We start from the raw sequence: 72,089 nt of genomic DNA, 5'->3' as shown, positions 1-72,089 counted from the left end.
CTCTTACTACTGATGTCATCTCTTCCTCCTTGGAGTTTGCCTCTGAGGAAGGACCTTCTATAGAAAAAAAAGCGATCCAAAGAACAAAAATATTAAATAAAAAGTCAATTCTTTATTAGAAAATTAAAACATATGGGCATCAAAAGATTAGCGTGAAGAAGGAAAGATCAGGTCTTACGCGTTTCGGCAGGGTTCAGCCGTAATCATAGACCATACATGCTCACAGGTGATACAAGTTTATATATCCTACACAGATTACCCATTGGTTAAAAAATCACACACCTCCTAAACACCATTTAAAGGGATCATCACACAAAAAATATATATATAATAGGCGTTTTGACACCTATAATCAATGGCCTTATTGATAATAATGAAAATTAAATAAAGAAAAATAAATAAAGAAAAAGAAGGGGAAATGTATATAGATCAGAATCAGGGAGAACATCTAATAATGAAAATTCAAAATAATTAATAATAAATAATCATATTAATAAAAGATATATATATATATATATTAAAGTTGATATATTTCAAATTATAATAAACTCTGAATAAATAAATGAAAAAATGTAAATAATCACTATAGCTTAATATACATAAATATATGAACATAAGTAGCTAAATATACAAATAATTCATTCAGAGTATTTACCAGATATATCTTAAAAATTAATTAGATGAAATACATATATATTAATTCTCCCAAAAATTAATAAGATCATTCTCTGAATTGAAACCATCAGGTTTTAGTGTGCACAGTTTATGGATCCAATAGACCTCCTGGCGTGCCAAGGTGGACCATTTATCACCACCTCTAGGATTATTCTTAATGATTTCTATGGCATTCCATGTAAAACTGCACACATTTCCATGATGAATATCAATAAAATGACTCGCAAGATCAGAGCAGTGATTTTCATTCCTAATGTATCCCAAATGTTCACGGATACGAGTACGAATGTCACGGGTAGTCATACCCACGTACTGAATTTTATGTTCCGTGCAACCAATGAGATACACTATGAACGAAGAAGAGCAATTGATGCATCCCCTAGTATCGAACACCTGGTTCGTGACATAGGAGCTAAAAGAACTACCTATCTTGACATGTTCACAGGCTTTACAATTCTTTCCACATCTATAAGTTCCATTATGTCTTAGCCAGGAACTCTGACTAACAGGTTTACGTAACTGGCTAGGTGAAATCAAATTGCCAAGTGTAAGACTCTTTCTATATGTAAACCTGCATCCTCCTTTAACCACATCTTTAAGAACATCATCTCCATACAACACAGGTAAATATTTTTTGACTATATTGCAAATTTGATAATATTGGTTAGAATACCTTGTAATAAAGTTAGGTTTATTATCAAATTGGATCTTTCTATCACTGGATTTACCAACTACTGAAAGCAGACTGCTTCTATCACATTGTGCAGCGTATTCATGGGCCTGTTTGATAACTTTCTTACAATAGCCCCGTTTACGGAGTCTAGCACCTAGATTTTTACATTCAGAGTTGAATACCTGTTCATTAGAGCAAATTCTTCTATTTCTCAGGAACTGTCCCTTCGCTATGCCCTGAAATACATGCTGTGGGTGGGAGCTGGAAGAATGTAGGATTGAATTTCCAGCTATTGGTACCACAAATATTGGTTCTCTTTTTCAATTTAGGGACATGTGCGATTTAGCTTCTCTCCAGGATTTGGAGTGTGAGCAAGCTATGGATTCCCTATCGCAATGTCCTCCTAAATTCAAAAATAGATCAAAATTCTATCCAGTTCAATCTAGAGGTAGAGTACTTGAAAGTTTTCATAAGAGAGTCCTTGAAGACTTAAAAAAGCTGGATAATACGTCTAGGGATCAGTACTCCAATTTGACTAGAAAAGAAAAAGAGGCCATTGTCTCATTGCAGAACAATCTGTCTATTGTGGTGAAAAACTCTGATAAGGGGGGGAATATCATTGTAATGGACAGACAGATGTACATATCTGAAGCTGAACGTCAGCTTAGCGATTTATCCTCTTACAGAATACTAAGGAGAAACCCTACGTTATGTTTTCAAAAACAGTTAAGAGATCTTTTAGATGATGGTCTTCACCTTGGTATTATCGATAGGGACACATTTGAGTTCTTCATTTCGGACCCCATCACTCCTATTTTCCACCACCTGCCCAAGACTCACAAAAGTGTAGTTAACATTAAGGGAAGACCAATAGTTTCTGGGATCGGTTCCCTTTTTGAACACCTGTCAGAGTGGATTGACAGTATTCTGCAACCCTTGGTTTCTTTTCTTCCCAGTTTTTTGAGAGATACTACACATTTGTTAAATATTGTTGAGAATGTGCAGGTGGTGGAAGATATGAGTTGGCTTACGGTGGATGTGGTGGCTTTGTACACCTCAATACCTCACACCCTGGGCCTGGAAGCTGTGGCCTTTTTTCTTAATCTGCTTACTAACTATTCAAATTAAACTAAAGAATTTATCATTAGATCCATCCGTTTTCTTTTGAAGCGTAACTACTTCCAGTTTGAGGGATCGTACTATGTCCAATTGAGAGGTACAGCCATGGGGGCGAAATTCGCCCCCTCATATGCTAATTTATTTATGGGCTGGTTCGAGTATAAATACCTCTTTGGACCTAGTATCGACTCATCCAGGGGAGTTGTTTGCTACAAAAGATTTATAGATGATCTTATTTTTCTAACTAAATTCAATTCTTCTGAGGCTAAGGGATTCGTTGAATATTTGAACTCTTGTGTCCCTGAGATTAAGTTTACCTATGAATGGCAAAAACATAAAATACATTTTTTGGATGTGGAGCTGGTGATGGATGGGAACTCTAAAAAAATTGAAACTCAGTTGTTTCGTAAACCAATAGCTGGAAATTCAATCCTACATTCTTCCAGCTCCCACCCACAGCATGTATTTCAGGGCATAGCGAAGGGACAGTTCCTGAGAAATAGAAGAATTTGCTCTAATGAACAGGTATTCAACTCTGAATGTAAAAATCTAGGTGCTAGACTCCGTAAACGGGGCTATTGTAAGAAAGTTATCAAACAGGCCCATGAATACGCTGCACAATGTGATAGAAGCAGTCTGCTCTCAGTAGTTGGTAAATCCAGTGATAGAAAGATCCAATTTGATAATAAACCTAACTTTATTACAAGGTATTCTAACCAATATTATCAAATTTGCAATATAGTCAAAAAATATTTACCTATGTTGTCTTAAAGATGTGGTTAAAGGAGGATGCAGGTTTACATATAGAAAGAGTCTTACACTTGGCAATTTGATTTCACCTAGCCAGTTACGTAAACCTGTTAGTCAGAGTTCCTGGCTAAGACATAATGGAACTTATAGATGTGGAAAGAATTGTAAAGCCTGTGAACATGTCAAGATAGGTAGTTCTTTTAGCTCCTATGTCACGAACCAGGTGTTCGATACTAGGGGATGCATCAATTGCTCTTCTTCGTTCATAGTGTATCTCATTGGTTGCACGGAACATAAAATTCAGTACGTGGGTATGACTACCCGTGACATTCGTACTCGTATCCGTGAACATTTGGGATACTTTAGGAATGAAAATCACTGCTCTGATCTTGCGAGTCATTTTATTGATATTCATCATGGAAATGTGTGCAGTTTTACATGGAATGCCATAGAAATCATTAAGAATAATCCTAGAGGTGGTGATAAATGGTCCACCTTGGCACGCCAGGAGGTCTATTGGATCCATAAACTGTGCACACTAAAACCTGATGGTTTCAATTCAGAGAATGATCTTATTAATTTTTGGGAGAATTAATATATATGTATTTCATCTAATTAATTTTTAAGATATATCTGGTAAATACTCTGAATGAATTATTTGTATATTTAGCTACTTATGTTTATATATTTATGTATATTAAGCTATAGTGATTATTTACATTTTTTCATTTATTCAGAGAGTTTATTATAATTTGAAATATATCAACTTTAATATATATATATATATATATCTTTTATTAATATGATTATTTATTTATTATTAATTATTTTGAATTTTCATTATTAGATGTTCTCCCTGATTCTGATCTATATACATTTCCCCTTTTGTTGTATATATATGTGTACATATTTATGTAGAATTAGCTATTTTTCTTTATTTAATTTTCATTATTATCAATAAGGCCATTGATTATAGGTGTCAAAAGCCTATTATATATATATATATATATATATATATATATATATATATATATATATATATATATATATATATATATATATATATATATATATATATATTTTTTGTGTGATGATCCCTTTAAATGGTGTTTAGGAGGTGTGTGATTTTTTAACCAATGGGTAATCTGTGTAGGATATATAAACTTGTATCACCTGTGAGCATGTATGGTCTATGATTACGGCTGAACCCTGCCGAAACGCGTAAGACCTGATCTTTCCTTCTTCACGCTAATCTTTTGATGCCCATATGTTTTAATTTTCTAATAAAGAATTGACTTTTTATTTAATATTTTTGTTCTTTGGATCGCTTTTTTTCTATTATTTTGGGAGGGAGAGGAGCCCTCCTATCCTTTGAAGGAACAAGTTTATTCCCAGCTTTGGAGTTTTGTCCTGTGAAGAGAGGTTCTGTGAGTTCTATCACTATACACAGCATCTGAAGCGCTACGTATGCGAGCTGGATTGGGACAGCGTCTGACGTCACCCAGAAGTGCTGAGAAGGTACATGCTGGCCGGAGACGCCGAGGAGGAGAGAACGCTCAGACCTCGTGAAGAGGTGTATTGCCACGGAGCTGAAACATACACCATAGAGGTGAGCGATATGTCCTCTGGTTGTGAGAAGTGAATGGTGGTTGATTGCCCACTTACCGTGCGAAGAAATGCCGGAATAGCCTTCCTTGGAGTGGTGAGTCAGGACTGGTATTGACGCCGCTGTCCTTTTGTTTTCTCTTTTTTGCTGTGTATATAGTGTATAGTTCTACACCTCTGCTATCTGACTATACAGAATACGTTGGACATACCTATATCCATTTGCCTAACTACACACACGGACTTTGCACATGTGAAGGACCTTCTATCTCAGGGTCCTTTTCTCAATTCAAATCTTGTTTCTCTGAAGCTGACTGCATGGAGATTGAACGCTTAGTCAGTCATTGATACTATGATTCAGGCTTACAAGCCTGTTACTCGTAAGATTTACCATAAGGTATGGCGTAAATACCTCTTGGTGTGAATCAAAGGGCTACTCTTGGAGTAGGGTCAGGATTCCTTGAATTTTGTCTTTTCTCCAGGATGATCTGGAGAAAGGGTTGTCAGTTCTGTGAAAGGTCAGATTTCTGCATTATCTATTCTTTTACATTAGCGTCTGGCGGATGTGCCAGATGTTCAATCTTTTTGTCAGGCCCTGGTTATAATCGGGCCTATGTTTAAACCTGTTGCTCCTCCTTGGAGCCTTAACCTAGTTCTTAGAGTTTTGCAGCAGGCTCCATTTGAGCCAATGCATTCCATAGATATTAAGCTGTTATCTTGGAAGGTTTTGTTTCTTATTGCTATTTCTTCTGATCAGAGAGTTTCTGATCTCTCGGCTTAGCAGTGCAATTCGCCTTACCTTATTTTTCATGCAGATAAGGTGGTCCTTTGTACTAAATTGGTGTTTCTCTCTAAGGTGATTTCGGATAGAAATAATCAGGAAATTGTTGTTCCTTCTCTCTGTCCTAATCCTTCCTCTCATAAGAAACATCTGTTGCACAACTTGGATATTGTGCGAGCTCTAAAATTCTACCTACAGGCTACTAAGGATTTTTGCCAGTCTTCTGCCCTGTTTGTTTGTTTCTCTGGAAAGCGTAAGGGTCAGAAGGCTACTATTATGTCTCTCTCCCTCTGGTTGAGAAGTATGATTAGTTTTGCTTATGAGACTGCTGGACCCCTAAGAGACTTACAGCTCATTCCACTAGGGCTGTCTCCTCTTCTTGGGCTTTCAAAAATGAAGCTTCTGTGGAACAGATTTGCAAGGCTGCAACTTGGTCCTCTCTGTATACTTTTTCAAAATTCTACAAATTTGATACTTTTGCCTCAGCTAAGGCTTCCTTTGGGAGAAAGGTTCTTCAAGCAGTGGTGCCTTCTTTTTAGGTCCGCCTGTCTTATTCTCCCTCCCTGTTCATTCTGTGTCCTCTAACTTGGGTATTGGTTCCCACTAGTAATTGGAATGACGTTGTGGACTCTGCATGTCTTAGGAAAGAAAACAAAATGTATGCTCTTTGCCTCCTCCTGCTGGCCAGGAGTGAATATCCCACTAGTAATTGGAATGATGTTGTGGACTCTCCATGTCCGGAAAGAAAGAGAAATTTATCAGGTAAGCATAAATTTTGATTTTGTTAATTATGGCATAAAACCTCTCTCAGCTTGTGAATTTTAGTTAGATTTGGTGCTCGTGACCCATTGAGATTGGGGAACACGTTGCTATTTCTTCCCATTCACAGTGTTTGTGAAATGTAGTAGTTTAAAGCAGCAATTTTACCCCTGGCTCCTAACTTTTTGGGCTATTCTCTATATATCTGTATACAAATACCACTGTCCGGCTCCTAAATATTTCTTACTGGGTTCTAAAGATTTGTTGACCCCTGGTTTAAAGAAATATTAAGCTGAACATGCCATGCATATGAGGAAGAAAATATCTCTTTTAGCTTTATATTGCTCTTCCAATACTGAAAGTTTCTATACCTAAGTATATGCTATAGAAAATCTATCAACATAGCCAGCAGAAGAAATCACATTTCCAGTGGGGGTTAGGAGAGATAAGTAATAACATGTTAATTTTTAAATGTTCTCTCTAAGGCCCCGATTCTAAAACATTTGCCTATTCAGACGTGGTTTACACGCCAACACTAGCAAGGGTAGGCCTCGTGGAATTTTATTAAAAGTCCCAGCGAGTATCACAATGTCTCCCGTACAGATTATGAGAGCTCTCTGCTAGGTAAAAGCTCACAATGGAGGGCAAAGTCCAGAGGGGGAAACAAGTGTTTTTTATAACATGAATATTACACTTAATACAAATCAGATTAAGCTTTTTTTTTTCAGTACACTGTATTTAGTATGCATAGGTTTTCCTGTCAGAATAATTGTTTTCAGTATTTTGGTGAAAACTCACCACTTTTTAACTTGTGATAAAATAATAGGGAGAACTGTAGTGCGAAAATGTTTATAGAATTATGCTGGGATTTAAAAGAAAATTTAATCTAAGCCCACAGAATTCCTGTGTTTAGCCCATTTTATGGAGAGAAAAAAATTTACGCTTAGGGGTCGATTTATGAAAGGCTTCGCAAGCCTTTCGACCCACTATCGCGCTTGTGTGCAATGCTGAATTCCGCCTGGGGAATTCAGCTTGCCAGAGGTGAGCTGCGACGGACAGGGGCGTGTATATGCGCCCCTGTTCGCCTCAGCTTGATAAATCTCCCTCTAATTCTGTTTTCTCTTGTTAAGTGTATCCAGTCCACGGATCATCCATTACTTGTGGGATATTCTCCTTCCCAACAGGAAGTTGCAAGAGGATCACCCACAGCAGAGCTGCTATATAGCTCCTCCCCTCACTGCCATACCCAGTCATTCTCTTGCAACTCTCAACTAAGATGGAGGTTGTAAGAGGACTGTGGTGTTTTATACTTAGTTTATTTCTTCAATCAAAAGTTTATTTTTAAATGGTACCGGAGTGTACTGTTTATCTCAGGCAGTATTTAGAAGAAGAATCTGCCTGCGTTTTCTATGATTTTAGCAGAAGTAACTAAGATCCTTTGCTGTTCTCACATATTCTGAGGAGTGAGGTAACTTCAGAGGGGGAATAGCGTGCAGGTTTTCCTGTAATAAGGTATGTGCAGTTAAAATATTTTTCTAGGGATGGAATTTGCTAGAAAATGCTGCTGATACCGAAGTAATGTAAGTAAAGCCTTAAATGCAGTGATAGTGACTGGTATCAGGCTTATTAATAGAGATACATACTCTTATAAAAGTGTATTTCAAAACGTTTGCTGGCATGTTTAATCGTTTTTTACATATGTTTGGTGATAAAACTTATTGGGGCCTAGTTTTTCCCACATGGCTGGCTTGAATTTTGCCTACAAACAGTTCCCTGAGGCTTCCCACTGTTGTAATATGAGTGGGAGGGGCCTATTTTGGCATTTTTTTTGCACAGCAAAAATTACAGACACAGACATCCAGCTTCTTCCTGCATGATCCAGGACTTCTCTGAAGGGCTCAAAAGGCTTCAAAAGTCGTATTGAGGGAGGTAAAAAGCCACAGTAGAGCTGTGGCAGTTGTTGTAACTGTTTAAAAAACGTTTTTGTCATTTGTTATTCCGTTTTTGGTATTAAGGGGTTAATCATCCATTTGCAAGTGGGTGCAATGCTCTGCTAACTTATTACATACACTGTAAAAATTTCGTTAGTGTAACTGCATTTTTTCACTGTTATTTCAAAATTTGGGAAAATTTGTGTTTCTTAAAGGCGCAGTAACGTTTTTTATATTGCTTGTAAACTTGTTTTAAAGTGTTTTCCAAGCTTGCTAGTCTCATTGCTAGTCTGTTTAAACATGTCTGACACAGAGGAACCTACTTGTTCATTATGTTTGAAAGCCATGGTGGAGCCCCATAGGAGAATATGTACTAAATGTATTGATTTCACCTTAAACAGTAAAAATCAGTCTTTATCTATAAAAGAATTATCACCAGAGGGTTCTGTCGAGGGGGATAGATACTATGCGGTGCCGGTGTGTACTGACGTTTTTCCTATAGCTAAAAGGCTTACAGAAATTATTAGCAAGGAGTGGGATAGACCCGGTGTGCACTTTTCCCCACCTCCTATATTTAGAAAAATGTTTCCAATAGACGCCACTACACGGGACTTATGGCAGACGGTCCCTAAGGTGGAGGGAGCAGTTTTTACTTTAGCAAAGCGTACCACTATCCCGGTTGAGGACAGTTGTGCTTTTTCAGATCCAATGGATAAAAAATTGGAGGGTTACCTTAAGAAAATGTTTATTCAACAAGGTTTTATTTTACAGCCCCTTGCATGCATTGCGCCTGTCACTGCTGCGGCGGCATTCTGGTTTGAGGCCCTGGAAGAGGCCATCCAGACAGCTCCATTGAATGAAATTATTGACAAGCTTAGAACGCTTAAGCTAGCTAACTCATTTGTTTCTGATGCCATTGTTCATTTGACTAAACTAACGGCTAAGAATTCCGGATTCGCCATCCAGGCGCGTAGGGCGCTATGGCTTAAATCCTGGTCAGCTGACGTGACTTCAAAGTCTAAATTACTCAACATTCCTTTCAAGGGGCAGACCTTATTCGGGCCTGGCTTGAAGGAAATTATTGCTGACATTACTGGAGGCAAGGGTCATACCCTTCCTCAGGACAGGGCCAAATCAAAGGCCAAACAGTCTAATTTTCGTGCCTTTTGAAATTTCAAGGCAGGAGCAGCATCAACTTCCTCCGCTTCAAAACAAGAGGGAACTGTTGCTCATTCCAGACAGGCCTGGAAACCTAACCAGTCCTGGAACAAGGGCAAGCAGGCCAGAAAGCCTGCTGCTGCCCCCAAGACAGCATGAAGGAACGGCCCCCTATCCGGAAACGGATCTAGTGGGGGGCAGACTTTCTCTCTTCGCCCAGGCGTGGGCAAGAGATGTTCAGGATCCCTGGGCGTTGGAGATCATATCTCAGGGATATCTTCTGGACTTCAAAGCTTCTCCTCCACAAGGGAGATTTCATCTTTCAAGGTTATCAGCAAACCAGATAAAGAAAGAGGCATTCCTAAGCTGTGTGCAAGACCTCCTAGTAATGGGAGTGATCCATCCAGTTCCGTGGACGGAACAAGGATAGGGATTTTATTCAAATCTAATTGTGGTTCCCAAGAAAGAGGGAACCTTCAGACCAATCTTGGATCTAAAGATCTTAAACAAATTCCTCAGAGTTCCATCATTCAAAATGGAAACTATTCGGACCATCCTACCCATGATCCAAGTGGGTCAGTACATGACCACAGTGGACTTAAAGGATGCCTACCTTCACTTACCGATTCACAAAGATCATCATCGATTCCTAAGGTTTGCCTTTCTAGACAGAAATTTTTACAAAGGTTCTGGGCTCACTTCTGGCGGTTCCAAGACCGCGAGGCATAGCGGTGGCTCCGTATCTAGACGACATCCTGATACAGGCGTCAAGCTTTTAAATTGCCAAGTCTCATACAGAGATAGTTCTGGCATTTCTGAGGTCGCATGGGTGGAAAGTGAACGTGGAAAAGAGTTCTCTATCACCACTCACAAGAGTCTCCTTCCTAGGGACTCTTATAGATTCTGTAGAGATGAAAATTTACCTGACAGAGTCCAGGTTATCAAAACTTCTAAATGCTTGCCGTGTTCTTCACTCCATTCCACGCCGTCAGTGGCTCAGTGCATGGAATTAATCGGCTTAATGGTAGCGGCAATGGACATAGTGCCATTTGCACGCCTGCATCTCAGACCGCTGCAATTATGCATGCTAAGTCAGTGGAATGGGGATTACTCAGATTTGTCCCCTCTACTAAATCTGGATCAAGAGACCAGAGATTCTCTTCTCTGGTGGCTTTCTCGGGTCCATCTGTCCAAGGGTATGACCTTTCGCAGGCCAGATTGGACGATTGTAACAACAGATGCCAGCCTTCTAGGTTAGGGCGCAGTCTGGAACTCCCTGAAGGCTCAGGGATCGTGGACTCAGGAGGAGAAACTCCTCCCAATAAATATTCTGGAGTTAAGAGCAATATTCAAGGCTCTTCTAGCTTGGCCTCAGTTAGCAACACTGAGGTTCATCAGATTTCAGTCGGACAACATCACGACTGTGGCTTACATCAACCATCAAGGGGGAACCAGGAGTTCCCTAGCGATGTTAGAAGTCTCAAAGATAATTCGCTGGGCAGAGTCTCACTCTTGCCACCTGTCAGCGATCCACATCCCAGGCGTAGAGAACTGGGAGGCGGATTTTCTAAGTTGTCAGACTTTTCATCCGGGGGAGTGGGAACTCCATCCGGAGGTGTTTGCTCAACTGGTCCATCGTTGGGGCAAACCAGAACTGGATCTCATGGCGTCTCGCCAGAACGCCAAGCTTCCTTGTTACGGATCCAGGTCCAGGGACCCGGGAGCAACGCTGATAGATGCTCTAGCAGCTCCTTGGTTCTTCAACCTGGCCTATGTGTTTCCACCGTTTCCTCTGCTCCCTCGATTGATTGCCAAAATTAAACAGGAGAGAGCATCGGTGATTCTGATAGCGCCTGTGTCGCCATGCAGGACCTGCTATGCAGACCTAGTGGACATGTCATCTCTTCCACCATGGACTCTGCCTCTGAGGCAGGACCTTCTAATACAAGGTCCTTTCAATCATCCAAATCTAATTTCTCTGAGACTGACTGCATGGAGATTGAACGCTTGATTCTATCAAGGCGTGGCTTCTCCGAGTCAGTCATTGATACCTTAATACAGGCTTGGAAGCCTGTCACCAGGAAAATCTACCATAAGATATGGCGTAAATATCTTTATTGGTGTGAATCCAAGAGTTACTCATGGAGTAAGGTTAGGATTCCTAGGATATTGTCCTTTCTCCAAGAAGGTTTGGACAAAGGCTTATCAGCTAGTTCTTTAAAAGGACAGATCTCTGCTCTTTCTATTCTTTTGCACAAACGTCTGGCAGAAGTTCCAGACGTCCAGGCATTTTGTCAGGCTTTGGTTAGGATTAAGCCTGTGTTTAAAAATGTTGCTCCCCTGTGGAGCTTAAACTTGGTTCTTAAAGTTCTTCAGGGAGTTCCGTTTGAACCCCTTCATTCCATTGATATTAAACTTTTATCTTGGAAAGTTCTGTTTTTGATGGCTATTTCCTCGGCTCGAAGAGTCTCTGAGTTATCTGCCTTACGTTGTGATTCTCCTTATCTGATTTTTCATTCAGACAAGGTAGTTCTGCGTACCAAACCTGGGTTTTTACCTAAGGTGGTTTCTAACAGGAATATCAATCAAGAGATTGTTGTTCCATCATTGTGTCCTAATCCTTCTTCAAAGAAGGAACGTATTTTGCATAATCTGGACGTAGTCCGTGCCTTGAAGTTTTACTTACAGGCTACTAAAGATTTTCGTCAAACATCTGCCCTGTTTGTCGTTTACTCTGGACAGAGGAGAGGTCAAAAAGCTTCGGCAACCTCTCTCTCCTTTTGGCTTCGGAGCATAATACGCTTAGCCTATGAGACTGCTGGACAGCAGCCCCCTGAAAGGATTACAGCTCATTCTACTAGAGCTGTGGCTTCCACCTGGGCCTTTAAAAATGAGGCCTCTGTTGAACAGATTTGCAAGGCTGCGACTTGGTCTTCGCTTCACACCTTTTCAAAATTTTACAAATTTGACACTTTTGCTTCTTCAGAGGCTGTTTTTGGGAGAAAGGTTCTACAGGCAGTGGTTCCTTCCGTTTAAGTTCCTGCCTTGTCCCTCCCATCATCCGTGTACTTTAGCTTTGGTATTGGTATCCCACAAGTAATGGATGATCCGTGGACTGGATACACTTAACAAGAGAAAACATAATTTATGCTTACCTGATAAATTTATTTCTCTTGTAGTGTATCCAGTCCACGGCCCGCCCTGTCCTTTTAAGGCAGGTCTAAATTTTAATTAAACTACAGTCACCACTGCACCCTATGGTTTCTCCTTTCTCGTCTTGTTTCGGTCGAATGACTGGATATGGCAGTGAGGGGAGGAGCTATATAGCAGCTCTGCTGTGGGTGCTCCTCTTGCAACTTCCTGTTGGGAAGGAGAATATCCCACAAGTAATGAATGATCCGTGGACTGGATACACTGCAAGAGAAATAAATTTATCAGGTAAGCATAAACTGTTTTTTGTATTCTTGCGTTTTTGTACATCCAGTTTACTTTTTTTGGTGTACAATTTTTTACGATTTTTGATGCACCTTAAGATTTTAAAATTACAAAATTTAATTTGCACTTTTGTAATGTATGCATCTCTTTCCCTTTTGAAAATGCAGTATATGCCCTTAGCGAGACACCCTGTTTTCAGTGTAAAAAGTGGCTTTATATCATTCCACCAGAGAAAATGTCGGTAAGCATTCTTATAGAATCTCACAAGTCCAGGGATCTTTTTAGAATCAGGGCCCATGTATTGGGCTTTGGTATAAAGACATAAATAATATAAAGAAGCCTGTGTGTGTGTGTACCAAAAGTAATACAATAAATAGATCAGATTTCCCTGCAAGCTCAGCCCATTTTACTTGGTTGTGGTTTAAAAGAACAAAAACAGCTATTTCATATATGAACATAAACCTAAAGAAGAATGTTCTCATATTTTATACTCTGCAGCTGGTATAACAAGTAATTGGAAACATATTAAGGGAAAAATAATTTTTCAGTATACTGTCTCTACATGGGTGACGATTGGCAGGTGACACAAATGCCTTTACCGATTTGTCTCACCAGCAGTTTTCTTCTAAAAGCAGCTCTACAGGACTTTACATGGAAGTTTAATCCCTTTGCCTGGGTAACAACACAGCTAGGGCTAGTATTGCAAAAATAATATGCACTAATTAGACAATAAATTGTTTGCATTATAATGTCTCTGTAAAGCTATTAAGCAATTAACTAATCATGGGTAAGCTATATCAAGGAAACTTTTTAGAACATGGCTCTCATGTTTAAATACATCCTTGGGAGTGCAGCCAATTGGACCAAATGGCTACAAAAACCAGAATATTGGCGCAAATCCACTTGCAAATAAAACATTTTTAAATGTTGCAAAGTTGCCTGCAAAAAACACCTATGCTTTTATGTTAAAATTGAGATCTTAGTCACACAATATAGCCATATTCTGCTTAATGGGACATGAAACCCAAAATTATTGTTTCATGAATCAGATAGAACATACAATTTTAAGCAACAAATGTTGCTTTATTCTTGTGATATCCTTTGTTGAAGGAGCTGGCTGAACACATTGGTAAGCCAATGACAGGAGACATATATGTGCAACCACCAATCAGCAGCTAGCTCTCTGCTGCTAAGCCTAACCTAGGTATGCTTTTTCAACAAAAGATACCAAGAGAACAAAGCAAATTAGATTATAGAAGTAAATTGGAAAGTTGTTTAAAATTGTATATTCATGAAATCATGAAAGAAAAGTTTGGGGTTTCATGTCCTTTTAAGCCAGTCACCAGGAGCACACTAATTCTTCATGTGCGCTAACGCGACATGAGTTATCTTAAGGAGCGTTATGTATTTATTAAATATAAAATATTAATTAATGTAAATAATTATTGATGTACTAAAAAATTTGAAATATTCCATAGAAAAAAATATATATTTTACTGTAACTGATTATTTTTTTTTATACACACCTATTAACATTAGCCTATACGTTAGATAAAGTTCAGATTGTCCTAACTCACCCCCTCTACCGTAACGAGTCTGCTTCACAAACAGAGTTATTCATAATCAAAACTCTGATTCTAATTGTTATAAATGGCAGACCAGCTCCGCCTAATAACTTCATCATAGACTCTCTACTTTAAAACGCTCCAATCAAAATTAGATCACTGATTAAAAAACTGTCACGCTTTCGTAGTTTAGCGCATGCGCACCTTCTGAGGAACGAAAAAACACTCGGCTTATTTATTTTCCTGCAGCACAGATGAACTTCCTCTACATCACTTCCATAAATAGGAGCATGCGTGTTTACACGGTAATTACGTAGGTGATTGTATGTGAACAAATATGAGATACAAAGAGAAGGGGAGTTGAAGGGAATGGGTGGAGTTTGTGGCCATTAGAATTAAAGTTTTGATTTCGAATACCTCCGTTTGTGAAGCAGACTCATTAGGGTAGAGGGGGTGAGCTAAGAAAATCGGAACACGATCTAAGGTATAGGCTAATGTTAATACGGGTGTAGACTGTCCCTTTAAGATAACTAATTCTTTATGCATGCTATCCCGACACCTCGTTCCAAGCATGTTACACATATTTTACATTCCAATGTTCTGCGCATAGAATTATTTTTTTATTTTTTATTAATCATATATTTCTATGTATATCTGATAATGTTTATGTAAAATATATATCTATAGGATTAGATATATAGGTATATTTAGATATTTTAGAGAACACTAGTAGGTTAAAGAAAAGTTATTTGGCTATACAGTAATATAATAAGGTATAGGTTCATATTATTGATACCTCTTCTCATTTAGAAACAGAGTGGAGATTACTTTGTTTTTAAAAATTTTACTTTTATTGATTGTTACAACTTTAAAATAAAGGGAAGAAATTTGAACTGAAAAACACACACAATTAACTGAATTTATTGGGATCACTATGTCCACCTATATTGAAATGGAATTTGATAAGATAGCCAAATAGATTTGGTTGTCACTGTATACACTGCTGATGATTTCAGCAGATATGTTTGTGATTTGACATTGTATTATCAGTCACTAGATAGTATTTTTCTTGTTCATAAAATGTATCAGTTACCAGTCTTATTTAGTAGATTTAATTCGTACATAAGGAAATGGAGACCTATAGGCAAGCAACGAATATATTTGTAATTGTTGCTGTTGTAACAATATTGAGCCTGTGATCAGTCACGCTGTTGCTCAGTGTATTTAGTTATCTATTTGATCAGATTAATATCCTATATATGTACCCCCTATTATATGTAACGGTTTATTGTTCATCCTCCAACCGCATATATTATATAACTGTGATACTTGACTCCCAAAGATTTACACCACATTCCTAGTATACATAATTTATCAGGTTGTGATACCATTTGAAAAAGCCGTGATAGACGGCGAAACATGTTAGGGACTTGGTGAGGAGTCAATGGGAACTCCTGTATTTAACTTGCTGCTTTAACTGTTTTGTTGACATCACAACCTGATAAATTATGTATACTAGGAATGTGGTGTAAATCTTTGGGTGTGATTTGAGTCAAGTACTGCAGTTATATAATATACAAGGTTTTAACAGCTATAAGAACATATAGTCACTTATACAGTGGATTACTTTATCCACATAGAGTGCAGCTTATGTAGTATTCGATCATTTAATAACGATTTGTTTAAACAGCCTGATTGGAGGATTACTATCTAAATAATAGTGCAAACTCGCACACAAGTCTTCTATCTATACTTTAGGTTTTAGCTTATCAAAAACCTTTTTTGGCTTGGCTATCCAAAACCCGGTAATGTTATTTTGGTAACAGAGCATAACGATCTGTCAAACTATGCCTTATTTGCAAAAAATATTTACAGCTCATTGAAGCCACGGCTACTAATTATTTGGTTTAATATCCGCAATACTTAATCGCTAAGTGTAACCCTTTTTGCATATATTTAACACCTTCAGGATGAACAATAAACCGTTGCATATAATAGGGGGTACGTATATAGGATATTAATCTGATCAAATATATAACTAAATACACTGAGCAACAGCGTGACTGATCACGGGCTCAATATTGTTACAACAGCAACAATTACAAATATATTCGTTGCTTGCCTATAGGTCTCCATTTCCTTATATATGGATTGAATCTACCAAATAAGACTGGTAACTGATACATTTTATGAACAAGAAAAATACTGTCTAGTGACTGATAATACAATGCCAAATCACAAACACTAAATCTGCTGATATACAGAATAGCACTGCAATCCTTTGCAGACTATCATTTACCCATCAGCAGTGCATACAGTGACAACCAAATCTATTTGGCTATCTTCTCAAACCTCTAATTTGACTCATATTGTGAAACCACCCCCAGTGATCAATATCGCACTCTATTTCAATATAGGTGGACATAGTGATCCCAATAAATTCAGTAAATTGTGTGTGTTTTTAAGTTCAAATTTCTTCCCTTTATTTTAAAGTTGTAACAATCCATAAAAGTTAAATTTTAAAAACAAAGTAATCTCCACTCTATTTCTAACTAAGAAGAGGTATTAATAATATGAACCTATACCTTATTATATTACTGTATATCCAAATATAACTCTAAAGTGCTGTATGTGTATTCTTTATAGGGGTTTATTTAACCTACTAGTGTTCTCTAAAGTTAAGATAAATACACAGCACCATCTCACTCAATATCTATTTTACCATATACCAGTAAGTGATCTAGATATCCAAGTTACTAAGAGTTTGAACATTTGTAATTAGTAGTGCCATTGATCACCCCCTTTGTTTTCAAATATTTAGATATTTATAGGATTAAATATTTAATAATAAAAATATTTTTTCCCCTGTGTGTGAAGAAGATTGGAATGGGAAATATTAAAATCTGTTAGGTTTACCGCATGAGTGATAAGTGTTAGGTTTTTCTTCTATGGTACGACAAGTCCACGGATTCATCCTTTACTTGTGGGATATTATCCTCCTGCTAACAGGAAGTGGCAAAGAGCACCACAGCAGAGCTGTCTATATAGCTCCTCCCTTAGCTCCACCCCCAGTCATTCTCTTTGCCTACTCTAAGTACTAGGAAGGGTAAAGTGAATGAGGTGATAAAATATTAGTTTTTAATTTCTTCAAGCAAGAGTTTTTTGTTTTAAATGTTACCGGTGTGTACTATTTACTCTCAGGCAGCAGATGGATGAAGACTTCTGCCTGGAGGATAATGAGCTTAGCATTTGTCACTAAGATCCGGTGCAGTTCCCACAGAGACTGAGGAGTACAGGAAACTTCAGTGTGAGGAACGTTTTTATGCTATATAGCAGTGAGGTATGTTCAGTCATTTTTTCTGGAGAGACTGTGTATTTCAGAAAGGCTGACAGTATCCCCATGAGGGTAAGGGTAAGCAGTAATCCTAAGAGCTTTAGAAGGGCATTACTAAGCTTGCATAAGGGGCTAATTAAAAAATGGTTGACACTGGTTTTTGAATGTTTGTGGGCAAACGTTTTATGAACTGGGAGTGCTCCCAAACGTTTTGTGGGCAATAACGTTTTTTGGCAACTTTATTGAGGGTACACTTGGCTTATTTTTTGGGTCTCAGAACCCACATGGCTAGTTTAAAACCGCTCTGGTGCGGTTCATTGAGGCTGTAAAGACATCGAGTGAGATGGGCGGGGCGTATTTTCGTGCCTCAGATGCGCAGTTGTTTTCACTCAGCAAGCTCCAACTCCTGAGGGCCCTTGTGGATGTTTTGGGCCAAATCGAAGCTTTAACCCCATATTTACTATCCCTGAGGGCAGGTAGGCGCCACAGCAGGGCTGTGGCGAGGTGCTGGGGGTGTTTTTTTCTGCATTTAGGCCTTATCAATCCGGTTTGCACAATAAACGGTTAAATGTTTTATTTTCTTGTGGGACAACCTTAACTACACAAATTGAGTCATATATCTTATATATATGTTTTATATATATTTTTTATATTTATATATCTATCCAATCATTCTCACAATTGGAATCTGGTGGGCATGCATATATTTTATATGTATTCAAGGTCCATAAGACATCTGTACCTCTATGGATATAAACAGCACATTTTGAGTATTTGATAGGAGGAGTGTATCCCCCTTCTATACTTACACCTCGTATCCAGCAAGGCATTATATCGGTGCGCAAATGCGACTGATTGTTACACACTTTTTTAATGCCATTTTCTCCAACATAGGTGTGTCCGGTCCACGGCGTCATCCTTACTTGTGGGATATTCTCTTCCCCAACAGGAAATGGCAAAGAGCCCAGCAAAGCTGGTCACATGATCCCTCCTAGGCTCCGCCTTCCCCAGTCATTCTCTTTGCCGTTGTACAGGCAACATCTCCACGGAGATGGCTTAGAGTTTTTTGGTGTTTAAATGTAGTTTTTATTCTTCAATCAAGAGTTTGTTATTTTAAAATAGTGCTGGTATGTACTATTTACTCTGAAACAGAAAAGTGATGAAGATTTCTGTTTGTAAGAGGAAAATGATTTTAGCAACCGTTACTAAAATCGATGGCTGTTTCCACACAGGACTGTTGAGAGGAATTAACTTCAGTTGGGGGAAACAGTGAGCAGACTTTTGCTGCTTGAGGTATGACACATTTCTAACAAGACTTGGTAATGCTGGAAGCTGTCATTTTCCCTATGGGATCCGGTAAGCCATTTTTATTAAATAAGAATAAAGGGCTTCACAAGGGCTTAAAGACTGGTAGACATTTTTCTGGGCTAAAACGATTGATTTATAAGCATTTTTAATAGTTTATAGCTTTGAGGAGTTATTTTATTCTTGGGAATTATGTTAAATAACCGGCAGGCACTGTATTGGACACCTTTTTCACTGGGGGCCTTCTCTAATCATAGGCAGAGCCTCATTTTCGCGCCTCTATTGCGCAGTTGTTTTTGGGAAGCAAGGCATGCAGATGCATGTGTGAGGAGCTCAGATACATAGAAAAAGCTTACTGAAGGCGTCATTTGGTATCGTATTCCCCTCTGGGCTTGGTTGGGTCTCAGCAAAGCAGATACCAGGGACTGTATAGGGGTTAAATATAAAAACGGCTCCGGTTCCGTTATTTTAAGAGTTAAAGCTTTCAAATTTGGTGTGCAATACTTTTAAGGCTTTAAGACACTGTGGTGAAATTTTGGTGAATTTTGAACAATTCCTTCATACTTTTTCACATTTTCAGTAATAAAGTGTGTTCAGTTTAAAATTTAAAGTGACAGTAACGGTTTTATTTTAAAACGTTTTTTTGTACTTTGTTATCAAGTTTTTGCCTGTTTAACATGTCTGAACTATCAGATAGACTATGTTCTGTGTGTGAGGAAGCCAAGGTTCCTTCTCATTTAAATAGATGTGATGTATGTGACACAAAATTTAGAGAAAATGATGCCCAAGATGATTCCTCAAGTGAGGGGAGTAAGCATGGTACTGCATCATCCCCTCCTTCGTCTACGCCAGTCTTGCCCACACAGGAGGCCCCTAGTACATCTAGTGCGCCAATACTCCTTACTATGCAACAATTAACGGCTGTAATGGATAATTCTATCAAAAACATTTTAGCCAAAATGCCCACTTATCAGCGAAAGCGCGACTGCTCTGTTTTAGAAAATACCGAAGAGCATGAGGACGCTGATGATAATGGTTCTGAAATGCCCCTACACCAGTCTGAGGGGGCCAGGGAGGTTTTGTCTGAGGGAGAAATTTCAGATTCAGGGAAAATTTCTCAACAAGCTGAACCTGATGTGATTACATTCAAATTTAAATTGGAACATCTCCGCGCTCTGCTTAAGGAGGTGTTATCTACTCTGGATGATTGTGACAATTTGGTCATTCCAGAGAAATTATGTAAGATGGACAAGTTCCTAGAGGTCCCGGGGCCCCCCGAAGCTTTTCCTATACCCAAGCGGGTGGCGGACATTGTAAACAAAGAATGGGAAAGGCCCGGCATACCTTTTGTCCCTCCCCCTATATTTAAGAAATTGTTTCCTATGGTCGACCCCAGAAAGGACTTATGGCAGACAGTCCCCAAGGTCGAGGGGGCGGTTTCTACTCTAAACAAACGCACTACTATCCCTATAGAAGATAGTTGTGCTTTCAAAGATCCTATGGATAAAAAATTAGAGGGTTTGCTTAAAAAGATGTTTGTTCAGCAAGGTTACCTTCTACAACCAATTTCATGCATTGTTCCTGTCACTACAGCAGCGTGTTTCTGGTTCGATGAACTAGAAAAGTCGCTCAATAAAGATTCTTCTTATGAGGAGATTATGGACAGAATTCATGCTCTTAAATTGGCTAATTCTTTTACTTTAGACGCCACTTTGCAATTGGCTAGATTAGCGGCGAAAAATTCGGGGTTTGCTATTGTGGCGCGCAGAGCGCTTTGGCTAAAATCTTGGTCAGCGGATGCGTCCTCCAAGAACAAATTGCTTAACATACCTTTTAAGGGGAAAACGCTGTTTGGCCCTGACTTGAAAGAGATTATTTCAGATATCACTGGGGGTAAGGGCCACGCCCTTCCTCAGGATAGGTCTTTCAAGGCTAAAAATAAACCAAATTTTCGTCCCTTTCGCAGAAACGGACCAGCCCCAAGTTCTACATCCTCTAAGCAAGAGGGTAATACTTCTCAAACCAAGCCAGCCTGGAGGCCAATGCAAGGCTGGAACAAAGGTAAGCAGGCCAAGAAACCTGCCACTGCTACCAAGACAGCATGAGATGTTGGCCCCCGATCCGGGACCGGATCTGGTGGGGGGCAGACTTTCTCTCTTCGCTCAGGCTTGGGCAAGAGATGTTCTGGATCCTTGGGCGCTAGAAATAGTCTCCCAAGGTTATCTTCTGGAATTCAAGGAGCTACCCCCAAGGGGGAGGTTCCACAGGTCTCAATTGTCTTCAGACCACATAAAAAGACAGGCATTCTTACATTGTGTAGAAGACCTGTTAAAAATGGGAGTGATTCATCCTTTTCCATTAGGAGAACAAGGGATGGGATTCTACTCCAATCTGTTCATAGTTCCCAAAAAAGAGGGAACATTCAGACCAATCTTAGATCTCAAGATCCTAAACAAATTTCTCAAGGTTCCATCGTTCAAAATGGAAACCATTCGGACAATTCTTCCTACCATCCAGGAAGGTCAATTCATGACCACGGTGGATTTAAAGGATGCGTATCTACATATTCCTATCCACAAGGAACATCATCGGTTCCTAAGGTTCGCCTTTCTGGACAAGCATTACCAGTTTGTGGCACTTCCATTCGGATTAGCCACTGCTCCAAGAATTTTCACAAAGGTACTAGGGTCCCTTCTAGCGGTGCTAAGACCAAGGGGCATTGCAGTAGTACCTTACTTGGACGACATACTGATTCAAGCGTCGTCTCTACCTCAAGCAAAGGCTCATACGGACATTGTCCTGGCCTTTCTCAGATCTCACGGGTGGAAAGTGAACGTAGAAAAAAGTTCTCTATCTCCGTCAACAAGAGTTCCCTTCTTGGGAACAATAATAGACTCCTTAGAAATGAGGATTTTTCTGACAGAAGCCAGAAAATCAAAACTTCTAAGCGCTTGTCAAGTACTTCATTCTGTTCTTCTTCCTTCCATAGCGCAGTGCATGGAAGTAATAGGTTTGATGGTCGCGGCAATGGACATAGTTCCTTTTGCGCGAATTCATCTAAGACCATTACAACTGTGCATGCTCAGTCAGTGGAATGGGGATTATACAGACTTGTCTCCGACGATACAAGTAGATCAGAGGACCAGAGATTCACTCCGTTGGTGGCTGACCCTGGACAACCTGTCACAAGGGATGAGCTTCCGCAGACCAGAGTGGGTCATTGTCACGACCGACGCCAGTCTGGTGGGCTGGGGCGCGGTCTGGGAACCCCTGAAAGCTCAGGGTCTTTGGTCTCGGGAAGAATCTCTTCTCCCGATAAATATTCTGGAACTAAGAGCGATATTCAATGCTCTCAAGGCTTGGCCTCAGCTAGCAAAGGCCAATTTCATACGGTTTCAATCAGACAACATGACGACTGTTGCGTATATCAACCATCAGGGGGGAACAAGGAGTTCCCTGGCGATGGAAGAAGTGACCAAAATAATTCAATGGGCGGAGACTCACTCCTGCCACTTGTCTGCAATCCACATCCCAGGAGTGGAAAATTGGGAAGCGGATTTTCTGAGTCGTCAGACATTTCATCCGGGGGAGTGGGAACTCCATCCGGAAATCTTTGCCCAAATAATTCAATTGTGGGGCATTCCAGACATGGATCTGATGGCGTCTCGTCAGAACTTCAAGGTTCCTTGCTACGGGTCCAGATCCAGGGATCCCAAGGCGACTCTAGTGGATGCACTAGTAGCACCTTGGAGCTTCAACCTAGCTTATGTGTTCCCACCGTTTCCTCTCATTCCCAGGCTGGTAGCCAGGATCAAACAGGAGAGGGTATCGGTGATCTTGATAGCTCCTGCGTGGCCACGCAGGACTTGGTATGCAGATCTGGTGAATATGTCATCGGCTCCACCATGGAAGCTACCTTTGAGACAGGACCTTCTTGTTCAAGGTCCGTTCGAACATCCGAATCTGGCCTCACTCCAACTGACTGCTTGGAAATTGAACGCTTGATTTTATCAAAGCGAGGGTTCTCAGATTCTGTCATTGATACTCTTGTTCAGGCCAGAAAGCCTGTAACTAGAAAAATCTACCATAAAATATGGAAAAAATATATCTGTTGGTGTGAATCTAAAGGATTCCCATGGAACAAGATAAAAATTCCTAAGATTCTATCCTTTCTTCAAGAAGGTTTGGAGAAAGGATTATCTGCAAGTTCTTTGAAGGGACAGATTTCTGCTTTATCTGTTTTACTTCACAAAAAGCTGGCGGCTGTGCCAGATGTTCAAGCTTTTGTTCAGGCTCTGGTTAGAATCAAGCCTGTTTACAAACCTTTGACTCCTCCTTGGAGTCTTAATTTAGTTCTTTCAGTTCTTCAGGGGGTTCCGTTTGAACCCCTACATTCCGTTGATATCAAGTTATTATCTTGGAAAGTTTTGTTTTTGGTTGTAATTTCTTCTGCTAGAAGAGTTTCAGAGTTATCTGCTCTGCAGTGTTCTCCTCCTTATCTGGTGTTCCATGCAGATAAGGTGGTTTTGCGTACTAAACCTGGTTTTCTTCCGAAAGTTGTTTCTAACAAAAATATTAACCAGGAGATAGTCGTGCCTTCTTTGTGTCCGAATCCAGTTTCAAAGAAGGAACGTTTGTTGCACAATTTGGATGTAGTTCGTGCTCTAAAATTCTATTTAGAGGCTACAAAGGATTTCAGACAAACATCTTCCTTGTTTGTTGTTTATTCTGGTAAAAGGAGAGGTCAAAAAGCAACTTCTACCTCTCTCTCTTTTTGGCTTAAAAGCATCATCAGATTGGCTTATGAGACTGCCGGACGGCAGCCTCCTGAAAGAATCACAGCTCATTCCACTAGGGCCGTGGCTTCCACATGGGCCTTCAAGAACGAGGCTTCTGTTGACCAGATATGTAAGGCAGCGACTTGGTCTTCACTGCACACTTTTACCAAATTTTACAAATTTGATACTTTTGCTTCTTCTGAGGCTATTTTTGGGAGAAAGGTTTTGCAAGCCGTGGTGCCTTCCATCTAGGTGACCTGATTTGCTCCCTCCCATCATCCGTGTCCTAAAGCTTTGGTATTGGTTCCCACAAGTAAGGATGACGCCGTGGACCGGACACACCTATGTTGGAGAAAACAGAATTTATGTTTACCTGATAAATTACTTTCTCCAACGGTGTGTCCGGTCCACGGCCCGCCCTGGTTTTTTAATCAGGTCTGATGATTTATTTTCTCTAACTACAGTCACCACGGTATCATATGATTTCTCCTATGCAAATATTCCTCCTTTACGTCGGTCGAATGACTGGGGAAGGCGGAGCCTAGGAGGGATCATGTGACCAGCTTTGCTGGGCTCTTTGCCATTTCCTGTTGGGGAAGAGAATATCCCACAAGTAAGGATGACGCCGTGGACCGGACACACCGTTGGAGAAAGTAATTTATCAGGTAAAAATAAATTTTGTTTTTACGGTTTTTTTTATTATATTGGTTCAATTTTTAACAATTTAATTTATCATTTATATTTTATTATTCATTTGATCTAATATTTAAAATCAAAATTTTGGTCTGTATTTGGTTCCATTTATACAATATCAATTTTTAGATAATGGAGCTAATATTATTCATAATGTTTTAGGCAGCATTTTAGAAATATGTATTTGAGTATGTATTTTATTTGTTTTTAATTGCAAACTAATATTGAGCCCATATGCTAAGGTTACATATGTAATGTACATAATACGTTCCATGCGTGAATGTGTGTCCGGACTTAGACCCATTGCAAAATTGCCCATTAAGATTAAGAATAAATCACGAATCTCTTATATGGGATAAGTGGGACACATAAGTCTTGTTTTTACTTGAGGCGTGACATATAATCATTGAAAGTAGTGACACGCCAACAATATTCACACACCCATATTGGTTCCTCCAATGGGAAAGACAAGGTCCGGACACACCTCCACACATGCGCATTGGGCAATAGTAGACGCCGACAAATCGGCAATATAAGTTCGTGGTTTTACTAATGTCAATATACACCTGATGAAACGGTCATTCAAGACCGAGAAACGTTGCGTTATAAAATAAAGTGAAGTTTTATAAGACATTGGATCCACGAACTTTATTTTATCAAATTGTAGCAGTTGTTTCTTCTGTTAAGTGTGATCAGTCCACGGGTCATCATTACTTCTGGGATATTACTCCTCCCCAACAGGAAGTGCAAGAGGATTCACCCAGCAGAGCTGCATATAGCTCCTCCCCTCTACGTCACTCCCAGTCATTCTCTTGCACCCAACGACTAGATAGGATGTGTGAGAGGACTATGGTGATTATACTTAGTTTTATATCTTCAATCAAAAGTTTGTTATTTTAAAATAGCACCGGAGTGTGTTATTACCTCTCTGGCAGAGTTTGAAGAAGAATCTACCAGAGTTTTGCTATGATTTTAGCCGGAGTAGTTAAGATCATATTGCTGTTCTCGGCCATCTGAGGAGTGAGGTAAACTTCAGATCAGGGGACAGCGGGCAGATTAATCTGCATAGAGGTATGTAGCAGTTTTTATTTTCTGACAATGGAATTGATGAGAAAATCCTGCCATACCGATATAATGTCATGTATGTATACTTTACACTTCAGTATTCTGGGGAATGGTACTTCACTAGAATTACACTGTAAGAAATACATAAAGCTGTTTAATAACTAGAGATTATGTTTAACGTTTTTGCTGGAATGTAAAATCGTTTTCATTTGCTGAGGTACTGTGTGAATAAATGTTTGGGCTCTATTTTTCCACTTGGCAGTTGCTTAATCTGTTTTTCTGACAGTTTCTGTTCTCCCTCACTGCTGTGTGTGAGGGGGAGGGGCCGTTTTTTTGGCGCTTTTTCTATGCATCAAATATTTCAGTCAGCAACTCATTGTATTCCCTGCATGATCCGGTTCATCTCTACAGAGCTCAGGGGTCTTCAAAACTTATTTTGAGGGAGGTAATTTCTCTCAGCAGAGCTGTGAGAATTATAGTTTGACTGAGATAAAAAACGTTTATTCTGTAATTTGTTTCCTGCTTTCAGAATTTGTTATCTTTGCTAATGGGATTAAACCTTTGCTAAGGTTGTGTTGTTTACAAGGATTGAGGCTATAACTGTTTCAATTTATTAATTTTCAACTGTCATAGATCTTCTGTGCTTCTTAAAGGCACAGTACATTTTAATATTATTCTAATTGAATTGTATTTCCAAGTTGCAAGTTTATTTGCTAGTGTGTTAAACATGTCTGATTCAGAGGATGATACCTGTGTCATTTGTTGCAATGCCAAAGTGGAGCCCAATAGAAATTTATGTACTAACTGTATTGATGCTACTTTAAATAAAAGTCAATCTGTACAAATTGAACAAATTTCACCAAACAACGAGGGGAGAGTTATGCCGACTAACTCGCCTCACGTGTCAGTACCTACATCTCCCGCTCAGAGGGAGGTGCGTGATATTGTAGCGCCGAGTACATCTGGGCGGCCATTACAAATCACATTACAGGATATGGCTACTGTTATGACTGAGGTTTTGGCTAAATTACCAGAACTAAGAGGTAAGCGTGATCACTCTGGGGTGAGAACAGAGTGCGCTGATAATATTAGGGCCATGTCAGACACTGCGTCACAGGTGGCAGAACATGAGGACGGAGAACTTCATTCTGTGGGTGACGGTTCTGATCCAAACAGACTGGATTCAGATATTTCAAATTTTAAATTTAAACTGGAAAACCTCCGTGTATTACTAGGGGAGGTGTTAGCGGCTCTGAATGATTGTAACACAGTTGCAATACCAGAGAAAATGTGTAGGTTGGATAAATATTTTGCGGTACCGACGAGTACTGAGGTTTTTCCTATACCTAAGAGACTTACTGAAATTGTTACTAAGGAGTGGGATAGACCCGGTGTGCCGTTCTCACCCCCTCCGATATTTAGAAAAATGTTTCCAATAGACGCCACCACAAGGGACTTATGGCAAACGGTCCCTAAGGTGGAGGGAGCAGTTTCTACCTTAGCTAAGCGTACCACTATCCCGGTGGAGGATAGCTGTGCTTTTTCAGATCCAATGGATAAAAAGTTAGAGGGTTACCTTAAGAAAATGTTTGTTCAACAAGGTTTTATATTGCAACCCCTTGCATGCATTGCGCCGATCACGGCTGCAGCGGCATTCTGGATTGAGTCTCTGGAAGAGAACATTGGTTCAGCTACTCTGGACGACATTACGGACAGGCTTAGAGTCCTTAAACTAGCTAATTCATTCATTTCGGAGGCCGTAGTACATCTTACTAAACTTACGGCGAAGAATTCAGGATTCGCCATTCAGGCACGCAGGGCGCTGTGGCTAAAATCCTGGTCAGCTGATGTTACTTCTAAGTCTAAATTGCTTAATATACCTTTCAAAGGGCAGACCTTATTCGGGCCCGGGTTGAAAGAGATTATCGCTGACATTACAGGAGGTAAAGGCCATGCCCTGCCTCAGGACAAAGCCAAAGCCAAGACTAGACAGTCTAATTTTCGTTCCTTTCGTAATTTCAAAGCAGGAGCAGCATCAACTTCCTCTGCACCAAAACAGGAAGGAGCTGTTGCTCGCTACAGACAAGGCTGGAAACCTAACCAGTCCTGGAACAAGGGCAAGCAGACTAGGAAACATGCTGCTGCCCCTAAAACAGCATGAATTGAGGGCCCCCGATCCGGGATCGGATCTAGTGGGGGGCAGACTTTCTCTCTTCGCCCAGGCTTGGGCAAGAGATGTTCAGGATCCCTGGGCGCTAGAGATAATATCTCAGGGATACCTTCTGGACTTCAAATACTCTCCTCCAAGAGAGAGATTTCATCTGTCAAGATTGTCAACAATCCAGACAAAGAAAGAGGCGTTTCTACGCTGCGTACAAGAGCTCTTGTTAATGGGAGTAATCCATCCAGTTCCACGATCGGAACAGAGACAGGGGTTTTACTCAAATCTGTTTGTGGTTCCCAAAAAAGAGGGAACTTTCAGACCAATCCTGGACTTAAAGATCCTAAACAAATTCCTAAGAGTTCCATCGTTCAAGATGGAGACTATTCGGACAATTTTACCTATGATCCAAGAGGGTCAATACATGACCACTGTAGATTTAAAAGATGCTTACCTTCACATACCGATTCACAAAGATCATTATCGGTACCTAAGGTTTGCCTTCCTAGACAGGCATTACCAGTTTGTGGCTCTTCCATTCGGATTGGCTACAGCTCCAAGAATCTTCACAAAGGTTCTGGGTGCTCTTCTGGCGGTACTAAGACCGCGGGGAATCTCGGTAGCTCCATACCTAGACGACATTCTGATACAAGCTTCAAGCTTTCAAACTGCCAAGTCTCATACAGAGTTAGTGCTGGCATTTCTAAGGTCACATGGATGGAAGGTGAACGAAAAGAAAAGTTCACTCGTTCCACTCACAAGAGTTCCCTTCCTGGGGACTCTTATAGATTCTGTAGAAATGAAGATTTACCTGACAGAGGACAGGCTAACAAGACTTCAAAGTGCTTGCCGCACCCTTCATTCCATTCAACACCCGTCAGTGGCTCAATGCATGGAGGTAATCGGCTTAATGGTAGCGGCAATGGACATAGTACCCTTTGCACGCTTACACCTCAGACCACTGCAACTGTGCATGCTAAGTCAGTGGAATGGGGATTACTCAGACTTATCCCCTTCTCTGAATCTGGATCAAGAGACCAGAAATTCTCTTCTATGGTGGCTTTCTCGGCCACATCTGTCCAGGGGGATGCCATTCAGCAGACCAGACTGGACAATTGTAACAACAGACGCCAGCCTTCTAGGTTGGGGTGCCGTCTGGAATTCTCTGAAGGCTCAGGGACAATGGAGTCAGGAGGAGAGTCTCCTGCCAATAAACATTCTGGAATTGAGAGCAGTTCTCAATGCCCTCCTGGCTTGGCCCCAGTTGACAACTCGGGGGTTCATCAGGTTTCAGTCGGACAACATCACGACTGTAGCTTACATCAACCATCAGGGAGGGACAAGAAGCTCCCTAGCTATGATGGAAGTATCAAAGATAATTTGCTGGGCAGAGTCTCACTCTTGCCACCTGTCAGCAATCCACATCCCGGGAGTGGAGAACTGGGAGGCGGATTTCTTAAGTCGTCAGACTTTTCATCCGGGGGAGTGGGAACTTCATCCGGAGGTCTTTGCCCAAATACTTCGACGTTGGGGCAAACCAGAGATAGATCTCATGGCGTCTCGACAGAACGCCAAGCTTCCTCGTTACGGGTCCAGATCCAGGGATCCAGGAGCAGTCCTGATAGATGCTCTGACAGCACCTTGGGACTTCAGGATGGCTTACGTGTTTCCACCCTTCCCGTTGCTTCCTCGATTGATTGCCAGAATCAAACAAGAGAGAGCATCAGTGATTCTAATAGCACCTGCGTGGCCACGCAGGACTTGGTATGCAGACCTGGTGGACATGTCATCCTGTCCACCTTGGTCTCTACCTCTGAAACAGGACCTTCTGATACAGGGTCCCTTCAAACATCAAAATCTAACTTCTCTGAAGCTGACTGCTTGGAAATTGAACGCTTGATTTTATCAAGACGTGGATTTTCTGAGTCAGTTATTGATACCTTAATACAGGCTAGGAAACCTGTTACCAGAAAGATTTACCATAAGATATGGCGTAAATACCTATATTGGTGTGAATCCAAAGGTTACTCTTGGAGTAAGGTTAGGATTCCTAGGATATTGTCTTTTCTACAAGAAGGTTTAGAAAAGGGTTTATCTGCTAGTTCATTAAAGGGACAGATCTCAGCTCTGTCCATTCTGTTACACAAACGTCTGTCAGAAGTTCCTGACGTCCAGGCTTTTTGTCAGGCTTTGGCCAGAATTAAGCCTGTGTTTAAAACTGTTGCTCCACCATGGAGTTTATACCTTGTTCTTAATGTTTTACAGGGCGTTCCGTTTGAACCCCTTCATTCCATTGATATAAAGTTGTTATCTTGGAAAGTTCTATTTTTAATGGCTATTTCCTCGGCTCGAAGAGTCTCTGAATTATCAGCCTTACATTGTGATTCTCCTTATTTGATTTTTCATTCGGATAAGGTAGTCCTGCGTACTAAACCTGGGTTCTTACCTAAGGTAGTTACTAACAGGAATATCAATCAAGAGATTGTTGTTCCTTCTTTATGCCCAAATCCTTCTTCAAAGAAGGAACGTCTACTGCACAACCTGGATGTAGTCCGTGCTCTAAAATTTTACTTACAGGCAACTAAGGAATTTCGACAAACGTCTTCTCTGTTTGTCATTTACTCTGGGCAGAGGAGAGGTCAAAAAGCTTCCGCTACCTCTCTTTCTTTTTGGCTTCGTAGCATAATTCGTTTAGCTTATGAGACTGCTGGACAGCAGCCTCCTGAAAGAATTACAGCTCATTCTACTAGAGCTGTGGCTTCCACTTGGGCCTTCAAGAATGAGGCCTCTGTTGAACAGATTTGCAAGGCTGCAACTTGGTCTTCGCTTCATACTTTTTCCAAATTTTACAAATTTGACACTTTTGCTTCATCGGAGGCTATTTTTGGGAGAAAGGTTCTTCAGGCAGTGGTTCCTTCTGTATAAAGAGCCTGCCTATCCCTCCCGTCATCCGTGTACTTTTGCTTTGGTATTGGTATCCCAGAAGTAATGATGACCCGTGGACTGATCACACTTAACAGAAGAAAACATAATTTATGCTTACCTGATAAATTCCTTTCTTCTGTAGTGTGATCAGTCCACGGCCCGCCCTGTTTTTAAGGCAGGTAAATATTTTTTAATTTATACTCCAGTCACCACTTCACCCTTGGCTTTTCCTTTCTCGTTGGTCCTTGGTCGAATGACTGGGAGTGACGTAGAGGGGAGGAGCTATATGCAGCTCTGCTGGGTGAACCCTCTTGCACTTCCTGTTGGGGAGGAGTAATATCCCAGAAGTAATGATGACCCGTGGACTGATCACACTACAGAAGAAAGGAATTTATCAGGTAAGCATAAATTATGTTTTTTACATATTTTGGAGTGTGCTGTTCACGGTGCCATACGGTCTTCACTGCACACAAGAGCCTACCGGGTTAGGCTACCTCTAACTAAAGATTGAAGCCTGATAAAGCAGATTGTAACCGGGAGAGCAAGTTATCCGGCATTCATCTGAATACCCCAAAGAACGGGTCAATACGGACGGTAGTGGGAGTTAGCTGGAAGACTCATAAAGTTCCAGAAGGCGTTTGTGACACTTCTCAAGTGTCAGGGAGCTTGTAAGTACCAGTTTTTCATGCGCATCTGAAGCATGTCTGTATCCATTGATCGTACACTATGGTGGCGCCTTCTTTCTCATTCTATATTTCTACAGATTTTGTTCTTTTGGGACACCAGCAAAAGTATTGAAGAAGTCGCGAGCCATCATCTGACCGAGCCTGAGGGAGTACTCTGACCCCCCTAGGTTTCACCAAGTAACATTGACTTAGCAATATAAGCTAAGTCATCTGAACATTCACATTTAGGTATTAATCAATACCAATTGACATTAATTGTGACATTTATTTTAAATTATATGTATTATTTATATATATTTTACATGGTATAGTAACATTTTAGCACTGTATCTGTTGGCGCACTGTTCACTTATAATAATTTTTGTTGTTCTCTTCTTTGGTGGTTGCCACAGGATCATCTGTCTTAGGGAATGTGTTTCCGCAGGCCAGCGTGGGTCATAGTGATGACAGACGCCAGCCTATTGGGCTGGGGTGCAGTCTGGAATTCCCTGAAAGCACATGGTTTGTGGACTCAGGAGGAGGCTCTCCTCTTGATAAATATTCTAGAACTGAGAGCGATATTCAACGCGCTTCAGGCGTGGCCTCAGCTGGCTTCGGCCAGATTCATAAGATTCCAGTCGGACAATATCACGACTGTAGCATATATCAATCATCAGGGGGGAACAAAGAGTTCTCTAGCGATGATAGAGGTTACCAAAATAATTTAATGGGCAGAGACTCACTCTTGCCATCTATCAGCAATCTATATCCCAGGAGTGGAGAACTGGGAAGCGGATTTTGTAAGTCGTCAGACTTTTCATCCGGGGGAATGGGAACTCCATCCGTAGGTGTTTGCACAATTGATTCAGCAATGGGGCACACCAGAATTGTATCTGATGGCGTCTCGTCAAAACGCCAAACTTCCTTGTTACGGGTCCAGGTCAAGGGATCCTCATGCAGTACTGATAGATGCTCTAGCAGTACCCTGGTCGTTCAACCTGGCTTATGTGTTTCCACCATTTCCTCTCCTTCCTCGTTTGATTGCCAGAATCAAACAGGAGAGAGCTTCAGTGATTTTGATAGCACCTGCGTGGCCACGCAGGACTTGGTATGCAGACCTGGTGGACATGTCATCTCTTCCCCCATGGACTCTGCCACTGAGACAGGACCTTCTGATTCAAGGTCCGTTCCAGCATCCAAATCCACTTTCTCTGCGGCTGACTGCTTGGAGATTGAACGCTTGATTTTATCCAAGCGGGGTTTCTCTGAGTCGGTCATAGATACCTTGGTTCAGGCTCGAAAGCCTGTCACTAGGAAAATTTATCATAAGATATGGCGTATATATCTTTATTGGTGCGAATCCAAAGGCTACTCATGGAGTAAGATCAGGATTCCTAGGATTTTGTCTTTTCTCCAAGAAGGATTGGAGAAGGGGCTATCAGCTGGTTCCTTAAAGGGACAGATATCTACTTTATCAATTCTACTGCACAAGTGTCTGACAGATGTTCCAGACGTTCAGTCGTTCTGTCAGGCTTTAGTTAGAATCAACTCCGCCATGGAGTTTGAATTTAGTTCTTAAAGTTCTTCAAGGGGTTCCGTTTGAACCTATGCATTCCATAGATATTAAGCTTCTATCTTGGAAAGTTCTGTTTTTAGTTGCTATCTCTTTGGCTCAAAGAGTTTCCGAACTATCTGCATTGCAATGCGACTCGCCTTATCTTGTTTTCCATGCTGATAAGGTGGTTTTGTGTACCAAACCTGGATTCCTTCCTAAGGTTGTTACTAATAGGAATATCAATCAGGAAATTGTTGTTCCTTCTCTGTGTCCTAATCCTTCCTCTAAGAAGGAGTGTCTGTTGCACAACTTGGACGTGGTTCGTGCTTTGAGGTTTTATTTGCAAGCAACCAAAGATTTCCGTCAAACATCTTTTTTGTTTGTTGTCTATTCTGGAAAACGTAGAGGTCAAAAAGCTACGGCTACCTCTCTTTCTTTTTGGCTGAAAAGCATCATCCATTTGACATACAAGACTGCTGGACAGCAGCCTCCTGAAAGGATTACAGCTCATTCTACTAGAGCAGTGGCTTCCACATGGGCTTTTAAAAATGAGGCTTCTGTTGAACAGATTTGTAAGGCTGCGACTTGGTCTTCGCTTCATACCTTTTCCAAATTTGATACTTTTGCTTCTTCAGAGGCTATTTTGGGAGAAAAGTTCTTCAAGCAGCGGTGCCTTCTGTTTAGGTATCTGTCTTGTCCCTCCCGTTCATCCGTGTCCTGTTGCTTTGGTATTGTATCCCACAAGTAAGGATGAATCTGTGGACTCGTCGTACCTTATAGAAGAAAAGTAAATTCATGCTTACCTGATTAATTGATTTCTTCTATGGTATGACGAGTCCACGGCCCACCCTGTCATTTTAAGACAGATTATATATTTTTTATTTTAAACTTCAGTCACCTCTGCACCTTTTAGTTTCTCCTTTTCCTTCCTGTACCTTCGGTCAAATGACTGGGGGGTGGAGCTAAGGGAGGAGCTATATAGACAGCTCTGCTGTGGTGCTCTTTGCCACTTCCTGTTAGCAGGAGGATAATATCCCACAAGTAAAGGATGAATCCGTGGACTCGTCGTACCATAGAAGAAATCAATTTATCAGGTAAGCATACATTTACTTTTTCTTCTGCGCTCTTCATTGAGCCTATGAGAATAAGTTAGCACGGTTGCGATATCCGAAGGCCTTTGGGTATTGCGTCGGGTTTCGCTCACACACAAAACTTTTACTTTCAACCTGTAATACGCACGCAAAGAAGCATGTGCAAAACTATTACTATTAGCAGTGTTAACACTCGAGCAAAAGCACTAAATAGCACGTCTTTTGTAATCTAGCCCAAAATGTATAACAATGTGTTTGTATATAGGTCATTTAGCTGATATCTGCTACAATAGTGAAAAGTGTTTTACATTGCTATAAGGCCTTACTGTTTTTATATATTCTGTAATATGACTTCCACACATTTATCACCACCCTTTTAAAGTATGTGAGAAGAGACTCCAAATAGTGTGTCTGATAGATGTTTGCATATGTTGTATAAGTCATATGTATTTATGTAATCATGTAGGGTCTGCAATGAATAACTGTGCTCCTGTTTGGTGTGTGCACAATACAGCATGCTAATCTTTATTTCACAACCTCTTATGTGTGATAGGCCCGTGCTTTATTGTTAGTTTAATGAAGATTCCTGCCAGCAGAGGGTGCAGCTGAGCACGGACACCAGCATCTTTTCTATGGTATTTCACCCTCCACTGTAGGGTGCTGGTAAGTGTTGATGTTTCTGTGGATGTTTGCATTGTGTATTGTGCCCATATGTTACATGTAGCATGTGTATATAAATATATATGACAAAAAAATGCCTGTAAAATTCAAACTTCTCTCTCATCTATGGCATTGTTTTAACTTTCCCTTGTATATGTGGAACAAACCAAAAAAATGCCAGCTGTTGTTCTCATAGGTCACTTTTATAACTCCTTTTTATGGCGTTCTAAAGAAAGATCTGTCTAATCTTGCACAGTGTGTTTCATAATGCACAGGTGTTGTGGGTGTGTAGTGTATATGCGCTGTGAAATGTTCAGGATCCTGATGCATATACATGAGATTTACACCTGTTTAATACAAAAGCATACACAATTCTTTTATTTACAAGTAACAGAAATTATTTATACACTGTATGGGGGTTATAAGATTTTTCTGGCCTTCATCTCCAATATTTTAAATCACTCCTCTATGCCTCCTTATTGTAACACACATGGTGTCCTCTTTTCTGGAACTAATTCATGCCCTCTCTATTTAGATCTATCATATAGGTTATTGGATCTATGTATATGTGTAGGTTTGCGGTGCTTTTCTTATTAAATAATTGTTTGCATGTTTAGAAATAATTTTATATATTAATTTTTTTAAAAATACTTTAAACACTAAATAAATACTAGATATAATGTTGTGTTGAAAGCAAATATTGGCCTGTTAATAACATGCAGCTATTATTATAGTAGTTGTTTAAATATTGAAGAAACCATGGGGGGAAAAAGTTTGTGTCCAGAAAGCTACAGGCGACACCATGTTATAACCTAGGTTTATTTTATCAAATCGTCTTTACCGAGGCCAAATAGGAAAAGCTAAAAACAAATAGCTAGAGTGTGCAACCAATAGCTGTGTAGAATATAACTGTTAAAGGCATAGTAAAATCCAAATGAAACGTTTGTGATTCAGATAGGGCATGCAATTTTAAACAACTTTCTAATTTACTTTTATCATCAAATTTGCTTTGTTCTCTTGGTATTCTTAGTTGAAAACTAAACCTAGGTAGGCTCATATGCTAATTACTAAGCCCTTGAAGGCCGCCTCTTATCTGAATACATTTAAGTTTTCACAGCTAGAGGGCGTTGATTCATGTGTTACATATAAAAACATTGCGCACACGCACGTGGAGTTATTTAAGAGTCAGCACTAATTGCCTGAAATGCAAGTCTATCAAAAGATCTGAGATAAGGAGGCAGTCTGCAAAAGCTTAGATACAAGGTAATTACAAGGGTAATATAAACTGTATTTCTATAACATCTATTGGTTATGCAAAACTGGGGAATGGTAAATAAAGGGATTATCTATCGTTTTAAACAATAACATTTTTGGTGTTTACTATCCCTTTAAAGCTGAAGTCTACATCTGTAACAGGAATTTGAAATTCCACAATTTTATCATTAAATAAAGGGAAAAAATTATGAAAGCGTAGTGCAAAGGTTTTTCTTTTGTTTCTGTTTTTTTGCTATAGCTAAATAAACATTTTATAGTACAATCTTAATATGTTTAATGCTCATTTAGTAGAATGTCTCAAGTTTGTTAGCACAGGTTACTGAATAAAAAAAAATTATGGCTCAGGATGATCAGCCAACACCATACTAATGAATCTGGAAAAAAAACGTAAAACTTTGAGATTAAAATTTATGTTACAAATAATGGCAGAAGTATTAAGGGGTTTCAAATAAAAATGGCTTTGAACAAGCTCATGCACATATACATATAAAAACCTATTGTCTAAAGCTCTTTGTCTGATGAGGCTATCTAAGTCTCATCAATAATGAGAGAAGATTTCTCTGCATTTGATCAGGCCCTCAATTTTTATATATATATATATATATATATATATATATATATATATATATATATATATATATATATATATATATATATATATATATATATATATATATATATATATATGTGTGTGTGTGTATCCTATATAATAAAAGGCCAAGTGTGTTTGTCCGAAGCTGTCATGTGCCTGCATTGTGTGGCTGTTTAGGGACCCAGGTTTATTTGGAAGAAACCTTGACGAGGTACCTGGGCTTTTCCCATTTGGCCAGATGCGGTAACTAATTCTTCCATTGCTGCTTTTTATCTTAGTTGAGAGCTTGTGAGTGAGTGCTGGACTTTTTCTGTGTGTTATATTAATTTTATTTTGTAATTTTCCCTGTTTGGGTCTTGCACCCAGGCCTGACTGGGGTTAACTGCCTGTGGCTCTGGTGACAGTGCAGCTTCCTAAGAGTGCTGGTTTGCACCCAGGGCTGTGCATGTTGCAGGGTCATAAGATGTGTACCCGGTCCGGCCTGAGAGTGCTGACCCCAACCGTGTTTTGTAAATGTTTGGGGAGATTACAGAAGTCTGTGCACCCTCCATTTTTTCACAGTTGCTTTTTTTCACAGCTGTTTGATTGGGAGCCTGCATTGTGTGGCTGTTTAGGGACCCAGGTTTATTTGGAAGAAACCTTGACGAGGTACCTGGGCTTTTCCCATTTGTGTTATATTAATTTTTTTTTTAATTTTCCCCTGTTTGGGCCTTGCACCCAGGCCTGACTGGGGTTAACTGCCTGTGGCTCTGGTGACAGTCCAGCTTCCTGAGAGTGCTGGTTTGCACCCAGGGCTGTGCATGTTGCAGGGTCATGGTATGTGTACCCGGTCCGGCCTGAGAGTGCTGACCCCACCCATGTTTTGTGTGTGTATATATATATATATATATATATACTGTATATACTGTGTGTGTGTATGTATATATATATATATATATATATATATATATTTTTTTTTTATTTTTTTTTAAAAGAGAACTAGAAAAATCAGTTCTAAAGTGTACCACCCCCAGGCCAGTAATTAAGCTATTTGTAAATGAACCGGCTGCCTAATACCTGAAATATGGGCAAATGAGAGGTCCCCACCTAACACTGTCCTATTTCTAATTGTTGAAATAAATGTGAGTGAAAAGATTGGTATCAAGGCGCACTGTTCATAGGATAATGTACAGTTATGTATCAATGTATGTAACAGAGGATATGTAATATAAAAAATCAAATATAAAATATAATATATAAATCACCACCACATGATATTGTAATGAGATGAAGTATAAATATCCACAAAATCAGTTGACATACAGTCCTAATAGACTTATGCCAATAATGAACATAAGTATACCCAAATGTTAATATAATACATAAATAGGGATTAATACATTCTTCAAAAAATGTGTCAAAACTGGTAATAATATTCCCCCTTAGTATCACAAGGTGAAGAATGAATTAATTAATTCTTAAACTAATTTGTACAATTCATACAATATATAGGATCCTTAAAATGATTTTATGCAATATACACAAGTGAATTAGTCCCCAATTTGTGCAGTTTGTGCAATATCGGTTCTACTTCTTATTCTTGTGACATCCACGTATTAGAGGCGAGTGCCTACTTACTTACTAGATTTAACCTCAATCCTATGAGGTAAGTAAAAGCGTCCCTTTAAGGAAAAATCGTCCAACAGCAATCCAGAATCACTGCTTCTATGCCTCCTCAGTGTGGTAGAAGATTTTCTTCCTTCACAGATTGGTTTTATGCTCTCCTCCCAGTGTCACGGTGTGTCATGAACATAGATAGAAGGGAACACAAATGCAAACAAAATAGTGTAACACTGTATGTGAACTTAAAGTTTTTATTTTCTATGTTTAAAATGCTCACATTAATAAACCTCAATCCAGTATGAGGTATCAGTTAAGCGTGTAAGATTTAGTTGAAAACAACAGATGCAATTTCCCAAAGCATATATGCCGGTCACATCAGTCAAGTATGCAGGAAACAGGAAAAAAGCGGTTCTAATGTATAATTAAACACAGTCTCTTTAAATTCTCTCCTTACGCGTTTCAAAGGTTTTTACAAAATAGGTTACCTTCTTCATCAGAGGTTGTATCGTATGAGATTGCTGAACAAACTTGGGACTTAAGAATAGTATGGGCTCAATTGACATTGACTATGAACGACTATCATTGGCTCGTTTTTCCATGTGATTAAGGGGGTGTGTGGACTATTCCACCAATCAGAGATATCATTTGTTAATACGTAAAATCCTAGGAGGATAAAGGATAGACAAAATGCCGCCTCTCTGCAGCTGTCATTAATCTGCTCTGTTAAAGGAACACCCATCTCCTTCTATACATAAGCAATTTCCGTGTTCCATTTCCATGCGTAAAAATGCTATTTGCGCTCTCTACGTAGTAAAAAGAGGTGTGAGCTGCCTTTCCAATCAGATCGAAGTATAGACACTTCTTAGTTTAGCTGAACAGAGTCGGATATAATCGCTAAAGATATGCTTAGTTTATTTTAGCTACAATCTTCCTCTATATGATATATCGTGATCCATATATTATAGGCACGATTCGTGTTTGGTTGGGGATTTTTAATATAAACTTATTATTTTCGGTGGTATGTAGATTGAAAATTCATAATTCATAAATACCACTTAGAAAACCATTTCATCACGAATTTTGAACTTAATATAAGTAAAAATGACAAAATGAGATATATGGACATAACACACTGTAAGATATCCGCTATTCTGGGACCATGATTCAAATTCATATACAAAAAATACACATTTTTTTCTCATACTATTTGGAACAATTCTTGTCGTTTAAAATAATTAATTAAATAAATAATTAATAGATTGATAGATGCTTGTATATACAAATAAAATCGTCTTAAAAATAAATATATATAAAAATATATTTCTCCAGTACATTATGTCCTAAGGAGTGTTTTTTGTATATGTGTATCAATATTGTGAATATCTGTCTAATATATAGCTACAAGGTTAGAAAGATATTCCACATTTAAAGATAATAATCAACTCTCTAGTTATGATACCCATTCCTTTCTACAGAATATGAGATATTAAGTTAACTAAAATATATGTACATAAAAAGATCCTATATATGGCAAATTTCTGGAAAAAATCTTTCTTTTGACTTTTATATATCAGTCAAAGATGTTTCAGTTATCCACTAAAAAAGATGCCAAATCTATGTCCTTATTAAGGCCAAATGGAGTCTGTGAGTGTAGGGTGTGAATCCAGAAGGTTTCCCTTTGTCTAAGATGTAGTTCTCGATCCCCACGTCTTTCATTGACTGGGATACATTCTAGGATAGTAGCTTTCAGGCCTTCTGAGTCTTTATCATGGTAGTTTTTATAATGGAGTGAGAGGCTATGGGACTTCTCTCCTGCCTTTATATTCGTGAGGTGTTCCGCTACCCTTTTCTTAAAGGGGTGTGTCGTTCTTCCTATGTACTGTAGTCCACATGAACATTCAATAAGGTAGACAACATAGTCTGTGTTGCAGTTGCAAGCTGCATTTAGGCCTAGATTTGGAGTTCGGCGGTAAAAGGGCTGTTAACGCTCCGCGGGCTTTTTTCTGGCCGCACCATAAATTTAACTCTGGTATCGAGAGTTCAAACAAATGCTGCGTTAGGCTCCAAAAAAGGAGCGTAGAGCATTTTTACCGCAAAAGCAACTCTCGATACCAGAGTTGCTTACGGACGCGGCCGGCCTCAAAAACGTGCTCGTGCACGATTCTCCCATAGGAAACAATGGGACTGTTTGAGCTGAAAAAAAACCTAACACCTGCAAAAAAGCAGCGTTCAGCTCCTAACGCAGCCCCATTGATTCCTATGGGGAAACACTTCCTACGTCTGCACCTAACACCCTAACATGTACCCCGAGTCTAAACACCCCTAATCTTACACTTATTAACCCCTAATCTGCCGCCCCCGCTATCGCTGACCCCTGCATATTTTTTTTAACCCCTAATCTGCCGCTCCGTAAAACGCCGCCACCTACGTTATCCCTATGTACCCCTAATCTGCTGCCCTAACATCGCCGACCCCTATGTTATATTTATTAACCCCTAATCTGCCCCCCACAACGTCGCCGACACCTACCTACACTTATTAACCCCTAATCTGCCGAGCGGACCTGAGCGCTACTATAATAAAGTTATTAACCCCTAATCCGCCTCACTAACCCTATCATAAATAGTATTAACCCCTAATCTGCCCTCCCTAACATCGCCGACACCTACCTTCAATTATTAACCCCTAAACTTCCGATCGGAGCTCACCGCTATTCTAATAAATGTATTAACCCCTAAAGCTAAGTCTAACCCTAACACTAACACCCCCCTAAATTAAATATAATTTACATCTAACGAAATTAATTAACTCTTATTAAATAAATTATTCCTATTTAAAGCTAAATACTTACCTGTAAAATAAATCCTAATATAGCTACAATATAAATTATAATTACATTGTAGTTATTTTAGGATTAATATTTATTTTACAGGCAACTTTGTATTTATTTTAACCAGGTACAATAGCTATTAAATAGTTAAAAACTATTTAATAGTTACCTAGTTAAAATAATAACAAATTTACCTGTAAAATAAATCCTAACCTAAGTTATAATTAAACCTAACACTACCCTATCAATAAAATAATTAAATAAACTACCTACAATTACCTACAATTAACCTAACACTACACTATCAATAAATAAATTAAACACAATTGCTACAAATAAATACAATTAAATAAACTAGCTAAAGTACAAAAAATAAAAAAGAACTAAGTTACAGAAAATAAAAAAATATTTACAAACATAAGAAAAAGATTACAACAATTTTAAACTAATTACACCTACTCTAAGCCCCCTAATAAAATAACAAAGCCCCCCAAAATAAAAAATTCCCTACCCTATTCTAAATTAAAAAGGTTACAAGCTCTTTTACCTTACCAGCCCTGAACAGGGCCCTTTGCGGGGCATGCCCCAAGAATTTCAGCTCTTTTGCCTGTAAAAGAATAAATACAATACCCCCCCCCCCCAACATTACAACCCACCACCCACATACCCCTAATCTAACCCAAACCCCCCTTAAATAAACCTAACACTAAGCCCCTGAAGATCTTCCTACCTTGTCTTCACCATCCAGGTATCACCGATCCGTCCTGGCTCCAAGATCTTCATCCAACCCAAGCGGGGGTTGGCGATCCATAATCCGGTCCAGAAGAGGCTCCAAAGTCTTCCTCCTATCCGGCAAGAAGAGGACATCCGGACCGGCAAACATCTTCTCCAAGCGGCATCTTCGATCTTCTTCCATCCGGTGCGGAGCGGGTCCATCTTGAAGCAGGCGACGCGGATCCATCCTCTTCTTCCGATGTCTCCCGACTAATGACGGTTCCTTTAAGGGACGTCATCCAAGATCAGCCAATAGAATGCGAGCTCAATCTGATTGGCTGATGGGATCGGCCAATCGGATTGAACTTGATTCTGATTGGCTGATTCCATCAGCCAATCAGAAAATTCCTACCTTAATTCCGATTGGCTGATAGAATCCTATCAGCCAATCGGAATTCGAGGGACGCCATCTTGGATGACGTCCCTTAAAGGAACCGTCATTAGTCGGGAGACATTGGAAGAAGAGGATGGATCCGCGTCGCCTGCTTCAAGATGGACCCGCTCCGCACCGGATGGAAGAAGATCGAAGATGCCGCTTGGAGAAGATGTTTGCCGGTCCGGATGTCCTCTTCTTGCCGGATAGGAGGAAGACTTTGGAGCCTCTACTGGACCGGATTATGGATCGCCAACCCCCGCTTGGGTTGGATGAAGATCTTGGAGCCAGGACGGATCGGTGATACCTGGATGGTGAAGACAAGGTAGGAAGATCTTCAGGGGCTTAGTGTTAGGTTTATTTAAGGGGGGTTTGGGTTAGATTAGGGGTATGTGGGTGGTGGGTTGTAATGTTGGGGGGGGGGGGTATTGTATTTATTCTTTTACAGGCAAAAGAGCTGAAATTCTTGGGGCATGCCCCGCAAAGGGCCCTGTTCAGGGCTGGTAAGGTAAAAGAGCTTGTAACTTTTTTAATTTAGAATAGGGTAGGGAATTTTTTATTTTGGGGGGCTTTGTTATTTTATTAGGGGGCTTAGAGTAGGTGTAATTAGTTTAAAATTGTTGTAATCTTTTTCTTATGTTTGTAAATATTTTTTTATTTTCTGTAACTTAGTTCTTTTTTATTTTTTGTACTTTAGCTAGTTTATTTAATTGTATTTATTTGTAGCAATTGTGTTTAATTTATTTATTGATAGTGTAGTGTTAGGTTAATTGTAGGTAATTGTAGGTAGTTTATTTAATTATTTTATTGATAGGGTAGTGTTAGGTTTAATTATAACTTAGGTTAGGATTTATTTTACAGGTAAATTTGTTATTATTTTAACTAGGTAACTATTAAATAGTTATTAACTATTTAATAGCTATTGTACCTGGTTAAAATAATTACAAAGTTGCCTGTAAAATAAATATTAATCCTAAAATAGCTATAATATAATTATAATTTATATTGTAGCTATATTAGGATTTATTTTACAGGTAAGTATTTAGCTTTAAATATGAATAATTTATTTAATAAGAGTTAATTTCGTTAGATGTAAATTATATTTAACTTAGGGGGGTGTTAGTGTTAGGGTTAGACTTAGCTTTAGGGGTTAATCCATTTATTAGAATAGCGGTGAGCTCCGATCGGAAGTTTAGGGGTTAATAATTGAAGGTAGGTGTCGGCGATGTTAGGGAGGGCAGATTAGGGGTTAATACTATTTATGATCGGGTTAGTGAGGCGGATTAGGGGTTAATAACTTTATTATAGTAGCGCTCAGGTCCGCTCGGCAGATTAGGGGTTAATAAGTGTAGGCAGGTGTCGGCGACGTTGAGGGGGGCAGATTAGGGGTTAATAAATATAATATAGGGGTCGGCGGTGTTAGGGGTAGCAGATTAGGGGTACATAGGGATAACGTAGGTGGCGGCGCTTTGCGGTCGGAAGATTAGGGGTTAATTATTTTAAGTAGCTGGCGGCGATGTTGTGGGGGGCAGGTTAGGGGTGAATAAATATAATACAGGGGTCGGCGGGGTTAGGGGCAGCAGATTAGGGGTACTTAAGTATAACGTAGGTGGCGGTTGGCAGATTAGGGGTTAAAAATTTTAATCGAGTGGCGGCGGTGTGGGGGGAGCTCGGTTTAGGGGTACATAGGTAGTTTATGGGTGTTAGTGTACTTTAGGGTACAGTAGTTAAGAGCTTTATAAACCGGCGTTAGCCAGAAAGCTCTTAACTCCTGCTATTTTCAGGCGGCTGTAATCTTGTCGTTAGAGCTCTAACGCTCACTGCAGAAACGACTCTAAATACCAGCGTTAGAAAGATCCCATTGAAAAGATAGGCTACGCAAATGGCGTAGGGGGATCTGCGGTATGGAAAAGTCGCGGCTGAAAAGTGAGCGTTAGACCCTTTAATCACTGACTCCAAATACCAGCGGGCGCCCAAAACCAGCGTTAGGAGCCTCTAACGCTGGTTTTGACGGCTACCGCCGAACTCTAAATCTAGGCCTTAGTTTGCATAATTTTCAATTACTGTTTGATCTCACTTACTTTGTTGATTTCTGTCCACTATAATGATGTTCACATGCGACACAGTTTTGGCGATTGCACTTGAAAAAACCTATAGATAGTTTGCCTAGCCAATTTTGTTTGTTAATCTGTTTCAATTTACTTGGTGCAAGAGTATTCTTTACGTTTTTTTATTTTTTCGAAAGATTACTTTTGGTTCTTTTGGTATTATGGTTTTCAAAAGTTGGCATCTATTAGAAAAAGATGAACTTTTGAAAACCATAATACCAAAACCTCTCACTCCATTTTAACCCCTTAACGACCGAGGACGTGCAGGGTACGTCCTCAGAAAAAAGGCAGTTAATGCCTGAGAACGTACCCTGCACGTCCTCGGTGTGGAAAGCAGCTGGAAGCGATCCTGCTCGCTTCCAGCTGCTTTCCGGTTATTGCAGTGATGCCTCGATATGGAGGCATCCTGCAATAACCTTAAATGGCCATCCGGTGCAGAGAGAGCCACTCTGTGGCCCTCTCTGCACCGGACATCGGTGGCCGGTAACGTTGGTGGGTGGGAGCTGACTTGGGAGGCGGGTGGGGCGGCCATCGATGGGCCGGGTAATGTAGAGGGGGGCGGGATCGGGGGCGGGGGCGATGGGGGCGCGCACAGGCGCGCGCGCGTGCACGCCGGGTGGCGGGCGGGCGCGTGCACGGGGCGGGAGCGGGTGGGAACCGCTACACTACAGAAAAGTTTCATGTAAAGCTTTTTATTATAAAAAAAAAACCAACAGTCAAAGGTATCTAGGAGGGGGGTGGGGGTTTGTTCTTTGGTGGGTAGGGGAGCTACACTACAGAAAATGGGGGAAAAATGAAAAAGCAACTGTTTTTTTTTATAAACTGGGTACTGGCAGACAGCTGCCAGTACCCAAGATGGCGGCCATTAAGGCAGAGGGGGAGGGTTAGACAGCTGTTTGGTGGGGGATCAGCCAGGTTGGGGGCTAAGGGGGGCTCCTACACAGCAGCATATATAAATATGCTTTAAAAAAAAAAAAAAGCCTAAATATATATTTTATTTTAGTACTGGCAGAGTTGCTGCCAGTACTTAAGATGGCGGGGACAATTGTGGGGTGGGGGAGGGAAGGGAGCTGTTTGGGAGGGATCAGGGGGTCTGATGTGTCAGGTGGGAGGCTGATCTCTACACTAAAGCTAAAATTAACCCTGCAAGCTCCCTACAAACTTCCTAATTAACCCCTTCACTGCTAGCTATAATACACGTGTGATGCGCAGCGGCATTTAGCAGCCTTCTAAGTACCAAAAAGCAATGCCAAAGCCATATATGTCTGCTATTTCTGAACAAAGGGGATCCCAGAGAAGCATTTAGAACAATTTGTGCTATAATTGCACAAGCTGTTTGTAAATGATTTCAGTGAGAAACCTAAAATTGTGAAAAATTTAACTTTTTTTTTAATTTGATCGCAATTGGCGGTGAAATGGTGGCATGAAATATACCAAAATAGGCCTAGATCATTACTTGGGGTTGTCTACTACACTACACTAAAGCTAAAATTACCCCAAAAAGCTCCCTACATGCTCCCTAATTAACCCCTTTACTGCTGGGCATAATACACGTGTGGTGCACAGTGGCATTTAGCATCCTTCTAATTACCAAAAAGCAACACCAAAGCCATATATGTCTGCTATTTCTGAACAAAGGGGATCCCAAAGAAAAATTTACAATCATTTATGCCATAATTGCACAAGCTGTTTGTAAATAATTTCAGTGAGAAACCAAAAGTTTGTGAAAAAATTTGTGAAAAAGTGAACGATTTTTTGTATTTGATCGCATTTGGCGGTGAAATGGTGGCATGAAATATACCAAAATTGGCCTAGATCAATACTTTGGGATGTTTACTAAAAAAAAAATTTATACATGTCATAGATATTCAGGGATTCCTGAAAGATATTAGTGTTCTAATGTAACTAGCGCTAATCTAAAAAAAAAAATGGTTTGGAAATAGGCAAAGTGCTACTTGTATTTATGGCCCTATAACTTACAAAAAAAAGCAAAGAACCATGTAAAACATTGGGTATGTTCTAAACTCAGGACAAAATTTAGAAACTATTTAGCATGGGTGTTTTTTGGTGGTTGCAGATGTATAACAGATTTTGGGGGTCAAAGTTAGAAAAAGTGTGTTTTTTTTCCATTTTTTTCTCATATTTTATAATTTTTTTTAAAGTAAATTATAAGATATGATGAAAATAATGGGTATCTTTGGAAAGTCCATTTAATGGCGAGAAAAACGGTATATAATATGTGTGGGGTACAGTAAATAGCAAGAGGAAAATTACAGCTAAACACTAACACCGCAAAAATGTAAAAATATGCTTGGTCCCAAACGGACAGAAAATGGAAAAGTGCTGTGTCAGTTAAGGGGTTAAAAAACTACCATGATAAAGACTCAGAAGGCCTGGTAAGCTACTATCCTAGAATGTATCCCAGTCAATGAAAGACGTGGGGATCGAGAACTACATCTTAGACGAGGGAAACCTTCTGGATTCACACCCTACACTCACAGACTCCATTTGGCCTTAATAAGGGACATAGATTTGGTAGCTTTTTTAGTGGATAACTGAAACATCTTTGACTGATATTATAAAGTCAAAAGAAAGATTTTTTTCCAGAAATTTGCCATATATAGGATCTTTTTATGTACATATATTTTAGTTAACTTAATATCTCATATTCTGTAGAAGGAATGGGTATAATAACTAGAGAGTTGATTATTATCTTTAAATGTGGAATATCTTTCTAACCTTGTAGCTATATATTAGACAGATATTCAAAATATTAGATACACATATACAAAGGACACTCCTTAGGACATAATGTACTGGAGAGGAGAAATATATTTTTATATATATTTATTTTTAAGACCATTTTATTTGTATATAAAAGCATCCATCAATCTATTAATTATTTATTTAATTATTTTAAACACAAGAATTGTTCCAAATAGTATGAGAAAAAAATGTTTGTTTATTGTATATAAATTTGAATCATGCCCAGAATAGCGGATATCTTACAGTGTGTTATGGTCCATATATCTCTTTTGTCATTTTTACTTATATTAAGTTCAAAATTCGTGATGAAATGGTTTTCTAAGTGGTATTTATGAATTATGAATTTTCAATCTACATACCACCGAAAATAATAAGTTTATATTAAAAATCCCCAACCAAACACGAATCGTGCCTATAATATATATCATTTATTTGTATAGCGCCGCCAAATTCCGTAGCGCTGGGATATATGGATATATCCCGATATATAATATATGGATCACGATATATCATATCGAGGAAGATTGTAGCTAAAATAAACAAAGCATATCTTTAGCGATTATATCCGACTCTGTTCAGCTAAACTAAGAAGTGTCTATACTTCGATCTGATTGGAAGGGGCAGCTCACACCCCTTTTTGCCACGTAGAGAGCGCAAATAGCATTTTTACGCATGCGCGGAAATCCCCACTTATTAAAACACGGAAAGTGCTTATAGAAGGAGATGGGTTGTTCCTCTAACAGAGCAGATTAATGACAGCCGCAGAGAGGCAGCATTTGTTTATCCCTTATCCTCCTAGGATTTTACGTATTTACAAATGGTATCTCTGATTGGTGGAATAGTCACACACCCCCTTAATCACATGGAAAAACGGGCCAATCATAGTCGTTCATAGTCGATGTCAATTGAGGCCCATACTATTCTTAAGTCCAAGTTTGTTCGCAATCTCATACGATACAACCTCTGATGAAGAAGGTAACCTATTTTGTAAAAACCTTTGAAGACGCGTAAGGAGAGAATTAAAGAGACTGTGTTTAATTATACATTACAACCGCTTTCTCTTACTTGGTGTATCCAGTCCACGGATTCATCCTTACTTGTGGGTAAATTCTCAATCCCTACAGGAAGTGCCAAAGAGAGCACACAGGCAAAGCTGTCCATATAGCTCCCCTCAGGCTCCGCGCCCCCCCAGTCATTCTCTTGCCGCGCTAACAAGTAGCATCTCCACGGGAGGTAAGAGAGTATGTGGTGTTAGATTTGTAGTTTTATTTCTTCAATCAAGAGTTTGTTATTTTTAAAATAGTGCCGGTTTGTAAGGCAGAAAGTGATGAAGATTTCTGCTGAGAGGGAAAAAGATTTTTAGCAGGTTGTTGTAACTAAAATCCATTGCTGTTCCCACGCAGGACTGTTGAGTACCGGAGAACTTCAGTTGGGGGGGAACAGTTGCAGGCTTAACTGCTTAAAGGTATGCTCAGTCATTTTTTTCTAACAAGACCTGGTAATGCTAGAAGACTGACAGAAATCCCCATGGGGGAAGGTAAGCCATTTTCTGAGACGCAGTATAGAAGGATGGCTTCAGTTAAGGGCTTAAATACTGGTAGTGTCAGGTTTTCACCTTTCTACTCCACCTCTCCAGTACGCCCACTCTCTCCTGAGTGGATAAACTCTCCTTTAAGACACCTGTGCAGCACTCAACCTGTGCTTAGTATTGTTTGTTTATAGGGATACTAGGCTCTGAAGTTACTCTAACGTTCCCCAGAGGTTTCCAAGAAGCTAATTCTTTCTTTTGAGACTATTTCTACTCTCACCGGACTTATCTAACAGTGGTGTTCAGGGAGAATACCTTGCAACTGCAAAAGCCTCTCTCAGTGCGGTAATACACTTTCAACCACTTTATTGAAGTCCATTCACTTACCGTCTCTTACAGCACTTCTGCCTTCTCTCCCCTAAACGCTGCCTGTCAGCACTACTCAACTCTGCTGCAGCGTGACGTCACTTCCGGTTTCTCCGGCACCAGCTTCAGATCACTGACAAACAGCTCCGGACCAAGTCGCACAAGCCTGCCACTAATACAAGTTTCAGGTACCTTTAACTGTATTACAATACCGGACAGTATACATTCTGTTCTCTTGCTTGCTACATTGCCTAAGCTGCTGCTTAATACGAACTGTACCTGTGTTTTAATCCACTTTGTGCGGCTGCTTCCCTCCTACTGTACTTCTATGAACTTTTGCTACTCAGTTTAATATGTTTGGCTTGGTTGCTATTAACTTGGAACATCTGTGATAACATCACCTAAAACTCTCCTACAGATTATACTGTGAGGTTTGTTAATTTCAACAATCTGAGCATTATCACATTGACTGAGGAATATCCTTTTCACTCATAGAGGATTATATCAGTTAAGTGAGACATTCCACATATTTTTAGGTACTTGCAGTTGCGTTCCAATCCTGATTCTAAATAGTTACCTTATATAATACTAAGCCCTTAAAAAAATGGAACCAGCAGACCTACGCCAGATTGTTTACAATTTAACTCAAAAAGTAGATCAATTAGCTCAGGGATTACATGACCTCCAAATTGAAAATGCATCCTTAAGAAGTATCATAAAAGACTCTTTAGCATTAAATGCTACTCAGACTGAAGCGATTATTGAACCACAGATTCCTTTCCTGACTTATTCTCTGGAAACCGTAAAAATTATAGGCAGTTTAAAAATGCCTGCTACCTCCTCTTCACCATGAGACCTAAAACATATCCCACTGAGAGAGTGAAAGTTATGACTACTATCTCCTTCCTCAGGGGGGACCCCAGAACATGGGCTGACAAATTCCTAGAGACCCAAGATCCAATTTTAGGCTCCTTAGAAGATTTCATTTCTGCTATGGACGAGTTATTTCAAGACACTGATATACAGCTCACTGCTGAAACAAGCCTCAGAAATCTCAAACAGGGTAAGAGACCGGTTGAAGAGTACATTTCGGATTTTAAACAATACGCCACTGATTCTTTATGGAATCCAGTTGCTCTGAGGAACCAATTCCGTTTGGGACTGTCTGAACAATTAAAAGACGAGTTTGCCCGAATTGAATTGCCAAAAACTCTTGATCTCTTTATGAAAACCGCTATACAAATTGATCGTCGCCTACGCGAACGTAAGGCAGAAAAGTATGCCATGGATTCTAAGGCAAAGGTCTCCTATATACCCTCAACCCTCTCCACCAGCTCAAGTACCAAGGTTCATGCTGAACCCATGGAGATTGGTTTCTTGAGGGGTCCACTCACACCTGAAGAAAAACAACGTAGAAGGCTTAAAAACCTCTGTATGTTACTGTGCAAGCTCCTCCCATTCCGTCCAGGAGTGCTCACTTTTGTCTAAAAACAAGAAATGTAAGTCTGATTCTCTAATGTCTTCCTTACAACAACAAATGAAACCTTCTCATTGCACTATCTCTCTCTCTCTACAGCTGGAGCAAAGCCTGCAGATGATTGACGATGCAATAATAGATTCTGGGGCTTCTGCGAATTATATGGATCAAGTATTCTGTGAAAAGAACAAAATCCCTCTGATCCTGAAGAAGACTCCTATACCCATCAAAGTTATTGATGGCTCATTTATGTTTTCTGGTCCCATTACACATGAGGACTGTTCCTTTATTAGTTAATATTTCTGGTCATATAGAAAAATTGTCCTTTGATGTTTACCCTCCCCCCATTTTTCTGTTGTTTTGGGATTAAAATGGTTACAAATCCATAACCCAAGTATTCTTTGGTTTCCCTTTCAAATAAAATTTGATTCTGTTTACTGCAAAGACACGTGTTTCCCTACTTCTTTTTTTGCTGCAATCAACCTCAGTGCTTGACACGTTACCAACAGAGTATCATGATTTTACTGATGTTTTCAGTAAAACGGAGGCTGAAAACCTCCCTCCACATAGGGCATAACGATTGCCCTATCGACCTTCAACCAGGTGCTCGGATCCCTTATGGACACCTTTATCCGTTAAGCAATCCAGAACTCGAGCACCTTAAACTCTATTTAGAAGAAAATCTAAAAAAAGGTTTCATTAGACCTTCCTCTTCCCCTGCAGGGGCAGGTTTCTTCTTTGTACGAAATAAAGACTCCACTCTTAGACCGATTATTGACTACCGTGAGCTCAATAAGTGCACTATCAAAAACCGTTATCCTCTGCCTTTGATCCCAGAGATGATTGAAAGACTCTCAGAGGCTAGGATTTTTACTAAGCTTGATTTAAGAGGGGCGTATAATCTGATCAGGATTAAGCAGGGGCATGAGTGGCTGACGGCATTCAGGACCAGATACGGTCTCTTCGAGTATCTGGTAATGCCGTTCGGTCTCTGCAATGCCCCTGCCACCTTTCAGTTTTTCATCAATGATGTATTCCGAGATTTATTAGACGTTTGTCTAGTAATATACCTCGACGACATCCTAATATACTCAAAGACTCAACAAGAACATGTCAGACATGTTCGTCTAGTTCTTTCCAGACTTAGAGCACACAAGCTATACGCAAAACTTGAAAAATGTAAATTCCATACTGACCAAGTTTCTTTTCTTGGTTATGATATCTCACCCTCTGGAATAAAAATGCAAAAGGAAAAGGTGGATGCAGTTCTTCATTGGCCACAACCTAACTCTAGAAAGGATTTACAACGCTTTCTAGGATTTTCCAATTACTATAGGAAATTTATTAAAGACTTTTCTAAGATCGTTAGACCTCTAACAGCCCTCACTGGTTCCACATCTTCATTCTCCTGGGGACCTGATGCCGATAAAGCTTTCCAATACCTGAAATCCAGATTTACTACAGCTCCGATTTTACAATTTCCTAACCCTCTCTATCAATATACCCTAGAAGTAGACTCTTCTGATTTTGCTATTGGCGCTGTGCTCTCACAACAAAAATCCCTCACAGAACCTTTACATCCAATATCTTTTTATTCTAAAGTTATGTCTCCTGCGGAAAGGAATTATGCTATTGGGGATAAGGAGTTGCTGGCTATTCGTCGCTCTCTAGAACACTGGAGACATCTCTTGGAGGGTACCAATATACCCATTAACATATACACTGATCACAAAAACCTCCAATACCTTCAATCTAACAAAACTCTTTCTGCTAGACAGGTCCGTTGGAGCCTCTATTTTGACCGTTTCAACTTTAACATTATTTACAGACCAGCTCACAAGAATGCTAAAGCGATGCATTATCCCGTTTGCCAGAGAGACCGATTTCCTACCCTCTTAGGAGGGAAATTGTTTCCCCTGACTGTTTTATTGGTCTCACTACTCCCATGCTAACGGACTTACGAAACTACTGTTAACAACAAACTAGTCCACCTTTACCTAACCTCATAAAAAATTCTAGAATTTTCTATCATGGCAAGAAGATTTTTCTACCACCTGAGATGAGAGTCCCCTTGATACAGAATTACCATGACTCTCCGTTGGCTGGTCACCCTGGGGTTCGTCGGACTCTTGATTTGCTTAGCAGGACCTTCTGGTGGCCAAGGATGAAAACCTCAATATATGATTATATCACCACTTGCAGAACCTGTGCCACTTGCAAACCTGAGCGAAAAGCACCTTTTGGCTTATTGATGTCTTTACCAGTTCCCACCAAACCCTGGCACCACGTTTCAATGGATTTCATAGTTGACCTACCTCCATCTAATTCTCAAACTACCATTCTTGTTGTCATCGATCTTTTCACAAAAATGGCCCATTTTGTTCCATTCCACAAATTGCCTACTTCCTCTGAAACTGCTACTCTCTTCATTGATCACATCATTAAGCTACATGGCATACCACCCATGCTAACTACAGATAGAGGAACACAATTTACCTCTAAGTTCTGGTCTAAACTCTGTGAACTAACTCAGATTGATCATCGTTTCTCCACTGCTTTTCACCCTCAAACTAATGGGCAAGCAGAAAGGTTGAATCAGTGGCTCGAACACTACTTGAGATGTTATTGCTCCTACCATCAGACTGACTGGGTCAAATACCTCTCCATGGCTGAGTACGCTTACAATAACTCTATCCATTCTTCCACCAAGATGACACCATTTTTTGCAAACTACGCCTACCACCCAGATTTCATACTATCATCTCTTGGCTCTGTGGACTCCCCTACACTTGATGAGCTTCATGATTCACTTCAACACAACTTTGAGACAATTCGACAAAACATCCTGCAAGCTCAAAAATCTCAGAAACACTACTATGATCTCAGAAGAAGGAAACCTCCTCGATACACTATTGGTGATCTTGTATGGCTCTCCACTAAGAACTTGAGATTACAGATTCCATCAAAAAAGATGGCCAGCCTTTTTATTGGACCTTTCCCAGTAGAGAAGGTCATAAATGATAATGCTGTTAGGCTACAACTCCCTCATACTCTCAAAATCCACCCAACGTTTCACGTTTCGCTTTTGAAACCCTATATCCGCACGAGGAACGATCAGCTACTGTTACCACCTCTTCCTACTACCCTTGCGGACAATGAGTATGAGGTTGATTCGATCTTAGACTCTAGATACTCTAATGGTGTCTTACAGTATTTAGTTAGGTGGAAGAACTACTCCAGTGATGAGGATTCCTGGGAGCCTCTTTCTAATCTCAACTCTCCCCGGCTCTTGTCTTTGTTTCACCGACGCCATCCTGATCGTCCTGGTCCTGTCGCTGTGGGACAGCTCCCTTGTTGAGGGGGTACTGTCAGGTTTCACCTTTCTACTCCACCTCTCCAGTACGCCCACTCTCTCCTGATTGGATAACTCTCCTTTAAGACACCTGTGCAGCACTCAACCTGTGCTTAGTATTGTTTGTTTATAGGATACTAGCTCTGAAGTTACTCTAACGTTCCCCAGAGGTTTCCAAGAAGCTTAATTCTTTCTTTTGAGACTAATTTCTACTCTCACCGGACTTATCTAACAGTGGTGTTCAGGAGAATACCTTGCAACTGCAAAAGCCTCTCTCAGTGCGGTAATACACTTTCAACCACTTTATTGAAGTCCATTCACTTACCGTCTTCTTACAGCACTTCTGCCTTCTCTCCCCTAAACGCTGCCTGTCAGCACTACTCAACTCTGCTGCAGCGTGACGTCACTTCCGGTTTCTCCGGCACCAGCTTCAGATCACTGACAAACAGCTCCGGACCAAGTCGCACAAGCCTGCCACTAATACAAGTTTCAGGTACCTTTAACTGTATTACAATACCGGACAGTATACATTCTGTTCTCTTGCTTGCTACATTGCCTAAGCTGCTGCTTAATACGAACTGTACCTGTGTTTAATCCACTTTGTGCGGCTGCTTCCTCCTACTGTACTTCTATGAACTTTTGCTACTCAGTTTAATATGTTTGGCTTGTTTGCTATTAACTTGGAACATCTGTGATAACATCACCTAAAACTCTCCTACAGATTATACTGTGAGGTTTGTTAATTTCAACAATCTGAGCATTATCACATTGACTGAGGAATATCCTTTTCACTCATAGAGGATTATATCAGTTAAGTGAGACATTCCACATATTTTTAGGTACTGCAGTTGCGTTCCAATCCTGATTCTAAATAGTTACCTTATAGGTAGACACTGTAATGGGCTAAATCGATTACTTTATTAGTGTAATCTTATATTTGTTCAAGTGTTTTAGACGTTTGGAACACTTTTGGGGTTTTTATTACGCCTGGCATATTGCAAGACACCTAATCTGACTCAGGAAGGCCCCATAACTCCGGAATGAAGAGGGAGGGGGCCTAATTTTCGCGCCTCAGTTGCGCAGTTGTTTTGCAAGGCAGCTTCATGCAGCTTCACGTGTAGAGTCCAGAGAGTGCAGGAGGACTTCAGGAAGGCTTATTTTCTTCTTCAAATAATCCCAAAGGAAGGTAGGGCAACAGCAAAGACTGTGGCACCGTGCTGTAGTGTGTTAAACCGGTAGTTTGCTTCAATTTGCTCCGGTTTGGGCAATAAGGGGTTAATTGATTTGAAAATTTGTGTGCAATCATTTCAAAGCATTAGGATCATGTGGTGAAAATTTCATAAAGATCGGATGTTTTTTTGGTGATTTGGTAAAAAAGTGTGTACTTTTTATTATTTAAAGGCACAGTAACGTTTTTTCAAAAAGTAATTTTTACTGTATTGTAGTGCTGTCTAAGTCTGTCAAACATGTCTGAGTCTTCAGATAGACCTTGTTCTTTATGTTTAAAAGCCATGGCGGGTACCCCCCATTGCATTTGTGTTTAAAGTGTGCTAAAACATCTAAGCATTTTAAAGACCATGCAGTGACACTTAAAAATGTAGCCCAAGATGATTCTTTAACGGAAGATAATGAGGATAGTCCTTCTTCCTCTCCCCATGTGTCGACACCAGTTACGCCCGCGCAATCGATGCCTAGTACCTCTAGCGCATTGGCCCCTATTACTTTACAACAATTAGCAGCAGTAATGGATAATTCACTTGCAGCATTTTTATCCAAACTGCCAGTTTTTCCAAAAAAGCGCGATAGCTCAGTTTTAAATACAGAGGATGAGCAATCAGAAGCTTTTGCATGAATTATCTGTAGTACCCTCACAACACTCAGAAGTAGCAGTGAGGGACGGTCTGTCTGAGGGAGAAATTTCTGACACAGGAAAAGTTTCTCAGCGGGCAGAGTCAGATTCCTTAGCGTTTTAAATTTAAGCTGGAACACCTCTGCGTCCTGCTTAAGGAGGTTTTAGCTATGCTGGATGATTGTGACCCCATGGTGGTCCCAGAAAAATTGTGTAAAATAGACAGGTTTTTAGAGGTCCCTGTATACACTGAGGCATTTCCGATCCAAAAGAGGGTGGCGGATATTGTGACTAGGGAATGGGAGAGACCAGGTGTACCCTTTGTTCCCCCCCCCCCCCCCATCTTTAAGAAAATGTTCCCCATAAACGAACCCAGGCAGGACGCGTGGCAGACGGTCCCTAAGGTAGAGGGAGCTGTTTCAACACTTGCTAAGCGTACAACTATACCAATAGAGGACAGTTGTGCTTTCAAAGATCCTATGGATAAAAAATTGGAAGGATTGCTGAACAAATATTTTCTTCAGCAAGGTTTTCTTCTTCAACCAATTGCCTTCATTATTCCGGTAACTACTGCAGCGGCATTTTGGTTTGAGGCTCTGGAGGAGTCGCTCCAGAGGGAGACTTCATACGACGAGGTCATGGATAGAATTCATGCTCTAAAGCTGGCTAATTCTTTTATCACTGATGCCGCTTTCCAATTAGCTAAGTTAGCGGCGAAAAAAAAGGTTTTGCCATCATGGCGCGAAGAGCGCTTTGGCTCAAATCGTGGTCGGCTGATGTGTCGTCCAAAACGAAACTGTTAAATATTCCTTTCAAGGGGAAAACCCTATTCGGCCCAGAGCTGAAAGAAATTATTTCGGATATCACTTGGGGGAAAGGGCCATGCCCTTCCACAAGATAGGCCGTTTAAGGCCAAAAACGAGGCTAATTTTCACTCCTTTTGCAACTTTAGGAGCGGACCTGCTGCAACCTCTGCTGCCGCAAAGCAAGATAAGCTTCACAGCCCAAAGCAACCTGGAAACCCTTGCAGGGCTGGAATAAGGGTAAACAGGCCAAGAAGCCTGCTCCTGCTACCAAGACAGCATGAAGGGGTAGCCCCCGATCCGGGATCGGATCTAGTAGGGGCAGACTCTCTCTCTTTGCTCAGGCTTGGGCAAGAGATGTTCCAGATCCCTGGGCATTAGAAATTGTTGCTCAGGGGTATCTTCTAGAATTCAAGGACTCTCCTCCAAGGGGAAGGTTCCACATTTCTCGTTTGTCTTCAGACCAGACAAAGAAACAGGCGTTCTTACGCTGTGTAGAAGATCTTCTAAAAATGGGAGTGATACACCCAGTTCCAATTACAGAACAAGGACTGGGATTTTACTCAAACCTGTTTGTAGTTCCCGAAAAGGAAGGAACTTTCAGGCCAATCCTGGATCTAAAAATTCTAAACAAATTCCTCAGAGTTCCATCTTTCAAGATGGAAACCATTCGGACAATCTTGCCGATGATCCAGGAAGGTCAATATATGACTACCGTGGATCTAAAGGATGCGTACCTACATATTCCTATCCACAAAGATCACCATCAGTTCCTATGGTTCGCCTTTCTGGACAAACATTACCAGTTCGTGGCCCTTCCTTTCGGCTTGGCCACCGCTCCCAGAATTTTCACAAAGGTGCTAGGGTCCCTTCTAGCGGTACTAAGACCGCGGGGCATTGCAGTAGCACCTTACCTAGACGACATCTTAATACAGGCGTCGTCTTTTCACAGAGCCAAGGCTCATACGGACATTGTTCTGGCCTTTCTAAGGTCTCACGGTTGGAAGGTGAACGTAGAAAAAAGTTCTCTGTCCCCGCTCACAAGGGTTCCCTTCCTGGGAACACTAATAGACTCGGTAGAAATGAAAATCTTTCTAACAGAGGTCAGGAAGTCAAAACTGTTGAATACTTGCCGAGTTCTTCATTCCATTCCTCGGCCTTCTGTGACTCAGTGCATGGAGGTAATTGGTTTAATGGTTGCGGCAATGGACGTAGTCCCTTTTGCCCAAATTCATCTCAGACCACTGCAACTGTGCATGCTCAAACAGTGGAATGGGGATTATGCAGATTTGTCTCCTCAAATACAAATGGACCAGAAAACCAGAGACTCTCTTCTCTGGTGGTTGTCTCAGGATCACCTGTCTCAGGGAATGAGTTTCCGCAGACCGGAGTGGATCATTGTCACGACCAATGCCAGTCTGTTAGGCTGGGGTGCGGTCTGGGACTCCCTGAAAGCTCAGAGTCTATGGTCTCGGGAACAATCTCTTCTCCCGATAAACATTTTGGAACTGAGAGCGATATTCAACACGCTCCAGGCATGGCCTCAACTAGCAGAGGCCAAATTCATCAGATTTTAGTCAGACAACATCACGACTGTAGCGTACATCAATCATCAGGGAGGAACAAAGAGTTCCCTAGCGATGAAGGAAGTATCCAAGATCATCAAATGGGCGGAGGATCACTCCTGCCATCTATCTGCAATTCACATCCCAGGGGTAGACAACTGGGAGGCGGATTTTCTGAGTCGTCAGACTTTCCATCCGGGGGAGTTGGAACTCCACCCGGAGGTTTTTGCTCAGCTGACCCAGCTATGGGGCATTCCAGAATTGGATCTGATGGCGTCCCGTCAGAACTCCAAACTTCCCCTTTACGGATCCAGATCCAGGGATCCCAAGGCGGCATTGATAGATGCTTTAATAGCGCCTTGGTCATTCAGTCTAGCTTATGTCTTTCAACCGTTTCCTCTTCTCCCTCGGCTAGTAGCCAGAATCAAACAGGAGAAGGCTTCGGTAATTCTGATAGCGCCTGCGTGGCCACGCAGGACTTGGTATGCAGACCTAGTGGACATGTCATCGGTCCCACCATGGAAACTGCCATCGAGGCAGGATCTTCTAATTCAAGGTCCTTTCAAGCATCCAATTCTAGTTTCTCTGCAACTGACTGCTTGGAGATTGAACGCTTAATTCTAGCTAAGCGTGGGTTCTCTGAATCAGTTATAGATACTCTGATACAGGCCAGAAAGCCTGTCACCAGGAAAATTTACCATAATATATGGCGGAAATATCTTTGTTGGTGTGAATCCAGGGGTTACTCGTGGAGTAAGGTTAGGATTCCAAGGATATTGTCCTTTCTCCAAGAAGGATTGGAGAAAGGTCTGTCAGCTAGTTCCTTAAAGGGACAGATATCTGCTCTGTCTATCCTGTTACATAAGCGTCTGGCAGCTGTACCAGATGTTCAGGTGTTTGCACAGGCCCTAGTTAGAATCAAGCCTGTTTACAAGCCTGTGGTTCCTCCATGGAGTCTAAATTTAGTTCTTTCAGTTCTTCAAGGGGTTCCGTTTGAACTTTTGCATTCCATAGATATTAAGTTATTATCTTGGAAAGTTTTGTTTTTAGTAGCCATTTCTTCTGCTCGAAGAGTGTCTGAATTGTCTGCTTTGCAGTGTAATTCACCCTATCTGGTGTTCCATGCAGATAAGGTTGTTTTGCGTACCAAACCTGGTTTCCTTCCAAAAGTGGTTTCTAATAAGAATATTAACCAGGAAATCATTGTTCCTTCTCTGTGTCCTAATCCAGTTTCTAAGAAGGAACAACTTTTACACAATCTTGACGTGGTTCGTGCTGTAAAATTCTTTTTAAAAGCAACTAAAGATTTCAGACAAACATCATCCTTGTTTGTTGTCTATTCTAGTAAGAGGAGAGGTCAGAAAGTGACTGCTACCTCTCTTTCCTTCTGTCTGAAAAGCATCATCCGATTGGCTTATGAGACTGCTGGACAGCAGCCTCCTGAACGAATTACAGCTCATTCCACCAGAGCTGTGGCTTCCACATGGGCTTTCAAGAATGAGGCTTCTGTTGAACAGATTTGTAAGGCAGCGACTTGGTCTTCACTGCATACATTTGCCAAATTTTACAAATTCAATACTTTTGCTTCTTCGGGGGCTATTTTTGGGAGAAAGGTTTTGCAAGCAGTGGTGCCTTCCGTTTAGGTTACCTGACTTGTTCCCTCCCTTCACAGTTGTATGCAAAAGTTTAGGCACCCCTGACAATTTCCATGATTTTCATTTTAAATAATTGGGTGTTTGGATCAGCAATTTAATTTTGATCTATCAAATAACTGAAGGACACCGTAATATTTCAGTAGTGAAATTAAGTTTATTGGATTAACAGAAAATGTGCAATATGCATCAAAACGCAATTAGACAGGTGCATAAATTTGGGCACCGCAACAGAAATATCACATCAATATTTAGTAGAGCCTCCTTTAGCAGAAATAACAGCCTCTAGACGCTTCCTATAGCCTGTAATGAGTGTCTGGATGAAGGTATTTTGGACCATTCCTCCTTGCAAAATATCTCCAGTTCAGTTAGGTTTGATGGTTGCCAAGCATGGACAGCCCGCTTCAAATTACCCCACAGATTTTCAATAATATTCAGGTCTGGGGACTGGGATGGCCATTCCAGAACATTGTACTTGTTCCTCTGCATAAATTCCAGAGTAGATTTTGAGCAGTGTTTTGAGTCGCCTTGTTGAAATATCCAGCTCCGGCGTAACTTGCTAGGTAGTTACAGGTATTCAAATCAACAAAATGACAAGAGTGCCCAAATTTTTGCACCTTCATTTTAATACATATTGCACATTTTCTGTTAATCCAATAACCCTCATTTCACTACTGAAATATTACTGTGTCCTTCAGTTATTTGATAGATCAAAATTAAATTGCTGATCGAAACACCCAATTATTTATAAATGAAAATCATGGAAACTGTCGGGTGCCTAAACTTTTGCATACAACTGTTTGTATGCATTTCCCCAGATGCTATGTGCAAAAGTGAAATAAAGGTAAAAGACTTCGAACAATGGTCTGCTCATTTAGTAACAGCAATCAATTTTTTGCAATTAGTAACATTTTCCTGTCTTTTTCTCATCTTAGCTCCTTTTAATTAAACATTTGAACTTTTTATTTTATTAGTCCATGAACTTACCACTAAGCTATACAACCTGCTGGCAATTTGTTTTTGATTTTTCAATTACCATTTTTCAGTCTAGATGTGGAATGCTCAATCATTGTTTAAATGGACGGCTGCTGTTAAAACCTTAAACAGAAATCATCATATATACTAGTGATAAATCCACTAAACCATTATCTGAAACTGTTGCATAGTTGTGTATATTTCTGTAAAGCATTATTCTCATTTGATTGTTAATGTGGTTTTTATAATGTAAGTAAAAAAAATATATTTTGGGTACCCAGAGTTTAAAGGGCCAGAAAACCTTTAAAATGAACAGCATTTAATGCGCTTCAGTAATATAATAAGGGTATTTAATTTTAAAGTCTTACAATGATCTTGGTTTATTTACCCTTGGTCTACGGACTCTCATATTATATCTTTGTTCCAATAGCCATCTATAAATGTGTTTTTCTTTTGCACGATGTACCGATTCCACAGATTCATCCTAACTTGTGGGATATTGTCCTTCCTGACAGGAAGTAGCAAAGAGGGCACCACAGCAGAGCGGTCTATATAGCTCCCCCCTTAACTCCACCCCCCAGTCATTCTCTTTGCTGGCTCTAAGCAGGAAGAGTAAAGAGAAGGTGTTAAACTGTTAGTTTTATTTTATCTTCAATCAAGTGTTTGTTATTTTTAAATGGTACCGATGTTGTACTATTTACTCTCAGGCAGGACATAGATGAAGATTTCTGCCTGGAGGATGATGATCTTAGCATTTGTAACTAAGGTCCACTGCTGTTCCCACAGAAGCTGAGGAGTACAGGAAAACTTCAGTGTGAGGAACGGTTCAGTTCAGTCATATTTTCTGCAGAGACTGTGTTAACTCAGAAAGGCTGACAGTGTCCCCATTAGGGGAAGGGTAAGCAGTAATCCTAGTGTTATCGGAGGTTTTTACTAGCTTGCATAAAGGGTTCATTTTTTGTGGGCACTCAGTTTATGTGAATTTGGGACAAACGTTTTTGTGTCTGGGAGTATCGTTTTCTGTTTTATGGGACATTTGCTTGAGGATTCTTTGAGGTTGTTTATAACCCACATGGCTTTCAGGCAGGGTTTGTTAGTTTTGTGTAGGCCCCAGCAACATCGAGTGAGGTGGGCGGGGCCTACATTTACAAGCAGCAAGCAACTTCTCCTGAGAGTCTTCTGAGGGACTAATTGAAGCTTTAAGCCCCATATTATCGCTTCCTAAGGGCAGGTAGGGCCACAACAGAGCTGTGGCAAGGTGCGTTAGGGGTTTTTAACCGGTTTTAGACACTTATCAATCCGTTTTTTTCATTTGGGGGTCTATTGCTTTTTTACTTGTGGTGCAATCCTTCTAAAGCTTAGTGGGTACACTGTTAAAATTTCAGAAAAATTGAAGCAATTTTAACCTGTTTTGCAGTTTGTGTATGCCTTTTTTTCTCTTAAAGGTACACTACCGTTTTTGCAAATTGTGTTTTTTTCATTAAAGTGTTTTCCAAGCTTGCTTGCTTCATTACTAGCCTGTTAAACATGTCTGACACTGAGGAAACTCATTGTTCAATTTGTTTAGAAGCCATTGTGGAACCCCCTCTAAGAATGTGTCCCAATTGTACTGATATGTCTATAAATTACAAAAAGCATATTTTGACTAATAAGAATTTGGCATTAAATGATTCTCAGACAAAAGTAAATCAGGTTTCGCCATCTAGTTCTCCCCAAGTGTCACAACCAGTTACGCCCGCACAAGCGACGCCAAGTACTTCTAGTGCGTCTAATTCTTTCACCTTGCAAGATATGGCTTCAGTTATGAATACTACCCTCACAGAGGTTTTATCTAAACTGCCAGAGTTGCAAGGGAAGCGCAGTAGCTCTGGGTTAAGAACAAATGCTGAGCCTTCTGATGCTTTAGTAGCCGTATCCGATATTCCCTCACAATGTTCTGAGGTAGGGATGAGGGATTTGCTGTCTGAGGGAGAGATTTCTGATTCAGGAAAGATGTTCCCTCAGACAGATTCAGATATGACGGCATTTAAATTTAAGCTAGAGCACCTCCGTTTATTGCTCAGGGAGGTTTTAGCTACTCTGGATGATTGTGACCCTATTGTCGTTCCAGAGAAATTGTGTAAAATGGACAAATATTTAGAGGTTCCCGTTTACACTGATGTTTTTCCGGTCCCTAAGAGGATTTCGGACATTGTTACTAAGGAGTGGGATAGACCAGGTATTCCGTTTGCTCCCCCTCCTGTTTTTAAGAAAATGTTCCCCATTTCTGACACCATAAAGGACTCATGGCAGACGGTCCCTAATGTGGAGGGAGCTATTTCTACTCTGGCTAAGCGTACAACTATACCTATTGAAGACAGTTGTGCTTTCATTGATCCTATGGATAAAAAGTTAGAGGGTCTCCTAAAAAATTTTTTTGTTCATCAGGGTTTTCTTCTTCAACCTATAGCGTGCATTGTTCCGGTAACCACTGCAGCTGCTTTTTGGTTTGAGGCTCTAGAAGAGGCTCTTCAGATGGAGACCCAGCTAGATGATATTTTGGACAGAATTAAGGCCCTTAATTGTTTTATTACAGACGCCGCTTTTCATCTTGCTAAGTTAGTGGCAAAGAATTCAGGTTTTGCCATTTTAGCGTGAAGAGCGTTATGGCTTAAGTCCTGGTCAGCTGATGTGTCATCTAAATCTAAGCTTTTGACCATCCCTTTCAAAGGTAAGACCCTATTCGGACCTGCACTGAAAGAGATCATTTCAGACATCACTGGAGGGAAGGGTCATGCCCTCCCTCAAGATAAGTCAAATAAGACTAGGACCAAACAAAATAATTTTCGTTCATTTCAAAACTTCAAGGGTGGGTCCCGCTTCCTCTTCCCCTTTGCAAAGCAAGAGGGGAACTTTGCTCAATCCAAGCCAACCTGGAGACCTAACCAGGCTTGGAACAAGGGTAAACAGGCCAAAAAGCCTGCTGCTGCCACTAAGACAGCATGAAGGGGTAGCCCCCGATCCGGGACCGGATCAAGTAGGGGGCAGACTTTCTCTCTTTGCTCAGGCCTGGGCAAGAGACGTTCAGGACTCCTGGGCCATAGAAATTGTAACCCAGGGTTTTCTCCTAGATTTCAAAGATTCTCCTCCAAGGGGGAGGTTCCATCTTTCTCAATTGTCTGTAAACCAGACAAAAAGAGAGGCGTTCTTACGCTGTGTAGAAGACATTTTTACCATGGGAGTGATCTGCCCAGTTCCGAAAACAGAACAGTGGCAAGGTTTCTACTCCAATCTTTTTGTGGTTCCCAAAAAAAAGTGAACTTTCAGACCGATTCTAGATCTCAAGATCCTAAACCAATTCCTATGAGTTCCATCCTTCAAGATGGAGACCATTCGGACTATTTTACCAATGATACAGGAGGGTCAATATATGTCTTCCGTGGATCTAAAGGATGCGTATCTACACAATCCTATCCACAAAGATCATCACCAGTTCCTCAGGTTTGCCTTTCTGGACAGGCATTACCAGTTTGTGGCTCTTCCCTTTGGGTTGGCCACGGCGCCAAAAATCTTTACAAAGGTACTAGGGTCCCTTCTGGCAGTCCTAAGGCCGAGGGGCATAGCAGTGGCGCCTTATCTAGACGACCTCTTAATTCAAGCGTCGACTTTCCAACTTGCCAAGTCTCACACGGACTTAGTGTTGGCCTTTCTAAGATCTTATGGGTGGAAGGTGAACGTGAAAAAGAGTTCTCTTATTCCTCTCACAAGAGTTCCATTCCTGGGAACTCTAATAGATTCGGTGGACATGAAAATATTTCTGACGGAGGTCAGAAAATCAAAGATTTTAACCACCTGCCGAGCTCTTCATTCCATTCCTCGGCCGTCAGTGGCTCAGTGTATGGAGGTAATCAGACTTATGGTAGCGGCAATGGACATAGTTCCGTTTGCTCGCTTGCATCTCAGACCACTGCAACTATGCATGCTCAAACAGTGGAATGGGGATTATGCAGATTTATCTCCTCAGATAAATCTGGATCAAGAGACCAGAGACTCTCTTCTTTGGTGGTTGTCACAGGATCACCTGTCCAGGGGAATGTGTTTCCGCAGGCCAGCGTGGGTTATTGTGATGACGGACGCTAGCCTACTGGGCTGGGGTGCAGTCTGGAATTCCCTGCAAGCACAGGGTTTGTGGACTCAGGAGGAGGCCCTCCTACCGATAAATATTCTGGAATTAAGAGCAATATTCAATGCTCTTCAGGCGTGGCCTCAACTGGCTTTGGCCGGATTCATCAGGTTTCAGTCAGACAACATCACGACTGTAGCTTATATCAATCATCAGGGGGGAACAAGGAGTTCCTTGGCGATGATAGAAGTTTCCAGGATAATCCGATGGGCAGAGACTCACTCTTGCCATCTTTCAGTGATCTATATCCCAGGGGTGGAGAACTGGGAGGCAGATTTTCTAAGTTGTCAGACTTTTCATCCGGGGGAGTGGGAGCTCCATCCGGAGGTGTTTGCTCAACTGGTTCAGCTATGGGGCACACCAGAATTGGATCTGATGGTGTCTTGTCAGAACGCCAAACTTCCTCATTACGGATCCAGGTCAAGGGATCCTCAGGCAGTACTGATAGATGCTCTAGCAGTACCCTGGTTGTTCAACCTGGCTTATGTGTTTCCACCATTCCCTCTCCTTCCGCGTCTGCTAGAATCAAATAGGAGAGAGTTTCAGTGATTTTGATAGCGCCTGCGTGGCCACGCAGGACTTGGTATTAAGACCTGGTGGACATGTCATCTCTGCCACCATGGACTCTGCCACTGAGACGGGACCTTTTGATTCAAGGTCCATTTAAGCATCCAAATCTAATTTCTCTGCAACTGACTGCTTGGAGATTGAAAGCTTGATTTTGCCTTTTCTCCAGGAAGGATTGGAGAAAGCATTGTCCGCTAGTTCCTTAAAGGGACAGATATCTGCTTTGTCTATTCTGTTGCACAAGCGTCTGGCAGATGTCTCAGACGTTCGGGCTTTTTGTCAGGCTTTAGTTACAATTAAGCCTGTGTTTAAACCTGTTGCTCCGCCATGGAGTCTCAATTTAGTTCTTAAAGTTCTTCAGGGGGTTCCGTTTGAACCCATGCATTCCGTAGATATTAAGCTTCTATCTTGGAAAGTTCTGTTTCTAGTTGCAATCTCTTCAGCTCGAAGAGTTTCTGAACCATCTGCATTACAATGTGACTCGCCTTATCTTGTTTTCCATGCTGATAAGGTGGTTTTGCGTACCAAACCTGGGTTCCTCCCTAAGGTTGTTTCTAACAGGAATATCAATCAGGAAATTGTTGTTCCTTCTCTGTGTCCTAATCCTCCTTCTAAGAAGGAACGTCTGTTGCACAACTTGGACGTGGTTCGTGCCTTGAAGTTTTATTTGCAGGCAACCAAAGATTTTCGCCAATCATCTTCTTTGTTTGTTGTGTGTGCTGGAAAGCGTAGAGGTCAAAAGGCTACGGCTACCTCTCTTTCCTTTTGGCTGAAAAGCATCATCCGTTTTGCTTATGAGACTGCTGGACAGCTCACTCCACTAGAGCGGTGGCTTCCACATGGGCTTTTAAAAATGATGCTTCTGTTGAACAGATTTGTAAGGCTGCGACTTGGTCTTCACTTCATACCTTTTCCAAATTTGATACTTTTGCTTCTTAGGAGGCTATTTTTGGGAGAAAGGTTTTGCAAGCAGCGGTGCCTTCCATTTATGTTCCTGTCTTGTCCCTCCCTTCATCCGTGTCCTAAAGCTTTGGTATTGGTATCCCACAAGTTAGGATGAATCTGTGGACTCGGTACATCTTGCAAAAGAAAACAGAATTTATGCTTACCTGATAAATTTCTTTCTTTTGTGAGTCCACGGCCTGCCCTGTCTATTCAAGACAGATAGTATTTTTTATGTAAACTTCAGTCACCTCCGCACCTTATAGTTTCTCCTTTTCTTCCTTCGCCTTCGGTCGAATGACTGGGGGGGTGGAGTTAAGGGGGGAGCTATATTGACAGCTCTGCTGTGGTGCTCTCTTTGCTACTTCCTGTCAGGAAAGACAATATCCCACAAGTTAGGATGAATCCGTGGACTTGGTACATCGCAAAAGAAAAAAATGTATCAGGTAAGCATAAATTCTGGTTTCTCTTTAGCCAGTGGTCACAGCATCCCATTATCTTTTCTTGGCGTTTATCAACTCATTCTCACAATCATCTAATTGTTGTTTCATTTTATACAACCACTTTTTAATACTATCCTGTTCCAACTTTTGTTGATGTTGGCTTTCAAAAGCTTTTACCTCACTTTCCAGTTGCTTCAATAGAATGTGGACCTCATCTATAACCAGCAGCATGAGGTCCAAAGAACACTTATCTAACTAGGGGACGTGCCTAGCTAGCAGTGACGATCTTGTGACTTCCTTTTTGGCACTTTTGTTCTCAACTTAGATGGTTGCCTTGGTCCTGAAGGGGTTAAAGAAGATTTAACAGAAGCTTGCAAACATAGTCAAAATAAGTTGTTAGCCTTCAAAATCAGCCATGCATATTATAGCATGTTATTAAACATTAGAATTTTCTGTTTAAAAAACATAGAAAAAAAGCTTTAAAGGGACAGTTTACCCAAACATTTTTTTGCATTTTAAATTGTTACAAATGATCAATTTTACCTGCTGGAGGTTACTAAATTGTTTACAAGTAGCTTTACCCTAATTTCGGTATTTGAAATAGCCGATTTATTGTGGGATATTCTCCTTCCCAACATGAAGCTGTTACATGGGAATTGTGGTTTTTCTTTTTTGTGTTTTTCTGTTGTCTCTTATGTTTTAAAAGATATCTGTATTTGATTCACTTCATATGTGTTATTATTTATATCGTATGTGTTATTATTTGGGGGCATCTCTTATCTTACTCATGTAATGTATATCAGGCGGTGTATCTTATTTTTGATATCCCCACTTCCGGGGTGTTTAACTTACTATCCCTTCCGGTTCTTTTATCTGTAGCTTGACATCCGGTTTCGCTACTTCCGGTTTCACTCTCGCTACTTCCGGTTTCGCTTTTACCGGAAGTGTGTATTTATTCTTATAAAAATCAAAAATAAGATACACCGCCTGATATGCATTACATGAGTAAGATAAGAGATGCCCCCAAATAATAACACATACGATATAAATAATAACACATATGAAGTGAATCAAATACAGATATCTTTTAAAACATAAGAGACAACAGAAAAACACAAAAAAGAAAAACCACAATTCCCATGTAACACTGGGCTAAACAGGAAAGGGCAGACCCCGACTTTTGGCGCCAAAATAGAACCAATCACCTATGGCATTAGGGCATAAAGCTCCCAGAGACATACAGACCAGTATTGTCTTGAGAAAGGCCTAGGAGGGCCGAAACGCGTCGACATACTGGTGAGCAAATTTCTGATTTCATTATACCACATCTAGACGTTATTACACTATTGTACTTTATTTTACCCACAGATTAGGAAGAGGACTTTGGACCTACCCGCCACATTATTGTACTTTTTCTTTTTTCTTCTGCATTTTTACATTTTTTATATTTTTATATTCAGCATTCTTATAATCTCTTCCGCGTCTACCACAGCTATTGGAGTTAATTTTGGAAGTTAATCATCTAGGATTTCTTTGAACGCACTTACCCACCTTATTCTTTGAACACTTTGATATTTATTTGTGGAATCATTTTTTTACAATTTTTGTGGAACACTTTTGCAATTTTTGTGGAACACCTTGATATATTATTATTTTTTTTGGAACACTGTGATTTTCCAAAGAGACACTTTTCAAGAAACTATCTGAGAGACATAAATTTCTTCATTTTTTCAACTAATTTTATTTCCATTTTTACACAATTGGATTTCTCCTACACTTTTATTTATATTGTATTTCTATCACTTATACTTTTATACTGCATCTGTATTGTTGACATCTGTATTATTGACATTGTATTATTGACATTGTATTACGCCAATTTTGGCCATTTACATCACATCTGCTGTTTGTATATATCTGTACTCAAAACTGCACTTTATAGACCATAATACTATGATCTTAGACTGTTGTCGGAGCTAACATAATATTTGTTCCAACACCACAGATATAGGTAACACTATATCCTTAAGACTTATATCTCATGGATCCATAGAGATTTTAGGAAGAATTTTAGAAGCTTTTTAATTTGTATGTATTATACTGTATTTTTATTTTATATTAACTGTAATAAATACATTCCATTTTTAACATATCCATACCTCACAGTCCTTTTAAGCTTCCCAGCGCTCACTATATCACACAATTGTAGTCACATCCCAAGTCCACTAGGGGACTTTTGCCAGTGAGCATAAGGCTGTAAAACACTAGCGCTCGGTCTACCACACACACTTTTTTTCATTATAGACTGGCGCGCCTTCGTGTCCTGCTGCGGAATGTTTTGGCAGTGCTGGAGGATCCCAGTCCTAATGGGTTGAGTGATCCTCTGTCTTCTGTTACGGACGGCAAGCTGGGTTAGACGTGTGGGGATGAAGTTAATCTCCTTGTCGTCTACAATTTTTACTTTTCTTTTTGGGGTATCGGATTCCAGTTCTGAGCTTCGGGAGAGTGGGGTCTCTGATTGGCTGGTCCTGTTAGTGTGCCCATTCTTCTTGGGCGTTCACCTGCGGGTGCTGCCCTCCTTTTTTTTTTTTTTTTCTTTCTTTGATCCGGTTAGGATGTATTTTATTTCTTTTTTAGAAGCTCATGTCTGTTATAATTTTTCCGTTGGGAAACATTTCTTCTCTGGAATTTGATACTAGCGATTTTGTGGTCGCTTGGTGTCAAGGTGAGTATTATCTTAGAAATTTGAACCTCTGTTTTCTAGGAATCACAACTTGTATCAATTTAATATGTGGTAATGTTACACAGAGTTTTACACTGGAGGCCCAAAGGAGTGTAAACACTGTGTATTGATTTGGCCCTTATTAGTTTGTACTCATAATTCTCAGGAGCACAAAGAGCAATTTCAGGGCGTAACAGTGAAATATATATATAACAGATTGAGATACAGATTAAATCAACTTCAACAGTTCTTACAAGTCAGTATCAATAGGCAGCTAGCAGTTGCGGAATTAAGTTAAATGACAGTCTGTTACTATGCCATAAATATACCATACGACTTGTCTCCACTGGAGTGGTAGATAGAACACAGGAGCCGTGGAAGTGGAGTGAGCTGACCAGGTAAGTTGTTTAGTGCACCGGAGCCCCTTGTCCTCTGAGCGCGGTGAATAGGGAGAGCTGTACCTGCGGCTGCAGATGATGACGTCACCCGCGCTGGATCCGGACGGCTGTGTGGAAGTGAAGCTGCAGCGCAGCTCTTTAGGGATGTCAGGAGACAAGAAAGTTTGCCAGCGGTTGTGGCAGGTAAGCTGGGACAGGCTAGGAGAGCCAAATAAGAGCCCACACTGGAAGTGGCTGTGGCTGCTAAACGCAGTAGGAACCGGATTGTCCTGTAGAACCAACAGGATGGTTAGCTAGAAAGCTGGCTTGGATCTGGAGGAAATACTTGCTGTATACTACTAACAAAATAACCAAGCAATGAGTCTAGGAGGGGGAGGTGCTTTTATAGCACTAAGGATAATTAAGGATGAAACCAGTTAAAGGTACAGAACTTGCAAGGAACCCTGACACTTGGGCACTTCTGCGGAAGTTGCATTTTAGGGTGTTAGTACATTTATATGTCTATAGATCCTTTTGTCGATCTCTACTGGGGTTTTGATTTTTCTGTGGCCTGGGTCAGTTCTGGAGTCCCCTATGTAGCAGACTGGTCCTGGTTGGGCGCTAATTTCTGGTCCCTAGGGTCTATATCATCCACGTGGTGCTGGTGTAATTGGCTGACCTGGTTAGGTGGTGAGTTGCTCACTTGGATGAGGAGTTTGTTTTCCTGTTGATTTTCCATGGTAGAGGAGGCCTTTCGTTCCTAGACGTTAGGCTGGTTCTCGTTTCTTTATTTGGGTGGGGCATCAGAGGCATTTTACTCGGTCCTCATTGTCCTGTTCCTGATTGTTGGCGGGTTTCCAAAAGCGGATCCTGCTAAAGCTTACTCTGGGGTTCTGGAGGTCATTTGGCCTTGGAGCTAGGTTTCTCCATTCCAAATTGGACTGAAGGTTTAGATGACTCCTGGGACATCTGGAGTACCAGGTTGGGGCTTCTTTTTTTTTTTCACTCTATGGTATTCTTCTTGGATTGTCCTTTTTGGGGCCTTGTCGACGGTACCTCTTACTTTAAGGGTCGAGGTGACTTGGGCTTCTTTTTTCCCCTTCTTGGGACTGGTTTTTGGGTAATCTGTTCTGGATGTTCGGGTATTTACATCCTTCTTTTCTTCCTCCTTCTGTTTCTCGTCTGATCCCATGGTTTTGGGGCTCTGGAGAATGAGTTTGTCTCCTTTCCTTTTTTTCCTGGAGCTGCCCTTACTTAAAGGGACATAATACTCATATGCTAAATCACTTGAAACTGATGCAGTATAACTGTAAAAAGCTGACAGGAAAATATCACCTGAGCATCTCTATATAAAAAAGGAAGATATTTTACCTCACAATTTCCTCAGCTCAGCAGAGTAAGTTCTGTGTAAAAAGTTATACTTAGCTGCTCCCAGCTGCAGATAAAAAAAAAAAAAAAAAATGAAGAAATGAACAGCAGCCAATCAGCATCAGCAGTGCTGAGGTCATGAACTCTTACTGTGATCTCATGAGATTTCACTTAACTCTCATGAGATTTCATAGTAAGCTTCCTTTACCTGATTGGTGAAATAATATGAGAGTTCACAAGGCTCATCCTTTCAGCTGTCCCAGGACAGACATACTAATATGCTGCTTAGAAATCCTTTACAATGGGAGGTGGCTACTGAGGAACTTTTGAGGTAAAATATCTTTCTTTTTTACATAGAGATGTTCAGGAGATATTTTCTAGTCAGCTTTTTACAGTTATGCTGCATCACTTTCAAGTGTTTAAACATTTGGGTATTATGGCCCTTTAAGACGTCTCGGTTTGATCTGTCACTCGGCAGGAATTGTGTTGCTTGCTCATCATTCATTCCTTGAGCTGTGGGGGTTGATCCTGAAAGTATTATTTTTAGCTCCTTTGGATTTGGACTTTAGGGTGTTGCTCCTCGAGCCTTTAGGAGTTATGCTCTCTGTCTCTGGGATGCTTATTGAACTTCCAGTGTCCAAGGACCTTTGGATGGGGCTGTTATTGCATCTTCTAGGGTACAGGTTCTCTAAGGTATCCCTATGTTTCCTCAGGGGTTAATATCTTGTGGCCGGCTCGGGTTTCCGGTTTTCTGCACATGTTCTTGTCTTGGATATCTGACCGGATCTCTTAGATGGGTCCTGGGCGATTAATTTGTGCCGGTTCGGAGACATCCCCTTGCTCCTTCAGGTGGTTTTGTCTTCTCTTATTGGAGACTTGGAAATAGCCTGATTTTTAGTTTAACTGCCTAGCAAGCGGGAAATTTCAGTTGAAATCTG

The sequence above is a fragment of the Bombina bombina genome, chromosome 2, assembly GCF_027579735.1.
Source record: "Bombina bombina isolate aBomBom1 chromosome 2, aBomBom1.pri, whole genome shotgun sequence".
Taxonomy (NCBI): domain Eukaryota; kingdom Metazoa; phylum Chordata; class Amphibia; order Anura; family Bombinatoridae; genus Bombina; species Bombina bombina.
The sequence above is the reverse complement of the archived record's forward strand: the minus strand, read 5'-3'. Positions refer to the sequence as shown.